Raw genomic sequence first — 70,054 nt, 5'->3', positions numbered from 1 at the left:
TATTTCGTTGTGATCCAATCAAATCGCCACACACAATGTTATAAATCTAATTATAATACGTGTATGTATTTATTAATATTATACTTCGACTTATTTTCATGAGAAACATTACGTTACTCTTGTACATTAAAAGTTTTATGTTCTACTTAGTAGTGACTTGAATAATCTTTACAGAACTATGACTCATTTGAAAGTTTGTTTAAAATGACTAAAAACGCTTTTGTTGTAAATAGTTTTGAAATCAATCCTTAGTAAAAATACAAGTAAATCCTGAAAAATAACTTAAAATGCTTCTTATAAGAAGCACATAAGTAATGTTTCTTACATGATTGCAGGAAGCACTTTAAGTGCTTTTGGAATCCAAATTTTTGTCTTTAAAAGTACTTTAAGTCATTTTAAAAGCATTTCTAAACAAGTCCGCCAAACAAGAAAAAAAATTTATGCCTTTGATCATTGATATATACTTGTCCCCATCACCATAATTAAAAAGGAAAACTAATAAAAATAGCTTGAAAACTTTTAGTTTTAACGATAATGATAAAATAAAAGGTAAAGTGAATAGTATCAGGATTGACTTTTTAGTGTAAAAATGTGGTTTTTTTTGTTAAGGTAAACAGTACTGTAAATTTTTCATTAAAGTTCCCTAATTAAAATTTGAAAGTCCATTATGATGTATCTAAGTGCAAATGGTGCGAAGATGGGCAAGTCAATGACCCTAGCTAAGTTAATAATTTTGTTCAATTTGTACATAGTGTGGGGATTGATACACGAACACTGAATTATGCTACCACACGTACCTGTAAATATGTGAGCTTGTGGCCAATCAAGTTTACTGAAGTCGCTATTAGTTAGAGACCTAATTAATTAGGACATATGAAAGCACTTTAACCCTACTCGTAATTATGGTCAACATGAAAATGACTGGATAACTAACTGGAGAAAATGACACTGTGGATTGTATGGTAGAAATTGAACACCCTAATGAATTATCTTTCTATCCAAAGCTTCCAATTTGTGGCTTAGGGTCAAGCCCATTGTCTAATATAAATTTAATATGCAAAATGGTAGGCCTCCAAATTATCTATTTATCTAATCAAGTCAATATTATTTAGCTTTTAAGTTAAGTAAACTAAGAGGAAAGTTCTTTCAGAACGATCCTTGTTATTGAGATAATATTTCACTTTGAATATGTTAATTTTAATTTGTACAATCAAGTCTCTTTGTTTAGTTTGTTCACTATATTAAGTAATTAGGGCCAAACATAATTTTCTGTTTAACTATATTTGCACAACAAATTTATACGTGGCATGTTGGTAATGTGTTATTAGTAAAATAGCGTTGACATATCAAATGGTGATATAATCAAACACAATAATTTCTTTACGGCCATACTTATTACTTGGACTAAACCAAGAAGTAATGAGAAGGTGCCATGAAAATAAAGCCATATATGCTTTCTGTGGTCAAAACCTACACTGAGTTATAAAATGTCATTAAACAAGAGGATTGTTGATGCTCTTGAAAGTGATGGAAATCAAACCAGGCATAAAAAGTTTCTTTTTCTTCTTCTTTTAGTTGTTAAATATCACAGAAAATTAGCCGATAATGTGCTGTCGAAGTCGATGGTTAACGACATACTTTCATCATGGGTTAGGTTCTTCGATCGACCTGTAAATTTAATTGCAGCAAATTATATTATCAAGGTCTTTTTCAATGATAAAAAATAAAAAATAAAAAAGATATTTAAAATATCCATGAAATTGTCGATATTTTTAGACTCGTTGCGCTATTCGACCAAACTTGTTGGCCCCGCGTCCAACGAAAGTCACTAACCTTCATCACCGTCAACATTTGGTACTCTTGATAGCTTCAATGGTTCACTGAAAGCCTTTGTTGTAATGAACCGTAAGCCCACCCTTAAGAAAGAAAGACATAATAAGGCTTGGTTGCGGGAACCGACGATGATGAAAGTTACTCGGCTGATGTGGCCGGCTATTGGGAACCGCAAATTCAAACTTCACCCTTTGTCGGTGAGATGTAGGAAAATCAATAAATATCGGTGATATTTACCGACTCACCATAAAAATTTTGCCGGAACCCATTTGAAATTTTTTAAAGAAATTTTTCTCTAATTTCGATTAAATATAAATGAGGTGATATTGAAGAAAGTTGAGGTTTTACATAAAATCAATTGACAATATAAGAAGTAATCCAACTTATAAACCCATGTAAGGTTCCTCATCTCATCAACGTGAGACTCATTTCCAACAGATATACCCACTCCATTACAAATTTCTGTCAAATGTAACCGGTATTGATGAATATATCGATCTATAATTTCATAAATTTACATAATAAATTTACACATTGTTATTTCCATCTACATCGATATTTTAAACTTGAAAAAAATGAAATATGAAAACATAAAAATGTTTTGATTAGCAACGACAGAAAAAGTTACAATATAGTTGCATATTTTCAGTAATAATTTGCTTCTACATGCTTCTACGTAAGTAGACCTAAGACCATCCAATAGGAATAGGCCAGTAAGAAAATTAGGCAGAAATTTAATCTCCAAATTCAGTGGTCCCCTTGGATGGATTATTGTCGTTAAAACACTTTCAGTTAGGCAAGAGATTAGTTCAAATTTGGCTAGTAGTTGACTATGAGAGCTGATGAACATTTACTGAAATTGAATGCTTCACTGTTCTTTTGAAATAAGTTAACGAAACAGCTAAATACGTGACTCACGCTGAGATTTTTTAATCAAAACTTATACGTCTAGAGACAGGCAGAATGAGTTAGATTAATTGGCTAAATTAAATAATGTGTGTGATATTTCCGTTTAAGTTCGAATCTTCCTTCTTTAAACTAATAAAAAATAAAAAGAGAAGTTCAAAAAAGAAAGGGAAAATGGTGTTATTTTCCGTGTTATCCTTTCCGGTAAGCAACAATGATGACCCTAGAATAAGTTATTATTTTGGTCAGTGACCTAAGAAATAAAACTAAATAAATTATTATGTAGAAGATTAAGTTATTACTTTGGTCGGTGAAAGCTACATATGGCGTTGAATAGATTGTCACTATTTTCCACTTAGATGAGTCGACTAGTACTCCCTCTCAGGAGTAAGGTAGTTGGCGCGTTGTTTATTGTGGTCGTACTTATGCGATAACTATATGTTGTCGTATCATTGAGCAATGAACTATGTGTTACTATTTTCTAACGATGATTTGTTGTGGTTTTACTTTTCCGCGATGATTCTATGTGATCTTGCTCTTGCGAAGACCGTTGTGATTGCCGGTAAAGATTCATTACATCTATCGTATTTTGCATCAAATTTATATTGGCAACATTTGTATGTTTGTGGTTGTAGTAGCCATATATTGTGTAAATTCACTTCAAACACAATTTGTTGGTCGTTAAACTATGTACCTAATTGACACCGATGTACTTGTTTGTGTTGAAGAAGGAAATATCACTCTTATCATTTTTTTTGTCAAAAAACATATGGAGAAGGATTTTTTACCTTCCTAATTTCTCTACCTTTCTATGTCCTTCTATTTGAAAGGTCATAGTTAAGTCACGTTAATATTTTATATTTGTTTTTTTATAAAGATAATAAGATAAAATATAATATGTGAGAAGAAGGGATAGAGATGAGAATGAAATGGTAAAAAATCCATATATACACACGCACACAGTTAGAGAAGATATAGAATCGATATGAAGAACAGGTACAAATCTGCAGAGACGATGCACAAAAGGAATGGCCTATGATTAGGGTTTATTTACAACTGCTTTTGAAAGGATTGAAAATGCTTTTTACCAACTAAAACTTTATATGACAACATTTCAAAGAAAACTTAAAAAGCGTTTTTTGAGATAAGTAATTGTTATATGCTTTACTCAAGAAGTGCTAGAATGATTCGACATGCTTCTAACAAAAACACTTATGAGTACAAGTGTTTTCTAAAAGGCCACCTAGGCTTATGAACTAATCTAGGTTTTTTTTTATTTTTTATTTTTGGGTACAGCGATGGATTGAATACATATTTGTAAGCTATATTATGATAATGAATTTTACCTATGTATTTTTCCTTTACCACTTAACCAATCACCATTAAAACTGGAACATTTAAATTTTAAGAACTGAAACTTGGTTATTATTACAATCTTTTTAACTGTTTTAAGTAAAAATATCCAACTCAATTGGTCAACTTCGAAATAGGACCCAATGTCTAATCCACTACTCCAGTCTCACTTCAACAGTCCTTTCACCAATGCATGAGAAATGGTGGGCCCAAAACTCAGTCATCGTCAAACACCATCCATCCACTATATGTTCATGAGGAGCAACAACCAGAACCAGCTCCTCTGGGGCCACAGAGAGAGAGAGATGGAAGAAAAAACAAACCCAAGGAATAAAATGGGAACGTAACAGTTGGGCTGCTTCTGCTCATTAGAATTTAGAAGAACAGAACATAAACGAACACATATATACACACATAATAACACACACACACACAGAAAGAGAGAGGGGTTGGACTGAAGAACTCATTCGAACTGAGAGACTGAGAGGAGGCAACCAAATCTTCTAGCATAATTTTTTACTTCCCCATATATCACATGCCGGTTCCTGTCACTCTCAAATTTATTGCCTTGACACTGACTCCTCCCTCTCAATCCCCTATATGCTTTATTATACCAAAAATTCTTGATGCTCCGGAGACATTCTAATAAAATCCATGATCCGCTAGCTTCTCAAACTCCATTTTTTCATCGACAAGTAGAGTGAAATCTAAGGTTCCTTATTCCGATTGTAAAGCGGGAGAGGAGGGAGAATGGGCACAGCCCCAACAGCGGCCCGCGTATTCGACCCAAAAACAACAATCTGTGTTCACTGCCTATGGAATGGAGTGACTTATCTTAATCTCCTCTTGCATTGTTTGTTATGATTGATCCTAGTTCAAGGGTACTCTTCTTTATCCGAGTTTGAGATGGAATAAAGACCCACCCGTATTTTTTCCTATTGATTTTTTACTCCCTGCTGGCCTTACCTCTAGGGCTTCTCTCTATCCCCACGAAGGAAAAAGCCCTTTGCAGATGAAGTAGCGCATTTCTGTGCATTCTTGTCTTGAAGCCCTTACATATAAAATTATTTTAACCGTTAGATCTTAATTTTGTATTTTTAAATAAAGATGTAATAGTTAAAACACATAAAGTACTCTATAGTTCTGAACACCTAAGAAAGTTCCTTATTATACATTTCCACTACCACCTTCATTTACAATTCACACTTCTTTTTAACAAAGTTGAAAAAAGAGCCGCTTGACCAAAAAGAAAAGGCCTAAATTTAGTTCAAGACGATGCATTTTAAGTGTAAAAGATGAATAGAATCGCTTAGATCGATTTGATTTGATCGGTTTGAACTGTTTGTCTGCTCTTTTTATTTCAAACTCAATAGGTAAAGTACTTGATATTCCGGAACACTTAAGAAAATCCCTTATTATATATTTCCACTGCCACTTACATTTACATTTCAGACTTCTTTTTAGCAAAGTTGAAAAAAGAGCCACTTGACCAAAATGAAAAAGCCTAAATTTAATTCAAGACCATACGTTTTAAGCGCAAAAGATGAAGATTTGATCGGTTTGAACTGTTTATGTGTCCTTTTTCTTTCAAACTCCACCTCCCTGTTGATGGGAATAAAAAATAAACAGAATGAAATTGTGCGAAATGAAAGAGTTGTCTAAATGGGGCTAGGGTCTGACAAAAATGGAAGTTGATAACAACATGGAGTGGGTATGTATATAATAGCATATGGTGTTTGAATATTGCTCGTCACACAAGAAGGAAGGGTTAGTTAACTTTGGGATTTGTGGTATTTTTTGGGAGGTTACATAAAAGTTATGCTATCAACACATACATCTTTTTACTTCATATTCATATTCTTAATACGTAAGCATTAGACCGACTGAATTAAAAAAAATTAAAAAGTAAAAATTAACAAAAAATATATAAGAAATAAAAAAGAACGTGTGAATATCACATTCCTAAATAAACTAAAGAGATGAACTAAACGCCTTTTGTTGGCAACACGGTGCTTCTTTCTCTCTCTTCTCAGTGTGTGCTCTCTCTCTCTCTCTCTCTTTCTCTCTCTCTAGATTGTGAGAGAAAGGAGAAAGAGAGTTTCTCTCTTTTAATTGATATTTCTCTCTGTGCGCTTTGTAAGTTTGTATAGTATTAATATATTATTGGATGTTAGCAAAGGAAGGGAAGGGAAGGATGAGGGGAGGAAGAAATGAAGCATAAAGTAGTTGGTAAGGTGGTAGTCAACCATGGGAACAAACACAGGGCTCGAGAATGACAGAAAGACAGACAGCAGCCTGCGCTGCACTGCACTGCAGGTACAACGATTATCGGGACTCGCACACATCCATTCATCCATCCATCCATCATTATTCACTCGCTAGCTCGCTCGCTCCTCTTTCCTTCCGCTTCCCCCACCACACAAACCCAAAACTCAAAACAACACAAAAGTAACTAAAGAAATTGTAATAACACGTTAAAATTTTAATTGTGCATTTATTTATTTTTTTAATATAAAAAAAATTAAAAAAATATAATAAAATTTTTGAAGTACTAAAAAGATTTCCTAATTTTAATAATATAATGAGTGACAAACGAACTTCACCTATCTATTTCAGATTAGTAAACATGCCCATTGTAGTTTGAAAGAATCGAGTTTTGCAATGTGGTGATGCTAATCAAATCATTGTAATTCATTTATTTATTTATTAGTACTATACCGTCAATTCAAAACATTTTAATTCACTAGAATATAGGATTTGTCAATTCAAGACAGTTTAATTGATTAATTAGTCCCCACCTAATGGGGTTATGTTAAAAGGTAAGCACACATATTTAACCAAAAACTAAAATATAGGATTTGTCATTTCTTTTCTTGGTTACAACATGTTTCAATTTACATATTACAAATCAGATATTAGGCAAACGTACTACAACTAATTAGAATTTTTTTGTTTTGTTGAATGACATACTTCACTTTCATGGACCCTTCTTCCAACTTACAATTAATCGATTGTATTTTGACTTTAGATTTCAGGACAAGCCATGCAGGCTAGATGCATGAATATAGATTAGTGATCTATAGTGATTTGATTGAGTGAGTTACGGGTGAGGGTATTTCTAAGGGAGGCAGATTCTCTGCCCTCCCATTTTCTATGTCTTCTCCTGCCCTCTTATTTGTATGATCACGATTAAATCACGTCAATATTTTATATTACTATTCCTTTTTATCTTATTATCTTTATAAAAAAAAATACAAAATATTGACGTGACTTAACCGTGATCACACAAAACAGAAAGGCACGAGAAGTGGAAGGGCAAAGAATCTGCCTCCATTTCTAAGATTCTACTGTATTAAGCACCAGCATGCTGAAGAAAGTTGGAATTTTATCGTAAAATTTATGGTATGGAAAGTAGCTTAACTTACTTATAAGTCTATACAAGATTCGATCTCTTATCACTGTGAGATTCACTTCAACACACCCTCAGTTCATATGTGGCTAATCTTCAAACCTAACACGTTGACAACAAAAATTAGATGACGTAGAGCACATGTGGCTGTTGGGTTGCATACATGGGGACGATCTGCTCTAACACCATGAAGAAGTTGGGGTTCCATCATAAAACCAATTGAAAATATAAGAAGTAGCCCAACCTCTTATAAGCCATCGCAAGGTTTTCTCTTTTCACCAATGTAAAACTCCTTTACATTCATATCCTCACACCACCTCTCATATGTGATGAATTTTCAAGCTAAATAAGTGAACATGAATTAGTGACGTGAAGGATGTGTAGCCGTTGGGCTTCACATGTGGACCAACATGCTTTGATATCATAAAGAAAGTTGAAATTCCACCATAAAACTAATTGACAATAATATAATAATAGCCCAACTTACTTATAAGCTTGCATGGTCCTACCTCTCATTAATGTGAGATTTCAATCTCAACATGCCCCTCGCATGTAACAAATTTTCAAGCTTAGCACGTGAATAACACAACAAGATGTGAGTGGCCGTTTGGCTTTATACGAGAGACAACCTACTCTAATATCATGAAGAAGTTGGTGTTGCACCGTAAAATCAATTGACAATATACAGAGTAATCCAACATTTTATAAACCCTTATAAAATTTTTCCTTTCATCATCGACGTGAAACGCTTCTTCATGCTACTAGTCGCAGGGTTTCCATAAACAACTTGTAATCTGTATTTCTGTGTTCTATCCTTCTAACAGTGTTTAGTTGTAGTAGTTAGGCAGCTGTAATGACAATAGTTGACAGTGACCTCTTCCTAATTTGGGTGAGGATTCTCTATCTTCTAATCTCTCTACCCTTCTATCCTCTCATATTTGAACGGTCACGGTTAAATCACGTCAATATCTTATATTGATTTTTTTATAGAAATAATAAGATAAAAAATAATGTATAAGAGGAGAAAAGGGAAAATAATGAGAATAGGAAGGTTGAGAATAGTATTTCTTGTTATTTTTTATTTTTTTGCAAAATGCAGGACAACAGTGTTGAGTTGCTAGATCGTGTTAGTAATGGCACCAACAAAGAACCATTTAATGTAACTGTGTACAATATCATATGATTTATTTAAATGATTGATTTATTGAATGAATTGGTACAGGTCTTAGAAATTTCAGCACGAAAATCTAGAAACGAATTAAAATTTTAAAAAAGTTATTGAATTCAAGTATTTCGAGTACAAAGCACATTTCAATTTATTGGATTTAATTTGTAACATATAGAGTGATGGTCTTCCACATAAATGTCTGACTTTTTATTTTTGTTTTAGCACTGAATATTTTTGATTTTTTAGAGGGTGGTCCAGTTTTCTATCAAGAAAATAATGCAAGTTTCCTATTTTGGTACAATGACAAAGATGCCATTCACGTTTACATGACGTGGCTTGATGTGACTGGGTGCATTTTCCAACAATAAGGGAAATAAATACCAATTTCGGAAGTCCACTAATTGTTGTCCATCAAAAGAAAGGTGAAAAAGTTGGGAGAAAATTAAACGAGAATGAGTAATTTTACTCATGACATATTTTTGTATTTTATTTTCACATTATTTTAGATGGTATTTGATATGGACAGCCAAATTATTTGAATTAATTAAAATTATAAATATAATTCATTATTTAATAAATTAATAATTAAGAAAAATTAGTTAATTAAATGATGATTGTGGTATACGAAGAGTTTTTCTTATTCATTTCTTTGGGTTTTGCAAACTTTTCAAATGATGTGACTGTTCACATCAGATACCACTTAAGGTGGTATAGAATTGTAGTATAAAAACATGGTATGAATAGCATTACTCAACAAAAATAATATAAAAACATTAGGGTTAATTTACCGAAAAACCGCCAGGGCCACTAAAATTACAGAGTCTGAAAGGCAATCTCGCTTTAGTTGGAAGAACGATAACTCACGGCGGCAAGAGCATCCTTAAGTGAGTTTTCAACAAAATTTGGTACATATCTTGATCGAGTTAATTTTCTGTTAGTTTTTCGACCAATATAAAATGCTTTTTTCCTTTGGTTAACGTTTAAAAATTACTATACTTAGGTGTTAAATATAACACGTGCGAGCATATTCATGTTATATGGTAAGATCGTACAACTGCCTACTAGATCTCGAAAAAACTCTTGACTCCATCATATTTAGCTCATCCAACAACTAGGAAGGACATGGTAGCGTGAAACTACGACGAGCATTAACAGTATGTACAGTATGTGTTGTAAGAATAAACTAGACTTAAAAGATTAATACACTAGCCAAGAACACAAGGATTAATCAACTAAATCACAATCCTTAAATTATGTATGTAATATAAGTGTAAGAACCGCAGCAATTATACCAATGCATACCTGCAGACATGTTCATGGATGAAGAAGCCATGAAAACCTGCACACAACCTTCTTCTCTCTACAAAACTCAATGCTCTCCAAGTTATAGGTAATTGGAACAATAAGAGCGTGCTTTGTGAGAGCAAGTGCTTGTGGTTTTATACTACAAGACATGGATCACCCTATAACAATCCCACAAGGAATACAAGATTGCATTCCTTATATCAGTATGAGTCCTATAAACGAGCAAACACAAGAGTCCTCAATATACCAATATGATTGGATTAACTCTTGTCAACATGATTTAGACTTCTTTATAATATCAATTATCCCAAGACTTGTAAGACTCATACTCTTACATGTGCCAGTTCGAGGGAGGAGTAGAAAAGGGTATTTGTTGTTTGTATTGATAGCTTAATTTGTTATATTAAGAAAGACATCTTTGCTTAATTATGAAACCATAATGCGACGGTTATATGATATGAAAATCAGTCGTGTGTAACTTGTAAGTTGTTATTAATTTTAAGAATATATAGTGTCCTTCAATTTAAATGTTCTTTGTCATTTAAAATAATTTAAGCTTATATACTTTGTCCACCTAAAGAAAAATTCTTAGATCCGCTTTGATAACGAGGACTGTTAACTAGCTTTTAGTCTAGTCAAAAGTCGTAAGAGATCGAAATTTTGAATCTTGTCTCGGTAGTTGATCAAAGCACATTATACATTTACACGCGTTTTTAGTTGCGAAGTGAATACAACACTCACTAATTTTTGTAATTTTTTTACATGCGTAATGAGATTTCATTATTTGATTACGTAATCTGAAATAATTAGACTGGTGGAAAGTTTGAGTGCACTTTGCCTTGCTTTTCCCATTGGTCTGCTTCCTAAATGAGATATGCGATGCTTAATTAGAAGGTTAGGCAAGCCCCTCATGCTTTTGTGGAAAAGAAAGGCAAATATAATAACATAATAGGGGAGACAGAATATTGACGAGGAAAGCTTTTGCACTTAGCCCACTCATGACCCACTAGAAACCGTGCCAGCTCAGCAAATGGGCCCATCAAAGTGGGGGGTCCCGGAGGACGTGGAGAAACTTTTGGTAAATTGGTAGGGACGTTTAACTCCCACAATGTAATACTATTTTGGGAGGAGGATCCTCTCCAAATCGACTTTGTAGGAATCTTAAAAGATTCTTACATCTTAGTCGTTCATCGTATATCGAGCAGTCAGTTTTCGTCAGATACTATTTATGTTTAATTTTAAATAAAAAAAAGTCAAATGATTTCTGACCACACGTTTCACGATGAATGACTAAGATGTGGGGAGTTCTAGGATCTCCACAATTTGGATCCAGATGGGATCCAAATCCACTATTTTGAGGGTCCATGACGTCTTAATGATTCAAATTTGAGAGAGATTTTTCAGTATACTAAAAATATGAATATTATGTTGCTCTTAAATAAGTTAAATAGCAAATCTAAATTTTCCGTTATTTTTTTTAGTTTAAAATTTTGCGTTAAATAGCAAATCTAAATTACTCTTGAAAAATGTCCCTTGGAATAGCTTTGTAGGGTCTTTTGGTAATAGCGTTGTCGTGTTGAGTAGTTCACTAGTAATGCCTTCCAAGTGCATTATAGGCTTGGCACATAGGGAAAGGTCAATATGGTAATTAAAAAATTATTGTATCATATATTTTGAGTAATGCTAGGTAGACTAAATTTTTAAACTAAATTTGCAAACTAAATGATGTGTCGCCAATAAAAAAATAAACACGTTAATCAACATTTCTATAATAATCCAATCATGAACAACCATATCATTTAATTTACAAAATTTAGTTTAGGGTAATGCTAGAGAGACTAAATTTGCAAACTAAATGATGTGTTACCAATAAGAAATAAGTAGGTTAAACAACATTTCAGTAATAATCCAATCATCAACAACAACATCATTGAGCTTACAAAATTTAAGTCCCTAACATTACCAAATATTTTTAAAGAGTGTTTGTTATTCTCATTCACCTGACTTAGTTTTCGGCTCACATTTTAATGAAAGTACGATGAGACATAAAAACAGAGATTTTGTGTTGGCAAATAAAAAAAACATAGAATTGTGGGAAAATAAGAAAAGGGTAGGAATAGCAAATGAGAAGAATAATGCTAGGTAGATTAAAATTGGAAATCAAATGATTTGTTACCAATAAAAAAAATACGTTAATTAACACTTAGGTAATAATCAAATCATCCACTTTCATGTCATTTAGTCTACACATTTAGTCTCCTTAGCATTACCCATATGAGAAATGCTAAGAAAACTCTCTCAAAGTGGGATTCTCCCTACACATCATAGTTTAACGTCAATTTTTCGTAGTAACATTATAAAACATTTTACAAAAAACATGAGGTGACAGAAAATCTATAAAAAAAAGTAACTCATTTTTTAACGAGTCTTAAGGACACATTTTGACTTGGTTATCCTTAACAACATTTGTATGTGTATGATAAACACATTTAACAATAGAGCATGTCAATTTTCAAGATTTAGATACTGAAAAAGAGAGAAACGTGTATGCGTGTAGCATTCTCTTTCTTGCCCAATTTCATGGCAATAAGATTATTAAGCTAAATGTACATTTTGGCTCAACAACAAGAGTGTTCATATTTACGAGTTATTATGCACAAACAAGCTCAAAGCAACTCTAAAAAGCGAAATATTTTATTTCATCTTTATTATTATGCAGATAAATTTTGTTGATGCGAAACTTTAAAAAAAAAAAAAAATACTACGATGTGATTTTTATTTCTATATACAACCAACCGAAGTTGAGATCAAGATTTTTATAACTAGAGTGTTACTATAGAGAGAATCTATTGTATTCAAATAATCAGATGGGAATCCTTTCCAGGTCTTCTTCGTGGAAATCCAAAAGATCAATCAATCAATCATGTCCGTTCACTGTACGATCAATTTTCGTTAGGTACTGTTTGCATTTAATTTTAAATAAAAAAAATTAAAATAATTTTTGATCGAATAATGTACGATAAACAAACACAATTAATGAATTATTTGGATCCCACAAAGGAGATCAAGCCAGGATCTTATTCCCAAATAGTCAACTGCCATGGTTCTCCTGTGAGTATGTTGTAATTGGGTGAAATTAAAAAATAAAATAAAACAATGGGAAAGAAATAAACATAAAAGAAATTAAAATAATAATGGAATAGAAAAAAGAAAGGTACGAGGAGGTAGCTCTGTGTTCCCTCTATTTCCACCACTCGAACCTAAAACCTTTTACTTACAAGTGAAGATGAGCATCACTAGACCATAATACTAAGTGACAAACTACTTCTCTTTTAAATTGTACAAATCTCTCCACATCAATAAACTAATTACAAAAATAAATAATGTAAATTATTTTTCTAATCACTATAAGGCTTTTAAACCAAAATAGTTCATAAAAATTGACATAATTCCTCACTTGGTTCTCTGAAATTTGAAATTGATAGAAGTGGTCCTCGAGTTTGCCTACATTCAATCATTTTGGTAATTCCATGAAAATCTCAATTAAATAAAGATAAAATGACAAAAATACTCTCATTTTTTGTCAAATCATTTTGTCCTGATGATTGTCCAATTATTTATGAAATTGAGGGTATTTTTGTCATTCTATTCCTTATTAACAGGGTGTGTTTGTTTGAGCTCGCTAGCTTTCGCTAGCTTGGACTGGACTAAATGTCACTGTAATCTTGTGTTTGTTGCACACAAGGAATAGCGTTAATGAGACTCGCCTACACTAACCTTGACTAAACGATTTGCTAGAGGGGCTTGGCGAGGCCCCCTGAAATCGAGCGGATTGCTAATATCACCTCTGTCTGCTTCGCTTCTCCCCACTTTGCCCCTCCCATCAGCTTCTTCCTCGCTTCCACAACCATTTTCAAACCCATATCCCACAAAATTCAAAACAAAAAAAATATGCAATCGTTCCATTTTTCAAATCCAGATCCAACTTGCAAAATAGAACCCAGAAAACCGAACCCATAAACCTATTAAACACGCACAAAAAAAAAAAAATCTATAATGGGTATATGCTTAAATCAACGATGGGATTGACTGAAGGCAAACCAAACCCAGAAAACATGAAACTCCTTGATTGCAGACCTTCTCTATCTCCCACCTTCGAGCCAATCGCACATGCAACCCACTCCTAAATTTTCAATCTCTTTCTTGCTTTGTGGTTTGATTGTGAAGATTTGCAGTCGATTATGAAGTTGGGAGATAAAATAGCTTATGGGTTTAATTTTGATGTTAATTTCTTTCATCAAAAGTGGGAGATGAACAGAGAACAAAAGGAAGAAAGCAGGGAGATGAACGGAGAACAAAAGAAGAAGATGGAGATGAAGAGGGAGATGGACGAAGAAAAAAAGGAAGATGGATGAAGAAAAAGTAGGAAGAAAACAGAGGGCGAGGGGCAGAGAAAATTAAGGAAGAAAGAGGGGATGAACGAAACACAATTGGGGAAGGAATGAGGTTTATAGAATGAGAAAATAGACAGAAGTAATAATAAAATATTACTAAATATTTATTAAATAATGTAAAATATTAATAATATATGAATTAAATAATATAATATTGGAATTTGTTATTAGTTTGTTCCTTAGTCCTGACACTGCACCAAACGCTTCACTAAGTTAGTCCAGTTTAGTTTAGTCTAAGCCAATCCAACTTAGTCCCTGCAGCTAGTCCAGTCCAAGACAGTCCGGTGCAACAAATGCACCCACAAAGTTTTTTTACAGAATAAAGCGAGGAGTTATGTCAATGTCAACGACTATTTTGGTTAAAAAACCGTACTATATTAGGCATTCTTTAGTAGTTACAACGAGTTTGATATATATATATATATATATATATATATATATATATATATGAATCGAGCAGTTTTAGTGTAAGAGTGTGATTCTTATAATATTAGTATCACACTCAGTTTTCTGGTCTATTATGGAAGACCAAAATGATGGATTGCTATCATACTTTGAGCCTTTCTCTTCAACTCACAGCGTTCTGAGTTCAAACTATCTCTCTCCACTTAAACTAGATAAAGTACAAAAATCACTTAAACTATATTAAGAGAAGAAAGAAAAGTATGAACACGGAACACATTGGATTAAAAAGAAAGACTCTATTTACTATAGCAACCACCACTTGCAAGTAATATAGTATTGCTGACCTGGTTTAGGTAACAAAAATTACTTGGACTACACTTTAATTTGTACGGATTGTGTGTCAAAGTCACTAACAAAGATAGGGTGTAATATTGTCACATCCCAGCTTGGGCTCTCACCACAACTCGAGTCCGACTCCGCTCTCACGGTTTTATTTTTGGGAACTCACATGAGAACTACACGAGTGCGCGGTGAACGGGTTTGGACCCATTTCACGCGTGATACAGAGCACTTTTAGGTTTTGATTTATTCACGTTTTATACACTATCACACTTTATGGTTTCGTCACCTTCCAGGTGTTGGTCAGCACTGCTCGATTAGGGGTCCTAGTGGACATTCCGGGTCGGGGTGTGTCAAATATTTCCTCTAAAAAAAAAAAAAAAAAAAACATAGGGTGTAATATTATTGTGAGAAATTCATATTAAATTTACTAAATTACCCTCCAAAGACGCACGTGAGTAGAGGAGTGGAGGAGAATTTGCTTTACAGCTAAACCTTGGTGCGACGAAGACCATAATTTTCACCAAAAAATTGATAAACAATTTGGTCATGTGAAATGAAAAGGATAGGGGATAAATTTTTTTTTTTTTATATCTCCGTGCCTAATATCAAGAATGAATATGATTTTTCTCGTTGAGTCGACTATAGTATATTTATATTAAATTTACTACCGATGCGGTTAAATTTAAAATCTTCTATTAAAATAGAGACAAATGCTTGCAGAATTAAATGTAAATTTTAATCATAACACGAAAATTGATAATCGCACGTCTTTTTTTCTTACACATTTTTCTTTGTTTAGATCATCATAGTGAATATTTCCACATAGATAAATGTTTTGATTGGAAAAAAACAGAAATTGTCTCTATATCATCTTTTTATATACTTTTTATAAGTATATATATTTTTTTAATTATAAAAATTGAGTATGTAAACTAAAATTTTAGGGGGTTAATAAGAATGTGTATGAAAAAACTAATATTTTTGAGCAGTAAAAAGGAAATAAAAGAATAGAAAAAAAGAGAAAAATTGGGCGGGGAGTCATTAAAGAAAAGTGGCGGGTTTTACGGTGCAAAAAGGACGAAGAAGCAAAAAGCTAACGACGCGACACGTGGCGATGAGAATGACCGTTGGATGAGCATGCGAATTTAACAGTGATTTGATCTAATTCTTCTACCGTTTTGAGACGAGATTATGACATCCATAACCAACCAAGAAAGAGAGGAGGGAGGGAGGGAGAGAGAGAGAGAGAGGTTTTTTGTTATACAGTCACACACACACACACACACACAGAGACAGAGAAAGAAACAAGAGGCACTGCTCAGAGCTAAAAAGCTCATCACCTGCAAACAAATCAGAGAGAGAGAGGAGAGAGAGGCTTGAGCTTGTGTGAGCTGCTTGCAGAGTGCAGAGGAGAGAGAGGGTATGGCGGCGGTTGCAGAGAGAGAGGTAAGTTCTGCGGGATTCATAAATGCTTGGAAATTACAGACGAACAGCGCAGCACAGTGAGGAGGAGGGATTAAAAGCGCGATTAACGCTGCCAAACTGAGTTCTAGCTATCTCTGTCTCTCTCTGCAGATTTTCATTTTTCACCACAATCTCTTCAAATATTTTCATAAAAATTAAAACTTTAAGGTGAATAGTAAATACCCATTAGAGAATTGGGTCGGAGTTTGAGCTTGATATGGATTTTCGGTCACAATTTGGGTCTGGGTTAAGGAAGCAGCAGCAATGGCTGGTTTTTTCTCATTAGGCAGAGGCGGCAGCGACGACCAGGATAATAGCAACAACCCACCGCCGCCTGATCACCACAACCACCATCAAATTGCTCCGGAGACGTTGTTCTGGTACAAGAATGAGGACGTGGCAAATCAGCCGTACAAGGGCTTCGAGCTGTGGCAGCAACAGGAGCAGCTCCTCCAGCTCCAAACCCAGCCGCCCCCACGGCTTTACCAGCCTCATCCCCACCACCATCAAGATCTCTACGCTTCTTCGGCTGCTCTAGGGGTGGGTCCCAGCAGCAGGGGATCGGATGACACTTCATCGTCGAGGTCGGCCACAGCGGGGTTTACGATGATGAGGTCGTCGTCAGGAGGAAGAGGAGGAAGCGGAGGAGGCGCCAGCTGTCAGGACTGCGGGAACCAAGCGAAGAAAGACTGCATACACATGAGGTGCAGGACTTGCTGCAAGAACCGAGGGTTACACTGTCCGACCCACGTCAAGAGCACATGGGTTCCGGCGTCGAAACGCCGTGAGCGGCAGCAGCAGCTCGCCGCCTTGCAGCACCAACACCACCAACACCAAGGTCATATACAACAACACCACGACCAACAACAGCAGCAGCTTCAAGTGATTCGAGGAGAAAGTTCGAAAAGACTCAGAGAAAATCCGAGCTCGAATCCCTCTCTTCGTATTCTCACAAACACAAACACTTCAGGTATACTATTTATATACACGCATGTACATACACATTTTATGAGGTCTTTTGATAGTTTGAGAGAGAAGGAAAAAAAAAAAAAAAAAAAAGAGGGTTTGAGTGAACGAAGAGAGAATGGAAGAAGGGGAGAAAAAAGGGGAAGGGTTTTTGGAAGGTAGCGTGCGCAAAACCAAACAAATAGAAGAGAATATCGATTGCGTGTGAGGAGAAATCGATCCCTCAATAGTAAAAAACTCATTCTAACAAAAACCCCATCAGAAATCACCAGCTTTCTTTCTTTTCATCTTTTCCTTTTCCAAAAAAATACTGTTCTGCAGTAGTCCTGACGACTATTACATTGACAGGAAGAAAGAAACAAAGAAAGAAATACACTGTTTCTCTCTCGCTCTCTCTCTCTCTCTCTAAAAATTCCGTGTTCATGTTTGTGCGTTTTGCTTGCTTTTGTGTGCCCTTCTTTTTTTATTTGTGTTAAAAGAAAGAAAATCTAAAGAAGATTAAGCAATTTTTTAATTTAATTTTCCTACTCTGGGTCTTTCCTTCTCATGAAAAACTGTATAGTTTTATGTATTGCGGCTTGGGATTTACACATGTCTGTGTGTTGTAGGCTTGGATGTGGTGAATTTCCCGCCGGAAGTGAGTTCGCCGGCTGTATTTCGCTGCGTGAAAGTGAGCGCAATGGACAACGAGGATCAGTACGCGTACCAGACGGCTGTGAACATCGCAGGCCATTTGTTTAAAGGAATTCTCTACGACCAAGGACCCGAATCCCCTAACTACAACATGAACATGGCAGCTGACACCTCGTCTGGTGGTGGAGTTAATTTCCAACCGCTCAATCTCATCGCGGGAGCCGCCACCACCGTTAACACAGCGTCCATTGATGGTGGTGGCGGCCACGAGGGAGTGGAAGTGGCGGGTTCGACGACAGTTATAGATCCTTCTTCTCTATACCCAGCTCCAATTAACACATACATGGGTACGCAATTCTTCCTACCACCAAGATCTTGATGGAACAAAAGTTTACACTTCCCACATTCTTCATCTTCTTCTGACTACCTACCTACTACGAGCAACTGTTCCGTACGTAGTAAGTGTGTACTCTCAAATCTTTTGAAAATATCTTTGTAGCAAAAATTGATACCCCCATTTGGACTAGCTTGGCCAGGAAGCTAGAAAGAGAGTAGAAAGAAAATATTGATGCGCGACGAGGAACGTATTTGTTTTGTTGACAGTTTCTAATGCTTGTTAATTAGTTAATTTGAATGTCATCATCTGTTATGATTGGTGTTATCATTATTCATCTTAATTAATATCTTGTTCAAATTCAAATATGAATAGGCGCTACATGTTTTCTTCATTTTGTTTTGACTAGTTGGAGATTTTAAAGAGTGGTGGTGTTTCGTGGATTATCCTGGATAGGTATTTCTCTTTAATCTAGTGCGTCCAGGGTTAAAACGCGATGCCTTCTTGTGGTTTAAGATGAATCTAGTGTAAAAAAGAGTGGTGGTGTTTGTATTTATTTATTTTTCCTCTACTGGGTTGAACCCCGTAACACTTCTTTGGTTGGATTTGAACTTGGAAAGCTGCTTTTTTTTCCTGTTTACCCGTATGCTTGCCGTTTGAAATGGATCACGAAAACTTGGAAGTTTTCGTCTTTTGTTGGACAAACTACAAAGACGACTTCTTTTTTCATTTCGGTATGGGCGGTCCAGCCATGCATGAGTAAACCAGCATATTCAAGTTCAAAAGGTCAAGCAACCCTCTCTCCCTTCTCTCTCTCTCTCTCTCTCTCTCTCTCTCTCTAGATTGTCATAGAATATTGAACATTGTTTTATATTTTCTTCATTTATTCCTAAATTTTGAAACGAATAGTTGTGACTTTGATGTTGAAAACTGGAAGCTTTGCTTAATTTTCACCTGCGGTGGTTTAATGCGGCTGCAGGAAGGTAAAATTACAGAAATATTCTCAATTGTTTGTTGGACAATTGCTTAAATTTAATATTGTTTGCTTTCTGTTTGAAAATTTAGGAATTGTAAACATAGCAGAAAATTTAAAGGCTTTGCTTAATTAGTTTACAAACAATCTGACCTTTGACATGTCCTTTAAATTTCTTACGTTAATGTTCTCTGGAGTTGTCTGTTTCTCACTTCGCTATAGAAGTCTTTTTAAACCTTTTAATGCTGCCACATTATTGCATTTAGTCAATATATATTGAATATAGTTATCGCTAATAGTTCTTAAAATATCAACGGTACGAAGCACAAGCTTTATTTTTATATAAATAAATTTACTGTGGGGGAGCTTATATCTGTAATGAAACTGGAAGAGAGTTTAAAGGCTCATTTTTGAAGTGTTTTTAAATGACTGAAAATATTTTGAGAGAAAATGCTTTTGAGTCTCAAAAATACTTGAACTGCTTCCTGTTAGAAACGTCATTTATGTGCTTCTTGCAGGAAGTACTTCAAGTGCTTTTCTAGGATTAACTTCTATTTTACAAAGGATTGGTTTCAGAAAACATTTTCTCTAAAAAAAGCTTTCAATAATTTAAAAACACTTCTCAAATGAGCCGATTTTACCTCCGAAAATATAGATAAAATTTTAATTTTAAGAGAAACATCAGAATTGTTGTTAAAAAAAGAAAGAAATTAAGGTTGATAAATTAAACAAAAACATAAGATGAGATTTTTCAATTAACGAAGCATTAGAATGAATCAAATCTCTGAAAAGTCTATTAAGAGATTTTTGAATACACAAACACATGTTCAAATTCTAAAGCCTAATAACCCCAAGATGGATAAGGAGTCACCTAATCTTTTGTTTGCATGGTGAAGTATTTGACTAACTAATCCCAAGAAGGCCTGTCGTATGTGTATATATTTTACTTAGATTCCAATCGTTCATGCCTCCAAATCAGTCTTTTCGTCCATGACTGCAAATCTGTCTTCTTGTCGAAAATAATTGAGAGATCCCTTAATATAGGTTTAGGCCTGAATATATGTACCTTGGGGTGTAAATATAACATGTAAAAACTTAAAGAGTGTTGCAAGCTACGATGAATGGACATGGTGGTATCCCTTCATATTCCCGTATTGTATTGTATCCTCATGTTGTGTTGTATTCCTGTGATCGTATCCATGTCCATGCATCCTAGGTAGCAAGTATTTGAAATTGGGTTGTGCACTTGCCTGTGTTTAGTTGTGCAATATTCTAATGGTTAGAGAGTGTTTGGGGTTTAGGGTCTTGTATCTGTAAATGGTTCGGCAAGTTGGTGCCAAGAGTGTTAACATCTCCATCTCTCTCTCTCTCTCTCTCTCTCTCTCTCTCTCTCTCTCTGTGTTGTAATTGCTTCAAGCAAGTTGGTTACTCTTAGAGAATTCCATATATGGAGTAGCCATGGAAATGAGTCCAGATTCTTAAGCCAAATTATATCTATTGCCCTGCTGTTTTATAAATAATTGGATAGCATATAGCTATATATATATATATATATATAAAATGAGGAATTTGCAGGAAATATTAAAAGATTTGTAGTGATTCAGTGAAAAAACTTTCATGTAGATAAAATAATTGCAGTTGAAATTATTTGAAAGTTTTTTTAATACAAGAGGAAATGAGAGATGGGAGAATTGAACTTAAGATCTCGGATGCAGGAATAAATGATCTTAAATCAACTGAGCTACAACCCCTTACAAAAATATTTCTGATAGAAAATAAGAAGGCTCCAAAAATGCTTTCTAAGTTGTGTTGATACTTGATAGAATTCTATAAAGTAGTAGTATATGTGTATGACACATCTCTAATTTAATTGCTTGAAAATTAATTCTTGCTGTGGAGCTTGAAGTATTAGCCCTCTGATGGACTGAATTGGCTTTTGAGTGATCCTGCATGGATGGATGGAGGGTGGCGGTTACAAAGAGACCATTCTGTTTTAGAGGGGCAGTTTAGTTCAACACAGATTTGCCCATCCCATCATATCGTATTAAAAAATGCTACTCGTACTACATTTGTCTTACCATATTTGTATTGTCTCTATACGTGTTTGTGTGCCCTGCACTATTAGAGAGATGGTATAAATGTGGTGAGTGTAACATTCTTAATCGTCTTCAATTTATATCGAAATTTTCTATATAGTATATATATTAGCCATTAAATCCTTGATCACAAATTAAACCATCTTTTGTCTTAAAACGTCATGCATTGAAGCATAGTAAAACTTTTGGTCATATATATATCATGTTTTCTGGTAAATTAGAGGGCGACTTTTGTTCCAACGAGTTAGGTCAAGTTTCGACCATATACATTTATTGAATTTTCTGTAGTGCACAATTAGGTTACACTTAACAAGAGCTGTTAAATTCTGTTAGGTTAAAAGATTTAACAATTCTTTTTCAAATGTGTAATTTAAATGTGCATTAGAAAAAGTCTTCTACATTTATCGTTGGGAAAAGTCTTCTACATTTACCGTTGGGATAGTGTGTGTGTGTGTCTCTCTCTGTGTATATATATATATATATATATAAAGCTAAATGTGTTGCTACAGTATGTTTCCATGTGATGCAGCTGTTTTATGGTAGATTCTTCCTTACAAAACTCTCTTTTTCTTCTTAAAATTAAACAAAATTTTATATATTGTAGACCCACCGAAAGAAAATAAACACATTCTGTCGTTGGATTCCGTAAGAAAAATACTTGATTAAGTCGAATTGGGGCAAATCTTATTAACTTTTAAACCTAATTATTATTTGTTGTTTTTTGATGAACAAAATCTTAACAAAAAGAGAAAACCATATGCATATATACATTCCCAATGCAAAAAATAATTGGTATTTACTTTTACAGAAATAATGATGAGATTGACGCCCATGTTTTTTTGGCTCAAAAAACTTTCCACTCCATCGGAATATATGCATATTATGTTTCCTTGAGCAGCGCAGAGAGTGAAAAAGCAGCAGAAAATTTTGGAAACACGGTTCAATACATCAATTTTTTTTAAACTTTAAAAATCATCAAAGGCCTCCATCTCCAATGCATTGGAATATTACACCAATTGTTATATTATATTAATTGTAAAATTACACTTTGTGTTTCGGACCGTATTTCCGTCCACAACAAAAAATCTCCTCAGTAATATTCGGTCCCCTGGACAACTGAGTAAGTACCTGGGGGAATTCAATTTTTCAATTTTTCAATTTTGTATCCATGCATTCAGTTTTCTTTGAATTTTGGGAAATCATCAAAGGCCTCCATCCCCAATGCACCGGAGTATTATTCTTTCAAAATTAGTTTTGTGAGTCTGTAGTTTTTTGTTACGAGTAGTAATTTTCAAACTCATATTTTTTTCCTTGTGCATTTCTTTCTTTGTTGTCGTATGTTTAGATAACGAGGGAGGAGTGCTGAACGAGTAAAGATATGAGAACAATTTTGCTCATTAATCTCTAATTGTGATGGAAATACAATATACATTCTAATTATTCGGATTAACATTAGTGGCTATACATTACTGCAATGCATATACTGAGAAGAAAGATAATGCTACACCATGATTAAAGAGTTGATGCATGAAACTGTTATGGAATTGTGAATTCTTCTCCAACATATCTCTATACAAAGTAACTTTCATATAGATACATAGATTTTGTGTTATGAAAGTACGGTATTCATTGAAACGTCGGAATAATATATACAATGGTAGATAGGGTGCAATGAAAAATGACTTTGTTATAGCTTTGCCGGAGCTTTCGATATTCAGTCTAAGAGAAGAAGAGTGGTTGCACCAAACAAATCAAATAGAACTATCCTCAATAAGTAAGTCTTAAGATTATATCCAGTGATTCTTCAAACCAACTAATTGCTTTTGAAGTTTCGAGATCTGAAGTTCAATATAAGGAACTACATACATACATACATACAAATATATATATATATATATATATATATATATCTAAGCATGGAAATTGTTGACAGTGGCAGACTGCGGATCTAGCTGTGTATGTACACGCTTTAGAGTAGTTCTAGCGTAGGAATCCTCCCTCTAGGAAATACACTATGCTATCCACCCAGTGAACAGTAACTGCCCTTAATGAACAGTAATTGCCTTTTGCATCTCCACCATTGCACTTCAATAGCCCTGGCAATAGGCAATAAAATATTAGTATTTTTTTAATTTATAAAATAGTACAAAATAATTTTATTTCTAATTTCGGATAAGATTTTTAATTGTTTTCATTGCGCCAAGGCGTCTCTCTACGTACTAAACGATTGGCTAAGTAATTTCCAACGACTGGACATCGATTCTTTGGTTCTTTTCTCACCCATTTTCTCAAGATAATTGGTATGAATAAGACTCCACATTTCTCGCAACTGCATCTCATTACCTGTAAGCGAACTATGAGTAACTTTAACTCAGCTAGTACACAACGCAATATCTTCAAGAAGCGTCCAATTCGTACTTGCATCAGTAGTCATTTTGTTGAAAAAAAATTGGATTGAAATTTTGAGAGAAAGATAGGAATTTGATTGAAAGTAGTTGAGAAAATATGAAATTGTGGTGTAAGGTAAATGATAATGAGAAGGTATTTATAGAAAAGTAAAAACAATTTTTTAAAAAAAAAAATTCATATTTTTTTTCGGATTTTTTACAATTTTTTTTTAAATTTTTATTGAACTAATAAATGTCTGTCGTTGGGTTTAAAAAAAAATTGAATTCCAACACTCCAGATTGTGCCACATGTCACAACAGTAACTTTCCTTAATTTTAAAACTATTATTTATTTATAAAGCAGAATAATATCAACCGTTGATCTCAGATCCAACGGTTGATATTAAATAAGATTTTTTTTATTTTTATTACCGTTGCAAATCGGACGGTCCAATTTAAAGAGCCGTTGAAACCGAACGGACCGTGGGAAGCCACGTGGCTTCCCAACGGTAATCTCGGCAGACTGCGATGCGAGCCCTATACTCTGAAAAGTTGTCGGTTGACGCGCCCCCATGAGCGAGTGAGTCGCACGTGCCTGACAGAAAAAAAAATATAAAATTGGGCTGACGTTAGCCCTGGTGTCACATCCACTCAGGCTGGCAATTCCTCACAGGCCCGGAGCTCTGGCCTCCACTCTCCCTCAGACGGCCCACACTGGAGCTTCAAGACCGGGCTATGTGGCCCTATTTCGTCCCCTGTCCCCTGAGCACTAGCCCACGCTGGAGTTGCTCTTAGAGCATAGTTTTTCTGTAAGGGGTTGTCAAGTGACTTTATTTTACTATCTTCCAAATAAAATGGCAAAAATTGTCTTGTATTGGGGAAGCATATTCGTGCCTATAGAAATTAGTTAGGGTGACTTTAAGATATAATCCTATCCACGACCTACATTGAAAATCTCAAATCTCAACTCAACTTCTTTCTTAAAGCCTAAGGTTTTCCTTGACAAATGCATCTTATCAACCTTATATATGTACGACATATTATCCAAGGGCAGATCATGTTTGTAGCGAGTAGATTAACGTAACAAGGAAACGTATTTGTGGTGTGTAGCTTGCTAGCTAGGTTAACATATACTAAAGAAAATTCGTAAAAAGCACATGTTCTGTAGACTTCTCAGAGACGTACAACATCAAACACTACTCTCTCCTGTATATGGCATCCAATCAACCAAAGGGTGGATGCATGATAGCCATACAACCCCACAACATTGCTCTCTCGTATACTCCATCACTCTCACAACATTGCCAACAGAGACCTCAGCTAGCTAACAGCCACATATTTCTAAAGTTTTGAGAAAGTATAAACCCAGATGTTTGGCACTGGGCTAATATATATTCTCTTCCTTTATAACTTTTGCTTGTACATTTATATAATTATATATACATATATGGACATCAGTGCAGTGTCTGCTAATTTATACTCTTCTTTTCTAACTTTTGCTTGTAAATATATATATCTATATATATATATATAATATAATTATATAATCATGTATAGACATCGCTGCAGTGTCTGCATTATTTTAGAGAGATCCAAGAGCAATAGCTAAACAACATATTAGCTAGGTTAATTCCCCTAGTAAGCACAAAAAAGTCATAATTCAAAAGGGGGCACTAGGGTTTGTCATGGTGTATTAGGGCAATTATAGGCAGGCGGGGTTGGCATGCAATTTGATCAGCTCTAGGGTTGGTACTTGGTAGGCTGAGCCCAATGCATAATGTGATCTTCTGTGTGTTGGCCTGGGGGGCAATATAATTGAGTTGCTGTGGTCCCCACAAGTAGGCAATTTGCTGCAAAAAGTTTTTATTTTTTCCTTTCATTTTTTTTGCTTTGCTTTGCCCTCGATCAATTAGCTGTTTCGTCCCAAACCCTATTTGCAATCTGAGAAAGAGAGAGAGAGCACCAATATAGCTGAATGTGCTGATCAAACCGAATGCCAAATTGGTGGGAGTTGAAGTTTTTTTTCCATATTCCATAACTTGTAAAGGCTGTGTCTGCTGTCAGCAGAAAACAAGGCTGCAAGTTTGAAGGCGTAATTGAGGCATATTTTGGAAAAAACCAAGCTCTTACATGTAGTGAATTGTCTCTTCGAGGACCAGTAAATATTCTTTCGGTTGCTAGCTAGTTGCTTATCTCACGGACGTCGTCTTTGGAATTAGGTTAACATAAACCCTGCTGCAAAACTACGCCTATAGTTAATCTGAAGAAATTAATTAAAGACCCATCTCGTATTAGGGTTCCTAAAGTTCAAACTCTAGTGTTAGCATAATATCCAAATTCTAAACCACGAAGCTTTGATAATAAATAGGGTTCATCTACAATATACATGTATGAAATGTATCGGTGTTTAAACAGTTAGATCAAACATGTCAAATATTAATCCATGCAAATTAAACGGTTTAGTGCACCAGTGCATATCATATATACACCGTTTAAATTATAAAGATTGTAGGGGTGGAAGGCATGATCTTGGAATATATATATATATATATATATATATATATATATATATATGTGTGTGTGTACTTATTTCTATATTGACTTTTAGTGATAAGGTGCTTGAATGCGAGAGCTAGGTAGAGCTCTCGAAGACTCGACCTCCCACTTGCTTTGACAGCCCCACGGAATTTTCATGTGGCAATCTTACTTTTCCCCAACAAATCTCTCTGAAACGGATTGATACATTCATATATATGGACGACGTTTCTGAATTGACATGCATCAAAGTGAAACCCAATATTTCCGTTTCAAAGAGAATCGGAACGTCGTGACTCGTGAGGTCTAAAATTCAGTACAATTAATGACATATATAAATACTTATACATAATACTTTAATGCAGTCAATCACTCGTATATACACAGAGGCCAAAACTTTTTTTTCTTGGGGGATTATTATTTTTTTTTTTTTCAGATGTCAATAGTATAGGCTTGCTCTTATATTTGGGAAGAATGTTTGCCGCTTGTGGCAAAAATCGTGCCCCACCTGTTTGATTGTATTGGTACTGGTTGTATTCGTAGTTACTCGATCTAATTAATTTTTCTTCTTGAGCAAATTTTTTTTTTTTCTTTTTTTTTTTTGTATAAACAAAGGGAAATATCCTGAGAGTGGTACTTGGCCGAAAGAAAATTAGTGAGAGGACTATTTCTGTGCCAAGTTTTCTCCATATTTCCTTCTTTTCTACAGGAACATCTCCAACGGCTTAACCAAACCATGTTGTTTGAACTTCAATAAATTTAACCCAAAACCACAAAGCTTGATCCACAGCGTAGTTATATCCCAGTTAACCTAGCTTTGTAAATGGTTGCAAGATTTCTTTCCCTTCCATACGGCCGAGATTCAGTGTTAGCAGCCCATTGAGTTATTAATGGACAACTGTTAAGACCTATTTAATTTGATATTACCATAAAATAAAGATGAGCATGGTAATAGTGAAGATGGTATAAGGTAAAATCAAACTAAATCCGTCTTATAATAAGTACCTTTTAATAAATAGTATTCAAAGTTATCAAATGAAAAAAATATTCAAAGTTGTAGGAGTAACATTTTTAAAATCGGCTAAGCCAAAACAATCTTCGAATTTCATGCTAAACTAATTAAAATATACCTAGTGTTGTTGGAGATGCTCGAAGTCATGAGCCTGGAGAAAATTTGAAGTAAAAAACAAGAGATAATGTACTGACGGAAAATTAGATGCAAATGATACATAGCAGAAGAAAGATTTTTACATGCAATAAACTCGGAGGAGAAAACGAAGCGCCACAGAAGGATTACAGTGAACGCAGGGAAGCAAGTCTGTCAGCTCGTCGATCTTTCTCCAGCGTATGCCGATTTTTCACTACCAAAACACGATGTCGATGAACTCCTTTGCTTCTCTCGAGTTGTGGCGATATTCGGTTAGTATTTTCGTTGTGAAAGCTCTGCTGCTTTCACTGAGAAGATGGAGCGCGGGGTTTGCCTTTGATGGAGTTGAGGTGTTGGGCCACGAAGATGATGCCCATTACAAGTATGAGGCAACCAACCAGGGTACTGAAGAAGAGGGCACCTGGTTGCCTTGTCTGGACAAACCCGTACACCCCGGTACTCGTCACAACAATAAGATCAGTGAGCCCGTCGTTTGAGAAGTCCTCGGTGATCAGGGCGTGTGTAGGCGGTGCTGGAAGGACAACTGATGTTACGATACTTCCTCCAGGAGAAATCACCACAGCCTCTTGTTCTCCGGCAGCAAGGACCACCTCTTGAATATCACGAATTCGCAACGAGAATGACTTCAGTGTAGGGACCACGTTACCAGTCTCCATCAACCCTGACGGAGATGGAAGATTTGACCATATAGCACCCGTCGTCAGCTGCCACTGCCAAACGGCATCATGGCCATGCAATCCAGGGGAGTATGATGTTACCTGAAAGAAAGTACACATCTTAAGTTGCCAATTCTGCATAAGTAAACAGTATCCTGTACCTTACAAGATTATAATTGAATTTTGTGAGTGATCTCATCCCAATCCATGACGCGATCAAGATTAGAATGCATACCTCACCACGATTTGTCAAGAAGACAACATCACCATGGCTTCCCTTACGATGCCTATGGCCATCTCTTCTCGGAATGAGAATGGGAGTTGCTACCTCCAACGATGCTAAATCATGAGTTCGACCAAAGCCTCTAGAATATTCTCCATGTTGGAATAAGTTAAAAAGGGAATGATGACATATCGAAGCATTAAATAGTTGTTCTCGAACGGGTACACCAGAGGTCGCAACAGCCCAACAGGGACGGAGCACTTCCATGGATCCACTAGCAACAGTCTGCTCAGCGCCATTTCCCCCTACAGCCTGCAGAGAAGGCACAGATTCTGTCACATTTATCACCCATGATGCAGCCATAAACAAAATCTACACTTCTGGTCACAATTTAATTATGCCACATTTATCCCTGCATTTCCTCCTTTTTTTCGTTGTGGTTGTCCACCAATCATAAATTTTTTATCAATGTGCTTTAGATCCACTGAGCATAATTCAACAGACATTAACTTCCAACATCCACTGAGCATTAAACTTTTACGCTGTTCAGCCAACTAGAACTGAGATAACAGACCAAAGGTAGAAAGTCAAGAGATGTGCACCTGGACATGATCTAGGACTCCATCGCCATTTATATCAGCATGAAGGCCACCCTCTTGAAGATGAAGCTGATAAGATCGATAAATATTGCATTACATTGGTTAAGAGATAACATAAATATTCCACAGTTGAAACAAAGTTTTTCTATGTATGTACATATATCAGATAGAAAGTAAAAATAAGAAATGAAGGACTGAGCTGAAGCAGGGTGGATCTCTCTCAAGTCTCAACAAAAAAAAAAATAAAGAACAAAGGCTGCTCTCTTTCTTTCACAAACCAAAGCATGAATGGTAATCATATCAAGTGTAATTTCACTTTGGTTATGACGCTACAAGGGAAATTGAGTGGGCTTTTCGTTTACCTTACAGAAAGTGCGGCCAGTTGCTAAGTGAATAACTTCTATTCCTTCTTTTTGATGAGCTACAACGACATTAGGGACCCACCAAAGTTGAGTGTGGTTTGTTATGGTAGGTATATATTGATATGGCTGCATCAGCAACATAAACAGGTCAAAAATGAATTTCAACATACAATAAACAATCTTAAATTTAAATGGTTCACAAGTCGCACCTTCTTAGATTTTGCTGAACCAGCATACTGTGTAGCTTTTCCAATCAAGTTTGAAATTTTTTTTGTTGAGTCCTTTCCAGGAGGATGGTTTTCTTCTGGCTTGTGGAAAGGGAAGTTAATAGTCTTTCCGGATGTTCTCTTCACTGTTTTCCTTTTGTGCCGCCTGAAATGTGCAAGTTCCAACAAAGTATCTTCTCTTCTATCCTGGTAATGGCATGCAAATTGGCAAATCACTTACCACAAAATAATACATTCAGTTGAACAGAAGTGCAATTAACGGAGTCAAGGACAGTCCTCTTAACATACCCAATGATGTGGCATAACTCCAAGGATAGATTCTCTGAATTCCCTACATTCATACTACAATGTAACATATATCAGGGGGATTATCTCAAAAGAATCTATCATAAATGAAGTCCAAACAAGCATGAATCATAAGCAATTTAGAGCAACAAGATGAAAACTAGTAACCTACTTTCAGGTAAAGAAAATGTGTACTGAGAGACAGAGAGAGAGATTTCCATAAGCTTCTTCGGGGACCATTTTTCGAGTTGAAACTCAAATATTTCATATGTTTGACCAAAACAAAACTCCAAAGAATAAGAGTTTCACAACATTATACAAAGTACAACGAAAAATTGATTAACATATACACTGGGTAACTGTAACAAGTAACCATGCAGTTTTGTAAATGGTAGAATAACATACCTCTCCTGGACGACGACTGTTCATAGCCTGAACATCAAGCTTGTAGTTATGCTGTGGAATTAACCGTGAAGCATCTGAAGAATTCTCTTCAATATTCTAAACAACCAAATGACTGAATCAGCTATTCGAGAAACAAATACTTCAATATTCTTAATCAAAAGTTGGAATCATCAATCAGATAAGAGTTAAACACCAGGTAGTAGTGTAATAGTAACATGCATCAATAAGATGCTAAAAGAGAAAAATTCTAGCTTGTACATCTGCTATAATTTTTTTGGATATATTACACCAGAAAATTAATGTCTTCCTAGTTTCTAAGTATAGTATGAACTATAAAGCATAGAAGTGCTAAAGTAAAAAGCATATGTACAAAAAATACGAAGATCACCTCATTCTTTCTAGTCCATCTAATAGTTCCAGAGTTACCAGCAAATGCATAAAATGCAAAATGGCGTAAATCCACAGTTCCTGAACTCTCAGAAGCCTGCACAAGATAGATAGAAGAAACCATCTAAACACTATGCTTCAGTAAATGCAAAAATCTGTAGATCAAGTTATCCACCCTAATTAAAAAAAGCAAGAGTTTTACATGCATAAACCAAAAAATGCTTTTACCTCCTTTTCAGTTAGATTTCTTCTATGCTGCTCAGCATTTCGATCCGCCATCCCAATTTCTTCAAAAGGATCCATGAAAATCTAAAAAATGACAAGAAATCACTTTTAAAACCACTGTAGACTGATTAAAAATGCGAGTCTTCAGTTTAAACATTACAACAGCAATAACAAGTCAAATATAGAAGTCTGGTTTCAATCAAGTACTCCAAAAAAAGGAATTTACGACGACAAGAAAGGACAACAAATAGAAACTTGTGAAATACCAGGAGCAGTGAAGCAACGAATATAGAAAAAAGAAAGCTGTAACAAAAGCAAGTCCAGTTTGAACCATTATAATCGATATTCATCTTGACGGAAAAGTGCAAAGAAGATTAAGGTCAGCATTTCTTTATCAACATCCTCAAAGTTTGTAAAGACAAATAATTAAAGGATGCTAAAGCTAGTAGATAATGCTTCTGCCATCACACGAGATGAATTGTTTAGAAGTTATGAACGAAAACCGTGGGCTTTAAAGTTCGCAAACAATCTTGGCAGTAGGATATATACTTGTAACCACACATGCTTTCTCCATAACGGATACTCGAATGAAAAGTTGATTCCAGAATAAATGGAAACAAATTAGAACTGAATAATATAACAAGAAACATACATGAGGCTGCATTTCCATCCTTCCACCAACAATCACCAATCCTGTATCCCCATGCTTCAAGGTGTAGTTACTTATTGAGATGGCAATCTCCCTATGGTGCGCGTTATGTGGAAAATCCTCCTGTAAAATTCCAACTAGAATAAGACTATGGACTCGGATAACACCAATCAGGTCACCATTTCCCTATAAAGATATGAACAAAATTCCAAACTTTCCACAAACCTGTAAATTGACTTCCCACAGCCTTTTGAGGTTGGAATCAAAGCACATAACAAACCAACCCGACGTAACAACCACCAAAACTTGCCTGGGTCTTTGCCCCGGCCTAAGCTTGTCAATAACCCCGGTGGCCATTGCCACAGCCTGTCTGCCGGAGGAGATGCGGATTTTGTCAGGCAAAAGGCTCACCTCCGCAAGCACGCGCGCGTTGCTGAATCCTTCGTCTACACGCCTACTAAGAGGCTCCAAAACCTAACAATAACAAAAATTACCAATAACACTAAACCCTCAGCATACCTAACAAGTAAGTAACAATGAAAATGAAGAGAGAGAGAGACCTGGATTTTGGCATCGTGGGTGGCGACGAGGACTTCCTTCTTGCCGTCGCCGTTGAGATCGGCGACGATCGGCGGAGGAAGGCGGTCGCCTTCGAACTTGATCGGGTAGTCGTCGGAGAGATGCATCCACGCCTCTCTGAAGGAGAAATCACCCTCGTGCTGAAATTCCAAAATCAAAATCCAATCAGAAACAATTCAATCCGAGTTCAATTCAATAGAAATACATAAATTCGATTGTCGTTAAGAGTTTTTGTAGGGCTTTTGAGGGGACCTGAAGAGAGAAGAAGATGGCGAAGGCGGAGAGCATGAGAATGGCCAAATCTCGCTTCCTCATGGTGAAGTCTCCGCCGCCGAGAATCCAATTTCGCGGAGGACGGAGTGTTGAGCTGCAGCGGTGAGTGGATCCTTGGAGAATCTGCGACTGTGGCCGTTACTTTCGGGAAGATTTTACCTCCACTGCTCCAGAAGACGGCGTGTGACTTCCGGAACTTCCTTTTGCCACGTCAGTTGATGCAATAGCGTGCTGCAACGTCATTATTTCATTTGTTTTTTCTTTTTGTTAGGAATATTTTACCTTATTTTTGTATTACATATTTATATACATACAACATACAAGCGTGTGAAAAACCATTTTTTCACTTTGCGATTGCTGCTGTTGTTTCTTTTGAAAACTGTTTTTGCTGTGACGTGATAATATATATTTATGCTAAAAAGTAAGTAAGTATTTGATAAACTACGATGTTAAAAGTGTTTTTAACAAAAAAAACAGACAAAGTAGTCGTCAATATGAAAATTTTATTAAAAGTTATTGTTCACCCGGCTTTTATGAAAAACCATATTTTTGAAAAGCATGATTAGAGCTGTCTCTGTTTTAGACCCACGATATTAAAAACAAAAACTTTTTTTTTTTTTTACCAAACACAATTTTAACTCTAATTTTTTTAAGAAGCTACTTTTAAAAAAAATTTTGGAACCCCAATCTAGCCATGTCTCGCATCTTAAATTGCAATTAATCATTTCTTTTACTTATATTTGCACATTGTAATTAAGCAAGTAAACGTCGTCCTTTTTTACGGAGCACAATCCTTTAGTCAGCGTATTCAGATTACTCTTCTTCTCAACCGTTAAACGTTATATTTATCAGCTAAATGTTAGCCTAATGATATTTCCCTTCGCTTTGTCATGCAAAATTCCAAAGTTCAAATTTCCTACCCAATACTCGAATTTAACGGACGTCGGTGGTTTTGATATTAGTAATCTCGAGAGGAGAAAACTAAGGCAACAAACTGTAATAAAGAGCAAACAAAGGAAGGCAACTTAGAAAATAAAAATATTTGAAGCTTGTCCAGTAAAAAGATTAGCCCTTCTTTTTCACATTTCACTACATACATTCATATACATTATTCCCAACTCTTGTGCGCTCTTCATAAACTGTGACATCCACAACAAAGTCGGAGTCCGGCCGTTAAGTGCTGTCCACCGGACAAAGGAAAGTACAGAAGCATCTGATTTCTAGCTACTTTCTCTACACATTTTGAAGGAGAAGCGTCGGTGTGTAGCTTGGTTAGACATTGGTCTGGTTGCAGTGACCGGTACAGAATGTAGTTCTATGATTTTATCAAATCATTTTCAGTAGGTTGTTTCAACATCTTGTGCTTCCTCTTCGTCTCTAGATATGAAGCAAGTTGTGCGTTCTTCCTTTTGGCCAGCTCCAACTCCTTCTCTAGGTTTTCAACCTATTTCGTTCCACAAACAAAAAGCAAAGCTCGGTATCACGTTATTTAACAAACTTGAGCACTAAGTCATTCAGCCTGCCAACTTGAATTAATGACGTAATGAATCAACGATGTGATGCGGAACTTCATACATACCGTCTTCCTCAACTCAGACTCCTTCTGCATCTGTGCATCACACCTGTAGCAAAAGGGTTTTGTTGGGTTCAAGAGAAGAAACAAATAGAGAGACTCAATTATATAGCATGTAAATATCTCGGTGCCACATTCCCAACTAATTATGCCTGGTACTTGAATGCAGATTTAAAACGATACCTCATGAAAAGTTGTATATTCTCTTCGCATATCTGATCAACTGTCATGGGCTCTATATCGTCCGCAGACCCCACTACCTCATTTGACATCTGCATTGGCATTCAACAATGTAAGAATTGTTTATTCTGTACTCAGAGCAAAGCAAAATTAGAAACAAGACAATGACACTGAAATATAGAGAACCCAGAGGAGTTTATCAGGGTCTGTTGTGGTCCACTGCCCTAGAAATCGTAGTACGCATCATCGTTCTTTTATAAGGTTTATGAACATGAGTGTGATGAACCTGCTGAGCACATGATATGTCCTAAACCTCCAACTGGCCATGGCCTTATATTTACTTTTTAAGCATTTCAACTTTCAACTGATTATTTGGTTGAACATCAACAGTGTTTGTTCTTGTTTAACTACTGGCAAGTAAGTTTTCTAAGAGTGAAACCAGCTCCTCTGCAATGTAATACATAACAATGTTTGAAAGTCATAGACAATATGAACACTGCAAACATTTGAGACCCAAAGCTAGAGACTGTGCTACCAGAAAACTCTTGAATATCCTTGGTACGATGTTTAACCAAGAATGTTCTTAACCATTGCGTGCTAGCTGTCAACTGTACTAAATAGATTGAAACAACGAATGGTAAGAAGCAAACAAGAAATTAATACTCTGTCTCACTTACAGTTGGCGAATCGTTTTCAAAACCAGTTTGGTGGCCACTTCCATGCTGCCCATTGCTCGTATCTTGTACAATATTAGCAGGAAGGTCATCCATAGTTTGGTCAAGATTCATCGAATTTGGTCCATCTCTAGCAGAAGATTTATACGTCGGGTCCTTTGGCAGGTTGCGAGTAAAACCAATAGGCTGATATCCCACAAAGTGACATTTGCTTTTCCTGTCTTGTCCAGAACAATTCAACAACTCAGAACGGTGAAAATACATGATTCTGTGTCAGGAAAGCACATCAATGTAAAGAAAGCCAATACTTGTGTGTGCGAGAGAGAGAGAGAGAGATCAAAGGATGTATGGCATACACATACAGTCAAAATTTAAAGTGATCAATTGTATATTAACATCTTTCATGAGAAAAACACTTTACAAAGGTTTAACATGGAAAATGAAGTACTACTAGATACCATACCTAATGTTCAACTCATTCTATAAATGCTAAGGGGAAAATGACCAGAATCCAAAAGAGAGATCAAAATTTTTCTTCTATGCTGCCCCCATTTTATGAACAGATATGGACCTTCCATGGCATCAAGTTCCAACTCATGGAGTGGAAGCTTCTTTCCTGAGACCACTTTATAATGGATAGACATCTGCAAAATATATTCTATGTGTGTGTGTATAGAATTTAGTGCTGTTGACTTCTCTTCTATGCCTGGTCTTTCTTTTGTACACCCCCAGTGTGCCCAGGGTATTATTAAACCTTTTCCTCATTTAAAAAGAATATAATTTAACCATTAGTTTTCTTTCTTTTCTTTCATAAGGACCAGACACCCCTCAACAATAACAATGACATCCCAACCCCTGTAAAGAAAAAGGTTGTCTGTAATTTGAAAGTTGCAATAACTCACCAGAAATCATTTACCATTTGTTTCAGCCTATTTTCAAGCCGGGTAAACAATGAAGATCTCTCAAAATCCTGCTTATCATGTGCGGGCTCTATAAAATTTGCTTCAAGAATTCCTGGTGATATGTACATTAAAGCATATTAAATAAACGAATACGTCCAGAACATATCTACAATGAGAAATACGGAGTTAAGGAATCATACCAACAACACCATTCCCCTTTGAAGAACCATCAGCTGTGACTTTCCAGAAGGGCTGCAACAACGTGAAAAAAAAAGTCACTGCATCAGTTAACTGGAATGTCACTGGTCACAATTACACAATGGCCATCCTTATCATGTAGCTCACTTGATATTGCATTAATTTTCATTATAGATTCAGCTAAAGAGTACGAAAAGCAACAAATAGCCAAATTTCACAGCGCTGTGTGACTGAAAGTCAATTCGGCATATTGTACTTCCATGAATTACATCCATTTTATTGATCATCTAACCCAACTTACAACTTCAAACCGTAGTATACTATATGATTCACGATATACTAATTTGCAGTTAGCAACATAAGTTTCAAAAAGATAGAAATTGCACTTCAGCATACTCAAAACATACCCTGATGAGGCGATTCTTGTGGTACAAATTGAAGCCACTAACTGCAAGTGCAGGTGCCTCTTTAATGAATCCAATGGTTGTTTCCACTGTAACCTTAAGCAGGAAACCAGGTATTTGAATTATTTTTCATTTCAGAACTACAAAACTTCCATAGCTCAAGAATGTTGCAGGGAAAAAGGAAAGATAACTTACCTCTTTCAATATAGCCAGCTGAGGCTTGTACGGTACAATGTCTACATATTTCAAGTCATCTTTAATATCATATTGCTGTACAGGTTTTCCCCTTAGTATAATCTTGAAGTCTGTAAATCTTCTGAGGTACAGAATGGAAGCATAAGCCTGATCATAAGAAAATGACTGAATAAGAATCGTCATAGTAAAACAACTGTTGCTGAAAAATAGAATCGTCATAGTAAAACAAATGTTGCTGAAAAAAAATAAAAAACATACGTAAAATTTAGATAAGTTACCCTCAATGAAAAGCGGATACGGTAAGATATATGTGATTGTATATCGTTGATTTTCCTTTGTGCTACAACCGAAGTTACACGGGTAGCTTCTTCTCTCAACCGTATATCCTGCATCAAACATAAAGAAGAACCACAAATACTAACAAAATCAGGATCCTCTCTAATGTATTTATTGGTGCACATGCAACAACATTGAGTAAAATGATGAACGATAAATCCTTCAAATCCATGTCAGGGATTTTATATCAATGGATATGCTTACTCCCACCAACCTTTAAAAGTTAAAACTAAAGGCGCATGGAATACAATGTTAACATTAATATACTAAAAGTGTAAAATACAAACCAACATATCACTTTTTTAAATCAAAATAATATGATATACCAACAAACTCAGTTGGCAAGTTTTGCCGACTTAATGTGACAAAAACCTGTGTGCACTGCTGTTTAAAAACGTGGTTCGATGGTACACAACAGCAAGTAATAAACTAAATATACAGGAAACTAATGACAACTTATTACTTATTATACAATATCATAGAGAAGAATTTTTGTTCATCATTATTTAGAAAAAGTAAAGACTCATCTTCATAAATGATGAAAGAGGAGCACTATAGCCAATTAGTGGTTATTAGGGCAGAGTTCAGCTGAGTTGACTTAAGAAGCTGATTTGGGACACTAAAGCATGGCTGTGTCTCATACTTGTAGATGCAAACATTTAGCATATCCCATAAAAGAGGACAGCTGAAAATATGTGCCTAAAGCATGGACTTAAGAGAGATTTTATAATTTACGTACAGCCAAATAAGTTTGACATACCTCATCATCATCATCGAAACTCAGCTCATATATTCCTTCATCATTTAGCCACAAATTGTATATAAGTATTCTTGTTCCATGCAATCCGATTTCCTCAAACTGCAAAATATAATTATTCAAAAAAGCTAGTCAGGGAACAAAGCATGCAGACACCAACAACAATAACAACAACAACAAAGCCTTTTCCCACTAAGCGGGGTCGGCTATATGAATCCTAGAACGCCATTGCGCACGGTTCTGTGAACAAAGTATGCGGACACCAACCTGAAAAATAGAAAGTAGTGGCATTTCATGGCTCTTAGTCTTGTATTATTGTAAATTAGGTACAAAAATGGCGGCCTGGTTGTGGTTGTACAAATGCCAGAGCAAAAGGCATCATGGCGTGTTGAATAGAATTAATCCACATACTAATAGGGTGGACTTATTAATCTTAAGATTTTAAAACGCAGTCCTCAACAAACATCAAAGTAAGGGAAAAGTGAGCATAAATTTTTGCCCACAATACACCACAATGGGATTGCTCGTATCCACATACCACCATACAATCTTTGTTGTTCTAATAGCTAAAGGAAACATGAAGACTGAAAGCTATGGGAGAGAACCAATTACGCATGAAAGACATAATAAAATATATCTAAACAACAATAGAGGTTGTCTTTTTGAACAATCTTTCCTTTACTTGTATAGACTGGTAGAGAATGTGATTCTTCTTTCCTTTTTAACATGAAATTTAAATCATATCCACAAAACCCCTTCCAACTATGTGACTACTATCTAAAAGCAGATGCCGCCAATTTACAACTATTGTTTCAACTGAAATAACTTTATGTTACTGAACTTATTGCTGGTGATGATACCACAAGATTACAGGATTTTACTTCTGTACAACTATGGAAGTATTCGAAAGATAAAAAACTACTGTATAGTATTTCTGTAAGAAGAACCATCCAAAACACCTGTCCCATGAGATCGTCCTTTGATGCAAAGGGAGACCATTCTAAGATTGTTTTCAAATTAGAAGTCCAGTCATCCTGTGAGCCATAAATTATTGGTTCCACCCAATTTCCAGAGATGTCATAATCAACCTACAATTGAAATAAAAACAAAGTGTGAAATGTGAGTCACTTGCAAACTCTCAAGGAGGAAAAGAGAAGTTTAATGTTAAAGGGCCAAACAGTACCATTGGAACAATAACGTCATCCTGCCCAGTTCTCCGTAGGAATGTGTAAGATAAAAGACCAACACTCTGGGTAGCTTTTCTAAAAGACAGGTATTAGGGCAGAGTAAGTCAAAAACATTGAATTGATTTATGTCAAGGATAAAATATTCAAGGAAAACAGAGGAACTAAGAATACTAGTCCAAGTGAAATCACATAGCCACGTATACCAATCAATGAACATTTTCGGAAAAAACATGCAAGTCCAAGCTAGAGACATTCACAACAATCAAGTTTAAATCATAGCTTCAAGATGTAATCTTTAGTTTCAGTAGACTGGATGTGTTAATATGGTTGCGAATGTTTGTGGCTGTAGTGGAAAAGAAAGGTGGTACAGTGGTGGGAATTGATTGACTAAACTACTTTGAAGAGGAAAATAAACTAAAAAGAAAAATAAATAAAACATACCCTGCACGAATTGCACGACTGAAAACAATTACATCAGCACCTAGCCGCATAGTGCTTGTCTTGAATCCATTACCATCTGAAAAGGTACACACTTGTCAGATGTCAAGATGAACAAAAACATGCAAAGATCTAGGATTTCACTGACACAAAAAACTACAAAACTCAGCATGTATCATACAGTGAGCTTCAAGTGCAGACATAAAAAAATTTCAATGAGCATTCAACCGCTCAATATATACACTGAGCCACAACAAATGAAATAACTATAACCCTGAACTGACATAAAATGCCATGCTAAGTCATGTTTTACACATGAAAACTTTTTCTTTAGCAGAAGAAAAACAAATTCTAAAAACTATCCATAAGCAACTCGTTGAAACAAAAATTCAACAAGAAGATGACATGTTTGAAAATAAACATACAGACCCGCATAATTATGCAAATGATATACCATCGAATTAAGCCAACAGAAAATAAAACAAGAAGATGGTTATAATTACATTGCCCAATAGTCGTGTTTGCCTTCTTTGTAGAATACCCCAAGCTCATGCATTTGCGCATACCTTCGGGATCCATTCCACCGCCATCATCTGCACAGAAAGCATCACAACCATTTCCAATTTTTCTTTTCTTTTCTTTTCATGACACCACATATCATTCCAAAAAATAGTGATTGCTAAACACACTGAAACCACACCTTGGAAAAGTAAGGCTGGAGAGTTATCTTTCGCAATGTCGATTTTATCGACACTCACGAAAGTTGCACCATTTTGCACCTGAATTAATGTAGAAAAAGTAGACAAATTAAACATAAATTCAGTGTAATTTTCTTCATTTTTTGGTGCACTCATATTCTGAAATTTACCTCATCAACAGCATTATCCAAGAGCTCAGCAATGGCTGCAAAACGTATAAAATTAAATGAGAGAACTTTGAAAATCAGGAAGAAAAAAAACCCTAACTCCCAAAAGATGCAAAGAGCTTTACCGCCAAAAGCCCATTTGTGCGAAGTGGCATTGGAGTGAAGAAACTTGGGATGGACTCGGGCGTGCTCAAGCTGCCCCTGTGCAATGGAGGCCCTGCTGGTGGGACCCACTGCATAATCGCCGGCTCGCCAGAAACTACGAGATTCTAGGGTTTGATAGTTGGGGATCACAGGCTGTTGCAGAGGTTGGGATGTCGTCTGCGGCGGTGGTTTGTTTGTCTGATTTTGTGGTCCGGCGCCGTTCTCGTCGTCGCTGTCGAGCTCCACCACGGTAGTGGCGTCCTTCTCCCTTTTAGGCGCCATTCCTAATACTCGCTCCCAGTCTGTTTCGCTCCCGTTGCTTCGGCCTGCAAATTTTTGTCTGCCGTTGAAAGGGACAAAACGCACCGTTTCGAGACAAAATTCTGTAGCTAGGCTTGGGCCGGTCATTTCAAGTCTTCACGAGGCCCACCTGTAATTCCTGATTTCTTTTCCATTCTTTCAAAAAAAATAAATAAATAAAATAAAACAGAAAAAAAAAAAAGAAGAAGAGAAGAGTCTAGGTTCTTGTATTTCGGTTTAATTCGAACTTTGGTTCTTAAAATTAAATTTTTGTGAGCATTGATTCTGATTTTGTTATTAAAAAACTTTTTACTTACATTGTGACGAGTTTAAAAAGTAATACTTACAAATTAATAATGTTTAAGACTTTCTCGTACAAATAGAGAGAACTCCTAATAATTTTAATAAAACTATTGGCACGTCGTACAATTGGAGAAGTGATTATGCCCACACTTATTACCCTAATTCAAATATTTGTGTATTTTTTATTATTAAATGATCGTTTGATAACTATTTTGTTTCAACTAAGAACTGAAAAATGGAAAACCAAACTTTGAAAAATTATAAAAATAAAGTCTAGCTTTTCAGTTTAGTTAGAAGATTAAAACTGTTGTGAAATCGACGATATGTGTGCAATGGAGATAAAGTAAATAAGACTCAATATTTATGAGGTTCGACAAATATACCTACATCCTCATGATAGTAGCACTATTCTCTCCCATTATCAAATTGAATTACAAAAGCAATGGAAACAATAGAAGAATTCAAAAGATTGAGAGCAGTTATGGTTCTTTATAGTGTGCCGTCTTCTTTCTTCTACTTGTGTAACATTTTTGAGCTATCATTGACCATTATATAAGAATTCTGAGATACGCTAATTAGAAGGATTTGATAGAAATTCTTGAATTGTGTGTCTCTCCACCGAGCCACTTTCTTTGACTTTGTCCTACGCGTGAAGGTTCGTTCAAACCAAATAATGTCATCCATATTTACAACAATAAAAATGGTTATCAAACAAATTCTTAATAATTTATATAAAAAAAAATTAAAAACCAAATAATTATCAAAATTCATAAATTAAAAAATAATCCTAAAAAGAAAAGTCTCAGATCCCAACCCTCCTTTGACCCAAGTTATACGCCTCGGGTCTGCTTTGATCTCTCCCTCAGCAATCGCCGGCGGTGCTGCGCTCATTTTCTCCGTTGCTGCCCATCCAAAGGTATTCCCTCCGCTCCTCTTCCTCTGTCTCCACGGTTTGTGTTCGTGTTACTACTCTTACATTTAGCCATGGTTCTTCAACCGCTTTAACATTTCCCGTCGGTTTCTCTTAGGTTCGGTATCTGATTTAGGTAAAAGCAAAACACGTAGGCAGTTGTTCTGATGCTTCCAAGCCTTTAAAATGGTTTCAATTAGCTAGAAATGGTGATTAAACATGTTTAATTAGAGTTCCTAATTGATAAGGAAGTTGGTCACTTTTTTTTAATTCAAGCGATATTCTAATTTAATTTAAACTGTGGGATTCGAAATTGAATTGAAAATGCGGAGTACACTGCACTAACCAACTTTGTTACGCTCAGTACCGCAGAATTGGTCCTCTTTAGTATGGTAAAGATGAAGCTGAACATTGGTATTTTCGAAATAGGCTATGAACAATTTGTATATTGGTTCCCAAATCCTGAATTTTAGTTCTACTGGGAAATTTCTAGGGTGTGATACATACTTGAATTTGGGGTAGCTTCCAAACTTTGTTCGTCCCCGTATTTTTTCAGGACAAGTTTGTTATGGTGAAGAGGAGTTGGATGCAGGAGCTATATCGACTGCATGCCATTTTAGATGGGAGAAATACCAGACAACCACAATTCGATAATGGACAATCATTTTTGTTTGTGATTCATTGATAATATGTTATTGCGTAGTTTAATTAGAGCTTGTTGTGCCACCTAATTTTTTTGTTACAATTTGATCGATGACCTGCTGAACCATGCTGGTTGTTACACTGTGATTCACGAGTCCATGGAGCGTGCATTGGAGCAGTTTGTTTTCGTGCCAAAATGTTTTCCATCAGATGCCTTAAGACTTTATCTGGTTGAGAGATTTATGGGATTCCTTGCAATGGTGTATGACTTGAAGAATGTTTGGTCATAAGATGTTCAGAAAGCATTCCGTTTAATCTTGTATACAACATGATTTGATAATTCTCTGTCTAATAGTTGATGCCATTAATTTTGGCGGTGCCTTTCCAGTTCGGATGTGAGAGTTAAGATAAACTAGTTTCTTATTTGACAAGTGTGAAGTGTCTAATGTTTTTGAGGCAATTGAGCAGCTTCCAATTTTGGCAATGGAAACAAGTGCAGGCCCCGAGCACAACTTGATGATTGGTGGAAGTGATTCACCGACTTTGCAAATTGACCCCAAAAGATCCCGGTTTCCATGCTGCATTGTGTGGACACCCCTTCCTGTTATTTCATGGTTGGTTCCTTTCGTTGGCCACATTGGCATATGCAGAGAAGATGGCGTCATATTGGACTTTGCAGGGCCCAATTTCGTGTGCGTGGATAACTTTTCTTTTGGAGCAGCAACTCGCTACATCCAAATAAACAAAGAAAAGGTATATGATCTCTTCATATCTGAATTCGTATCACCTTCTCGTTCCTGTTTCATTTATGCTCATTAAAATTTTGACAAGCAGTGTTGCACTATTCCCGATCCGTCTGAGTGCCAAATTGAGGATCAGTATGGGGAGAATGAACCTGGTAGAGACATAAAGACATGGGATGATGCACTCCGGAAGGGCACTCAGGAATTCCAACACCGAGCATACAACCTTTTTACCTGCAATTGCCACTCCTTCGTAGCCAACAACCTAAACAGGTTAGGGTTTCGGTCTGGTGGGTGGAATGTGGTGAACCTTGCAGCTCTGATCTTCCTCAAGGGTCAGTGGGTGAGCACAGCAGCCGTGGTGCAGTCCTTACTACCGTTTTTAATAATATTCTGTCTCGGAGTTGCATTAGCAGGTTCAACCTTCCTAACGTACTTAGGTTTCTTCACCGCCTTTCTTGTCGGTTGGTTTCTTCTTGGTACGTACTGTTTCAAGAGTTTGATCCAATTGTAGATTCTGTCATTTGGAGTCTTCGTACGAAAACTTTGGTTTCAGAGACTTGTGATTCAAATGTATAGAACAGAGGCAATTGCCAGCTACTTTCGACACTTTAAAAGCATTTTTCCCCGTTGATTTCTTGAGTGTCTCTTTCCTCTTAAGAAAGCATGCGTTCCAAGAATCGAATGTACTAATTTTGTCATGCGTTCCAAGAATCGAATGTACTAATTTTGTTGTGTTTCCTCTTAAGAAGGCATGCGTTCCAAGAATCGAATGTACTAATTTTGTTGTGTTTTTTTTTTTTCCTAGTCGTGTAACTCTAGCTTACGGAGAACGAGATTTAAACTTGGGTGCAAAAAGCGGACATACTACACCAACTAACTGGCATAATTAGCATTTGCATGCGCTAAAAAGGTTGTTAGAAATAAGGCTATAACGGAATTATTATTTTATAATTACCAAACAAGATGTAAATTCCATTACAGTTATGTGATAATATTTTATACGTGATCATGTTTGGTAAGACGTAGAATTTAAATTTATGGCCCATAAATAATATGGATTAATACTAATAAATATAAAACATATTACAACGTAATCTGATGATGCGACAAAATCCGATTAAATTACTTTACAATATTTAAGAGATTCAATTTTAATCTCAGCATCTACTTGAGCTAACCCTAAGAGTACTCAACCAATCAGTTACTTACCGCATTGACAAATGCCAAAATCGTTTTTTGGTTTTTTTTGTTATGATATCAACTAGTTATTGATGTAGTGAGTCAGTGACACTAAGTCCGAATACATTTGCTCCCATTGATATGCCCACAAAAGTATGAACCAATGGATATGATGCTCTTTATTATTAAAAAAAATGAAAATTGAGGTCAAGTTCTTCTGATCCAACGGTTGGGAATAAAGACCCACAGATCATACCGTGGGCTTGTCGCAATACGTTCACAGTCAAAGCCCCACCAAACAGCTGCACGCGTTACGCATTCGCTACGTTCCGTGCATGGGAAACTCTTCTTTTCCAGACGGTTCTTATCTCCCATGGCAAAATCGTGAATATAAAGAACATGAAGGTCGAATTTAAAGTGACAAACAACCACAGCTGTGCTTATTTAAGGCAGACCAACATAAAAAAATCGGAAGCACACTTAAAATTTTTGAGGTGTATTTTTCTGTTTGTTTCTTGAGAAAATTTTACAGAGCGAGAAATGGCGACAGAGGAGGGACAAGTTTTCAGCTGCCACACTGTGGAGGCATAGGAGTAGCAGCTCCAGAAGGCCAACGACTCCAAGAAGCTGGTATATATGATCTTTTAAAATTTCTCCTGTGTTTTTTTTTTATTTTGTTTGATGTTTTTTTAATTTCGATTTGGTTTGCTGGTTTTTATTTTTTGTGATTTGGGTTTTTGTTTTTGATGAATCTGAATATTGGGGTTCGTTTGGTTTTTTCTTATCTGATTTGATTAATTCACTTTGTTAATCTAGATCCCATCCACGATCTACCCCTAAGTTTGAATTCCCCCGCTAATTTAGATAAATTTAGTATATTTATTGCATCGTTTGTCCAAAATAAATTCAGATTCATGTTCAAAAAGTAAAGATTTGAAACTCTAATTCTATCGTATTTGCTTTTCTTTTGTAATTGGTTTTGGAAAAGTAGAGCCACAAATTTTCTGTTTGCTTTTTATCATGTTGGGGCATAATATGTTCATTCTTGCATGTTAAAATAACATTCCACATAAATAATACAAGGCTAAATTGGATTAATGATCCTCATGGTGAGAGGGTAATCGGAAGATAGCTCCTGTGGTGAAAAAAATCGGATTTAAACCCTCGTGACGAACTCCGTTAGGATTTAAGCCCAAAATTAATATATTCCTCATTTGTCTGTTAAACCATTCAACCTTCATAACCAAAAGAGAAAAAAAACTCATTCATCCAAGACTATGAATTCGTTGATCCATGCTTCGATTCCATTCAAATACTAAAAAACGAAATATTGGGTTGTGAAAACTGACTTATAGATTGAGGATGGTGTGGTTGGAGCCTCTCTGCAGTAAAAGAAGCTTCAGGATTTGTAAAAATAAGAAAGAACGGCAATTTGGGTGGTAAATATAAACTTACTCAAACTTTACAAAATCTAAAGGTTAATAAATTACAAGGGATTGGAGCGTGCATTGGAGCAGTTTGTTTTCGTGCCAAAATGTTTTCCATCAGATGCCTTAGACTTTATCTGGTTGAGAGATTTATGGGATTCCTTGCAATGGTGTATGACTTGAAGAATGTTTGGTCATAAGATGTTCAGAAAGCATTCGGTTTAATCTTGTATACAACATGATTTGATAATTCTCTGTCTAATAGTTGATGCCATTAATTTTGGCGGTGCCTTTCCAGTTCGGATGTGAGATTTAAGATAAACTAGCTTCTTATTTGACAAGTGTGAAGTGTCTAATGTTTTTGAGGCAATTGAGCAGCTTCCAATTTTGGCAATGGAAACAAGTGCAGGCCCCGAGCGCAACTTGATGATTGGTGGAAGTGATTCACCGACTTTGCAAATTGATCCCAAAAGATCCCGGTTCCCATGCTGCATTGTGTGGACACCCCTTCCTGTTATTTCATGGTTGGTTCCTTTCGTTGGCCACATGGGCATATGCAGAGAAGATGGCGTCATATTGGACTTTGCGGGGCCCAATTTCGTGCGCGCGGATAACTTTTCTTTTGGAGCAGCAACTCGCTACATCCAAATAAACAAAGAAAAGGTATATGATCTCTTCATATCTGAATTTGTATCACCTTCTCGTTCCTGTTTCATTTATGCTCGTTAAAATTTTGACAAGCAGTGTTGCGCTATTCCCAATCTGTCTGAGTACCAAAGTGAGGATCAATATGGGGAGAATGAACCCGGTAGAGACATAAAGACATGGGATGATGCACTCCGGAAGGGCACTCGGGAATTCCAACACCGAGCTTACAACCTTTTTACCTGCAATTGCCACTCCTTTGTAGCCAACAACCTAAACAGGTTAGGGTTTCGGTCTGGTGGGTGGAATGTGGTGAACCTTGCAGCTCTGATCTTCCTCAAGGGTCAGTGGGTGAGCACAGCAGCCATGGTGCAGTCCTTACTACCGTTTTTAATAATATTCTGTCTCGGAGTTGCATTAGCAGGTTCAACCTTCCTAACGTACGTAGGTTTCTTCACCGCCTTTCTTGTCGGTTGGTTTCTTCTTGGTACGTACTGTTTCAAGAGTTTGATCCGATTGTAGATTCTGTTATTTGGAGTCTTCGTACGAAAACTTTGGTTTCAGAGACTTGTAATTCAAATGTATAGAACAGAGGCAATTGCCAGCTACTTTCGACACTTTCAAAGCATGTTTTCCCCGTTGATTTCTTGAGTGTCTCTTTCCTCTTAAGAAGGCTTGCGTTCCAAGAATCGAATGTACTAATTTTGTTGTGTTTCCTCTTAAGAAGGCATGCGTTCCAAGAATCGAATGTACTAATTTTGTTGTGTTTTTTTTTTTTTTTCCTAGTCGTGTAACTCTAGCTTACGGAGAATGAGATTTAAATTTGGGTGCAAAAAGCGGACATACTGCACCAACTAACTGACATAATTAACATTTGCATGCGCTAAAAATGTAACAACCCGTCCCGGGATTTACGTAAGAAAATGGGTATTTTTGTATTTTCACTAAGTTTGAGGGATACCTTTCTTTTAAAAATTGTTTTTGAGCCTTAATTGGTGAGCCCAAGGGGCCCACCCCCTGTTTTTGTTCCCCGGTTCTTCCCTTTCCCTTTCTTTTTTTTCTGTTTTCTTCTTTTCCTTCTTTTGTTTTGTTTGTCTGCACCTTTTTCCTTTCTTTCGAACTCCCCCATTTCTCTCTTCTTCTTCCCCGTGAAAGACACACAGACACACACACACACCCACAGCTACACCTACTCGAGGAAATCATCACCATCGTCGCCATTCAACTGCATATCTCTCTCTCTCCCTTGCTCACGGCGCCGGGAGGATACGAACACCTCCGGCGAGTTTTGTGATTTTTCCGGTTGGGTAAGCCCTTTTTCTTCTTCTTTTCTTATGTTAGACTTTGCCTAGATGTGGTTTTTGAGTTGGGTTCTTGATTTCCAAGGTTTTGGAGTGTTTTTGGCACGGGTGAGTGCACACCCAAATTTCCGGCGAGCACCGTCCCTTTCGAGGCGATTTCCGGCCAAACCACGGCGAGTTGGCCGGCGTGCGAGGTATCAATCTCTTCGTCTCGCTGAGTACTACAACTTTTCTTTTTGTTTCACCTAATTTCATTGAGTATTGAAGAAGTTATACTCATTTGAATTTTACCCAGTTTCCGGCGACCTCAGTGACTTTCGAGGTGTTTTTCAGCCAAACCACGGCGAGTTAGACGTCGTGTGAGGTACCATTCTCTTCGTCTCTTCGAGAGCTACGATTTTCATTTTTGAATCACTTGATTTCGTCGAGTATTAACAAAGTTATGGACGTTCAAAGTTTGTCTAAATTCCGGCCGAATTCCGGCCTTCTTCTCCGGCGTGAAACCCAGCCCAAGAAAACAACCAGGCCATCAGGCCGTTTCCTTCCCCCACGGGCCTTAGGCCCGTTTGGTCTCTGGCCCAAAACTCTAAACCTTTTCCTTTTTAATTTAATTTTGTTTCATTTTAAACCCAAAGGCCTTAGGGCTTTGGTTGCAGCCCAAACCCATTTCCCCTTTTTATTTAGGCCTTAGGGCCTGTTAGCCCAAAACCCATCACCCTTTCTGTTGTGGGCCTTTGGGCCGTATGGGTTCAAGCCCAACCCAACTCACCTAAAAACCTAAACCCAACTACCTAAACCCAAAACCCTAGGGCCCAAACCCGGATCCAATACCCAAACCCTAAACCGGGTTGACTCGGTTGACTCTGACGGGTTGACCCACGACCCGTTGACCTTGACCCGTTGACCCAGTCAACGGTCAGCGTTGACTTTGACCTCGGGGTTGACTTTTTCGGTTTTCGTGCGGGACCCCTCCTAGGCTAATTTCGACGTCCTGAACCCGTTTCCGATGTCCGTTTTCCCAAATTCAATCGTTTGAGTAGAGTTTGACTAAATGTACCATTTGTGCTTAGGGGTGTTTAGCTGTGGCGTTTCCTTCTTCGCTAGATGGCGTGGCTTTTCGACGGCGAAGTACTGTGAGTGGACCCCTTCTAAAAATGCATGTTTTAATGGTAGAATTGCATACACAGAAAAGCATGACTTTATGATTATGTTTTATGAACGGTTTACGAGATAATATGCTTACTGAGGCTAGTTTGAATTATTACTATTTTTCCTATAACCCATGTTCTTATAGAATATCTGATGGATGACGATATGATATTTAGAACATGTTTAGAACACTTCTTTATAGTATAGATGATGGATGACTTTATACTATGAAGTTGATTTTCAATATATGTATGTTCACTGGTTTTGTACTTACCTAGTGGTCCTTTCCGCTACGGGACGTAGGGATAGATCCGGTCCGTCCCGGGCGACGGTTTGGTGTTGGCATAGGGCCTGGAGTGTGTTTTCCTCTGACTGTCTGCTCAGAGACGGGGAGCCGGCACGGGGCCTGAAGTGTATTTTCCTCTGACTGTGTGCTCAGAGACGGGGAGCCGGCATGGGGCCTGAAGTGTTATATCGGACATTCACTAGTGTTTATTATTTATGCGAATTATGATTTGAGACATTGCACGACATGCTAGGTTTCGGAAAACCTATGTTTATCATTATATATATGTGTTTTCATAAAACCTGGGGGTTAGTATGTTGATAACTGTTTTATTATATATATATATCAACTTGGTCCACTCATGTTTGTTTTGCGCCCCCTTCAGGACTTAGAATCGAGGCATACAATCCCGACGTCCAGGCACTTCCGCATCGGCATCTTCGAGTCCTCTCGGTGTAGGACCCACTCCTTTGTTTCATTCAATTTTATATTATTTTCTTTTAGTATTCTAGATTAGTGGTGTGCTCTGAACACGGTCCTTATTTGCATATTCATTATTCTTTTATATTTATAAGCCTTATTTATCCTTTGTTTTCAGCATTTGCACTCAATAAATGGCTTTCGTCACCCTCGGGTGTCGGCCAGCACGTGCCTATCCTGGTATTCGGGGAATATCGGGGTCGGGGCGTGTCAAAAAAGGTTGTTAGAAATAAGGCTGTAACGGAATTATTATTTTATAATTACCAAACAAGATGTAAATTCCATTATAGTTATGTGATAATATTTTATACGTGATCATGTTTGGTAAGATGTAGAATTTAAATTTATGGCCCATAAATAATATGGATTAATACTAATAAATATAAAACATATTACAACGTAATCTGATGATGCGACAAATTCCGATTAAATTACTTTACAATATTTAAGAGATTCAATTTTAATCTCAGCATCTACTTGAGCTAACCCTAAGAGTACTCAACCAATCAGTTACTTACCGCATTGACAAATGCCAAAATCGTTTCTTGATTTTTTTGTTATGATATCAACTAGTTATTGATGTAGTGACCCTAAGGCCGAATACATTTGCTCCCATTGATAGGCCCAAAAAAGTATGAACCAATGGATATGATGCTCTTTATTATTAAAAAAAATGAAAATTAAGGTCAAGTTCTTCTGATCCAACGGTTGGGAATAAAGACCCACAGATCATACAGTGGGCTTGTCGCAATACGTTCACAATAACAGCCCCACCAAACGCTGCACGCGTTACGCATTCGCTACGTTCCGTGCATGGGAAACTCTTCTTTTCCAGACGGTTCTTACCTCCCATGGCAAAATCGTGAATATAAAGAACATGAAGGTCGAATATAAAGTGACAAACAACCACAGCTTTGCTTATTTAAGGCAACCCACAGAAAAAAAATCGGAAGCACACTTATAATTTTTGAGGTGTATTTTTCTGTTTGTTTCTTGAGAAAATTTTACAGAGCGAGAAATGGCGACAGAGGAGGGACAAGTTTTCAGCTGCCACACTGTGGAGGCATGGGAGCAGCAGCTCCAGAAGGCCAACGACTCCAAGAAGCTGGTATATGTGATCTTTTAAAATTTCTTCTGTTTTTTTTTTTTGTAAATTTTGTTTTTTATTTTTTTAAATTTCGATTTGGTTTGCTGGTTTTTATTTTTTGTGATTTGGGTTTTTGTTTTTGATGAATCTGAATATTGCGGTTCGTTTGGTTTTTTCTTATCTGATTTGATTAATTCACTTTGTTAATCTAGGTCCCATCCACGATCTACACCTAAGTTTGAATTCCCCCGCTAATTTAGATAAATTTAGTATATTTATTGTATCGTTTGTCCAAAATAAATTCAGATTTATGTTCAAAAAGTAAAGATTTGAAACGCTAATTCTATCGTATTTGCTTTTCTTTTGTAATTGGCTTTGGAAAAGTAGAGCCACAAATTTTCTGTTTGCTTTTTATCATGTTGGGGCATAATACGTTCATTCTTGCATATTAAAATAACATTCCACATAAATAATACAAGGCTAAATTGGATTAATGATCCTCGTGATGAGAGGGTAATCGGAAGATAGCTTCCGTGGTGAAAAAATTTGGATTTAAACCCTCGTGATGAACTCCGTTAGGATTTAAGCCCAAAATTAATATATTCCTCATCTGTCTGTTAACTCATTCAACCTTCATAACCAAAAGAGAAAAAAAACACATTCATCCAAGGTTATGAATTCGTTGATCCATACTTCGATTCCATTCAAATACTAAAAAACGAAATATTGGGTTGTGAAAACTGACTTACAGATTGAGGATGGTGTGGTTGGAGCCTCTCTGCAGTAAAAGAAGCTTCAGGATTTGTAAAAATAAGAAAGAACGGCAATTTGGGTGGTAAATATAAACTTACTCTAACTTTACAAAATCTAAAGGTTAATAAATTACAAGGGATTGGAGCCACAAGCTTGAAACTTCACAACCCAGATCAAATCTTAGCCGCAGATGCCACCTGAGCGTGAAAGCAATCTCCTTTTTCTGGTTTTACCGTAAAGAAAGCTCCTTTTTTTCTTCTAGGTATTCTACTCTCAGAAATAGCTGAAATTTAAAAACTTGCTCGGATTGAATTAATCCAGAGAACACAAAAAGTGAAACTGCTTTGGACCAAAAATTTAAAATCCAATGAAATCTTTGGGGGAAGGGTGTGATTTTAATTTTGGGTTAACAAAGAATTCACATAAATGTACATTTTAGGCTTAAATCCTAACGGAGTTCACCACGAGAGTTTAAATCCGAATTTTTTCACCACAGGGGCTATCTTCCGATTACCCTCTCACCACAGGGACCATTAATCCAATTTAGCCATAATACAAAACAATATTTTCCTACCCACCACGTTAATTTCATTTGTTATATTTTGCATCTAAATTCTAGGTTGAAAAGGACTTATTTGTCCCCATTAAAAGAGTTTCTTTTTATAAACAATAGAATTTAATGAGTTAAATTTTTAGTTGTTAGAATAGAGAAAATCGGTGAGAATTAAATTCCACCAGGATGCATCGCTTTCCTTCATTGTAGTAAAGCGCCATCTGCATTTAAAAGAGTATTGGAACTACATCATTTGCCATTAGCTCGGAATCATTCTTTGTTTTATCTTTTGACCTATACTATTACAAACGACACGGAAATGCTTACGGTTGTTTACCCTTTGCCAAGTGTTCCTACAAAACCCTCTTGTTTGTTTTTGTTTGACATATTCTCTATTATGCACCGGTGTTAGAATTTTTCTGTCCCACATTGGCCAAAAGGCTTGAGAACAAACCTTTTAAATAGAATTCCTTCGCTCTAACTATCATCGAGGCCTTTTGTATTAAAACCCCACACCTGATGGATTGAGTAGGTGGCCAAGTGGGGACAGTATTGGTGTTGTTAGAGTGGGTCCATGGCCCGTCTATCTGAAATTTAAGATGGTATTAGAGCCAGAAGACGGCCATTACATCCACGTGAACGTGTGGGTCCCCCTTGGCCTCGCGCGAATGGGTGAGCCCTGACATGGCTCCACGTAGGTCAAAAGATGCCACATGCATTGGCCCAGCAGGAATGGGTGAGCCCCGACTTGGCTCCACATGCCTTGGCCCTGCGCGAAGGGGTGAGCCCTGACATGGCTCCACGTAGGCCAAAAGATGCCACATGCATTGGCCCAGCAGGAACGGATGAGCCCCGGCTTGGCTCCACGTGGTTGTTGATGTGTAGAACTCCACGTGTGACCCATAACATAAGGTCTCAAGTGCGAGGGAGTGTTAGAATTCCTCTGTCCCACATTGGCCATAGAGCTTGAGAACAAGCCTTTTAAATAGAATTACCCCACTATAATGGCTTGGCTCCACATCGGCCCTCACATCTGACGGATTGAGCAGGTGGCTAAGTGGGGACAGAGGAATTCCAACATGTCCTTGACAGTTGGATTCTTGATTGCATATGTAACCATTCATTGCTTCAATGCATGTCATACACAGGAGTAAAGTAGAACTTTTGTTCGCTTCGACCCTACGTACTATCAATTGTTTCCTTTCATATTTAAAACAATAACAATATTGGTTCCTATGATTACACATATGCTAGTCATTTGAAGGGTTACATGAACATCTTGTTTTTTTTTTTTTTTTCGCTTCTCATGTTCCGGGAGCTCTTCAATAAAAATTGCAGATGGTTGTTGATTTCACTGCTTCATGGTGCGGACCATGCCGCTTCATTGCACCATTCTTGGCGGAGTTGGCTAAGAAGCTGCCGAATGTCATCTTCGTGAAGGTTGACGTCGATGAACTGAAGGTAATACCGTCATCTGTTTCAAAACGCAATTTGTTTCGGAATCAGTTAACATTGCACGCTGTAAGAGAAACTCAATCGCAAGTTAATTTCTTTGCAGACGGTCGCGCAGGACTGGGCGGTAGAGGCAATGCCAACGTTCATGTTCCTGAAGGAAGGGAAGATCGTGGACAAGGTGGTCGGAGCGAAGAAGGACGAGCTGCAGCAGACTATCTCGAAGCATGTGGGCACTGCTTCTGCCTGAATGTGATAAATTTGCATATTATGCCGATAAATCTGGACTATAGCAAAGCACAAGGCCACGGACCGTGCGAGTTGCTAGCAATGCAGACTTATATTTCAACCTTTTGACCTTGTTTTAAGTATTGTGCGTGGTACTTTTCATAAGGTTGCTACATAAATGTAGTTCTACTTTAGCCCATACATCGTTTGGAAATTGTTACTTGATGTGGAAATTCTATATAGTTGCGGCAGGTAGGTGCACAATGGCTAACTATGAGGACTCTTGCGCCCAACCGTTGGACTAGGTGGACTTGCCGGATTTACTCACGAGGAAATGAGCTCATTTGTATTTAGGTACCACTTGGCCCTGTGCAAGCACAAATTAACCTCAATATAAGGGTCTCACTTAGACCTCGCATTTTAGACCCAATCTGTTAACTCGATGCAACTCACCCGTTAAGATTAGTATTTGAGTGGCTCTCACTCCATTGTGAGTGGGTCGGACTTGCAAGTTGAAATTTACATGGAATAGGGTTATATATATCATTTGTACTGATCTCTCTCCTCGCGTGGTATCATTGCAATAGAGAGACAGACATACAAAAGAGTACGCCAGATATGTTGGTCTTTCGCCAAACTGCAGCCAGGGATGGAATTGGGGGCATTCAGAAATTTAGTAGGTCTGTACTTTTATTGTTGAAGGTACTAGCATGCTAGCAATTACCATCATGTCATGTGCCCTTTCGCATTTTCGAAGGGAAGTGATTCACACTTCCGTTTTCTTACTACATTTTTTCTCCCGTCTTTTGATTTATTCAATCCAAAAGCTAGAGAAAATAGAGAATTGCATGGGGAGAAAATGAGAGTGCGGAAATCTCAAGTTATCAGTCACAACCAAAAACAAGGGGAAGTAACACCACGAAATGGACAACACAGACTTTGATTCTTTTCATTCATGAAATCTGCACAGTAAACAAATGGTGTCACACTAGGATCCTCTCCCAACATGAACCTACATTTACCTTATTGGATTTGGGGTATCCTTTTTTCCCCAAACCTACACGAACAGTAAAAACACTCAACAGAAAAACACATCATTTCCCAGTGCCCATATATCCCGTTAAAAGGCCGGGGACCGGAGCCTGACTCCCCCTAGGGTCCGAATTGTTGAACCCCGAGGTATCTACAAACTCGCCTAAGTAACAAGATCACTACTAACACAAGTCCTTTAAGCTTACTTAAATTAACAGCTAATTGCGCTTTAACTCCGAATATGAATTACCCTTCGCCAAGCGCTGCTACTACGACTCCTCTTCATCAGAAGAAAAAACTATGGCACTCCTCCTAACTACATCTACCATCTCGCTGTACTCGATATCTTATTCTTGTTTGCTCGCTTCTTCTCTTGCTGTGGTGTATAATTAAGGAATTAGGGTGCAACAATTATGATACGTTATCTCACTCTTTCACTAACCCCGCAAATTGGGTTCCATGTTCGTTGAAGTTGTGGGAGCACAAACAGCTTCTACTGACAGCCGCTTCAACACATTCGGACATGGATCTCCAAAGTTGCTGTTGGATATGGTGACTGCACAACTCTGCTGCCCTATGCACTTCTGTGATAATTGGAGATAAAAAAAAGATAGAACACGGTTCAGTAAGAGGGTTATGAATATAAGTAGATCTTAGAAAACCAGATAGCATTGTTTAGTACCTTCTGCAATACAGAATATGATGTGGTCGCATGGCAAGTTCCTTGTTGGTAGCTCCCACAGGTTCCCAAGGGTGTTCCGAAGCTAGCAAATTTGATGGAAGAGATAGCCTGGCCTGGGTTACACCGCAAGTGAACCTTGGGGCTGTGGAAGTCTTCTGCTTTTCCATAGCTTTCGATGTGCCAATTCTTGATTGTTGGGTGGTATTCAGCAACCTCAGAGCAAACACTGCTCACAGCTCTCTTTACTAGAGAAATTCTGGAGGGATCCCCTCCAAGTTCCTCAAAAAGAACCAACAGATTTTGCGTTGGCTTTAACCAAGATCGAGGCACATGATAACTGAAAAAAATGAAATTCAAATGGAATTTAGGAGGAGAATTTGTTTGCTGAGTAAGCCACTAATTGTTTATGTCATACTTTCATGGTACAATTGTTTTGTTATAAAAATACAAAGTTTTCATCGTAGAGTTGCTTACTATCGTTGTGTGGGTTGGCCGCAACCCGATTGACACTTTGTAGGCCTAAACCCTCCAGCATAACCGCACCCATTGCAATTACCACTAGCAAATGCAGTCCAGTATCTCCCAATACTCTGTCCATTAATCCATATTTGGCCTTTTCCCATTCCCTCCAAATCCAAAGCCAATGGCTCGTTTCCTTCTGGTTCATTGAAAATAGTCTGCAAAGTTGAGTGAGAGTATTAATAATTTTGTTCTCCTGTGTTTACATTACATAATTGAGTTCCACTTTCCTTCATTGCATACCTTGTGCCAAGTCAATGGCTGCTGTTTCTGTGCAATTAATGATCCGCTCATCCATTCGACGGAGGAAAAATCATTTGGAGATGCAAGATTCATGGCTTCTCCTTTCAATCCGACCTGATAGAATAGCAGGGGTAAGGGAAAATGTCTTGTTCATAATAAATAAAAAGATTTGATTTCCAAAGTAAGATCGACTACCTGGTAGGTCCACTTCTGCCAAGATAAGTCCCATTTTCCCTGGTCAAGTCCATGAAGTGCAACAGGGCCGAGGATGCCAGTATTCCAAGCCTCAAAGTGTCCGCCCACATTCTTCAACAAGCAACAATAACTTGTCAGCATTACAGAAGAAGAACAAGTAGAATAAGAAGAAAAAAATTGTGGGAAATAATACTAACAGGTAATCCAACGGCAATACTCAGTAGTGCAATTCTGTTTGTTCCGGCACGTAGATTGACCTTGCCAGTATATGTGAATCTCCTACTCTGCCTTGTTCCGAAGGCAGAACCTGTTATGTATTTGTTAAGTTTTTTTCATTGTTCAACAAGATAATATCCATGCAATAAGCAAATCAAAATTGTACCTGTAAGCTGCCCATTAATGAAGATGTGCACAGCATGGCCTGTTGATTGAACAATAAGACTTGGGAGTTCCCCTCCACGCAGGAAGGACTCAGATGAACCAATATCGACGCTGCAGACACATTGAAAGGAAGATGATAGTTTAATATTTATCAATAGGTCAGAAAGGATGTCACAGAAGGCATACGTAACACTGTCCGGGTGGGTACTTCCACAGACCAAGCTAGTCAAATCGGAACATTCTTTTGAAAGGCTGTGTAAGAATACTCATAGGTGAAAATACTTCAATGACAATGGAACGCAGACCAACTGGGGAAATCATGAGACAAAGAGTTAGCCTCAGGAAATTCTCACCTAGTTATGTACCAGAGGTAATCAGTACTATCCCTCGTGACATTTATCTGTTCCAGTAGACCAGGAACGGTCAATGTTGAGCTGTCATCCAGAGAAGTAAGATCTTCATCATAACTCTCCCATGATAGCATTGGAATATTTGTTGGCAACATTTGCATTTGTGACGTTTGAACTCCAACCTAAGGAGAAGGAATGACAAACAGTTTCATGTCAAAAACTAAAAAATATTTCAATGTTCAAAGGAAATAAAGACTTGTGTTACCGAAATTGTGGTCTCGGATTCTGTCAGAATAGACATCAATCCAAGTACATGTTCAGAATCAATACCTTTGCAGTGTTAAAGACTACATTTCTGCAATCAGGAAGGATACTGATGGACCAAGGAGGTAGGTTGTAGTGCATGTTATTAAACATCACTCTCGCAGCTGAATTGGAATCATGGTTTGAAAGAAATGCCGAGCAATCTCCTGATTCGGAAGTGTACACATGAGCCTGGAATGCCAAAAGATGCCTAGAGTTTAGTAAACAAGAATAACTTATGCAAACACCAAACGCTAGTTTGAGAATAAAAGTGAAAACCTGTTGAAGACTCCCCAGTGAAGTGATGATTGGATCCGCTGATACTAAAGCCCGTTCACACATCTTAATAGCCTTGTGAAGCTCCTTTAGATGGCCATACTTTGGCTGCCTGATTAAACCTATCAAGTTTTACGGTAAAGGAGTTAGCTATATTCTCAAAAGTTCCAAACATTCGTGCAGTAAACTGGTATATCACAACACGCACTGACACCAGATCAGTTTGCTTAAGCGTATTTTAATTCTCACCATATTCATCTAATGGAGCATCATAGTCGTAGCTGGTAGTGATGAAAGGGCCCCCGGCTGTGCGTCCAAAATTAGTACCCCCGTGGTACTTTTTCACAAGAAAACACAAGAATTCAGTTTTCTGTGATAGGTTTTAATACTGTACATCTTTCATAACCTCAAAAACAAAGCAGTGTAAGGAAACTGACCATGTAATAGTTAACAAATGATCCTCCTTTCTGTATGAATCTCGCAACTGCATATGCTAAATCCTGAACTGGTCGTTGGTGAATTGGACCTCCAAACTCCGTAAACCTTCACAATTTTATTGAAAGAAAGAGTCAAATGGATATATTTTCATTTGTAGCAAATTAACAAACTTGGGATTCCTAAGCAAACAAGCATAATAAACTTACCATCCACTCCATGTCTCCGTCCAAATTGTAGGTTTATAGGGCTTGTTGGGAGAGAAAGAATCACAGTAGAAACCGTTACATGTGTTTATCTGTCACGCCACCATCCACAAAACATTTGAGTGACTTCCTTAATACATACGCAAGTCATACAACTCTTCTCTCGAGAATTGCTACTCCATTGCAGGAATGCGAAATAAAAGGAAAATGTATAACAATACAAGCTAAGATGTGCAGCACAAAGAGTGTTAATTACTCACCACTGGATCTGGAGCATCTTCCTCCTTGCACATCACCCATGGCACTCCGGTGTCCAACCCAACCGCCATTTCTGCCGCCCAAGTTATGTAATTATGGCCAGCAGCTCCAAGTAACTTGCTTTGTGCTCCATACTCGTTCTCAATCTGAACCAAATTAACAAATTTAACACATATTACTATAACTCAACTCGAAATAACATAATTTACCCCTAAGAAGAAAATCATAGAGCAAAAACGGAAAATCGAAAAGGCTCATATACCTGAGAGAGAATGATGGGACCACCCTGGGACTCAAACAAATTTTCACTCTTCATCAGTCCCACAATCTTTTCTGTGAACCCTTGCATTGCCCTCTGCATTTCCAGAAGTTACACTATCAAATTTTACTGAACAGTAAATAGTAAATAGTAAATACCCCCAAAAGCTCCATAAATTCTCCTTAAGACAAATTATGCAACAGTATTAGGTAAAAAGTAAAGAAAATTAACCTTGAAAGGCTCATTGTCTGTTCTGAAGCTGATGCCTGGAACATACTTCAGCCACACAGGAAAACCCCTACAAACCACACAATCAGAAAAATTATATATTCATTTTTTTCTAGAATTAGGAGAGTAAAAAAGAATATCCTAAAAAATTAGAAAAATAAAAGGCCTAAATTATAGATCTAGAGAAAAAAGAGTACCCAAAGTTCCACTCTGCACAAACATAAGGGCCAATGCGAAGGTGAGCATAGAGCCCTGCATTCTGTATGGTCTTGAGGAACCTCACCAGATCATACCTCCCTTCAAAATTGTACTGAAACCCAGCACAAACCCAGCAGCAGTCATAATTAGAAGGAAAAATAAACAGCAAAAATGGCAGAACAAAGCAGTAAACTTTGACAGTAAAATGTAAAAATGAAGAGTTAAAAGTGAGAGAGCAGATACATTGCCAGGAGTAGGCTCATGCACGTTCCAGAACACATAGGTTTCAACCACATCAAGCCCTCCTTCTTTTGCCTTCTGAATCAGATCCTCCCACATCTAAACCAAAATTACATTTCTCAAATCAAATATAAAAAAAACCCAGAAAATTTAAGAGGGCAATAGTGAAAGAATTGTTGAAAAAAATGAAAAATTTGTGAAATGGCTAGTGGGAAAATGGGAAAAAAGATTTGGGCTACCTCAGGAGTGCTTCTGGGGTAATGTATTGAACCAGAAATTAGGATTCTTCTTTGCCCATTAATCACAATGGCCTTCCTGTCATATGTGACAGTACAGTGAACCAGCTGAAAACCCAGCAACAAAAACAACCCCATGAAAAAACCCAGCTTGGAAACTGAGTTGGAGTTGGTTTCCATGGCTTTGCCTTCTCTCTCTCTCTCTCTCTCTCTCCAAACTTTAATGGCACACAAAACTCAAAGCAGAGAAGGAATTGTGAAATGTGGAAGGAGAGAAAGAGCAGCAGCAACTCAGAGAGTGTGGTGAAGCAGCAAGGTGTCCACACCCACAACTCACAGGTCTGAGACTCTGAGCAGAGCTATATAATATATTTGTCTTTGTGCTGTGCGTGTATAAATAAATAAATAAATATATATATATTCATATATAATATGGTAGCGGAATCAAATAGGAAAATACTGAGAAAATACATAAATGTTTTTTCTAAGGCGTTTGGTTTGGTGTATTTATTACTAGTGTAACATATACGGACACGGACAGGTCGCGGTCGATCACAGTTCACAAATCACAAGTGTCAAGGCTCGCCGCTGCCTGGCCGTTGGCTACAAGCATGACATGTCAAATAAACGACAGTGATCACGGAAAGCTAAAATATTTTCATGAGTTTTTTTTTAACACTTAATAAATCACCCATCTTGATTCTTTTTCTTTCTTTTTTCTGGCATTTTTATAGTGGGCTTTTACCATGCCAACCTGTCAAGGTAACTAGGACCAAAGGGTAATATCGTCATTTTGTTCTTTTTCCTCTTGTGACCCACATTTGCAATTCCATGTGAGCCGGAAACCCTTTTTGGTTCTTTTGGGTCGTGTGAATGTGAGCCGTGACCCGTCATATTTTTGTCACTTTTCTTCCTTCACATTGACTCCAAACCTTTTCTGTTCCGAATCGGCCTAATTTTTAACCTCTCCACTCTATTACGGGAAATGAACCTCTATAATACGAATAACCAGTTGTACTGGCATCATGTACTAATAAAATAAAAATATATATTTTTCATGTCTTTGTTTTATTTACATAAGACGACATGTGACAGTAAATATGCATCGTGCAATGTATGATGTTCTCCCGTAGCTACACTCAGTAGCCAGTAGATCTGTTATCCCTGTCACGAAGATCTCAATTCAATTCACAAAGGCTAGCTGTCATTCAAGATTAGAAGCAATGCTAGTTATTATTTTATTGTGATCTAATAGTGGTATGGTTCCAAGCTTAGTTTTTTCTAATGGACTTATCATTAAACTAATTGCAAATTCTTCTTAGGAAAGTGTTGTTTTACTGAATTATATAATTCCCCTACGTCAATATCTAGGAATATTTACAGTGCTCACATCTAGTGACCCTCTCATCTCAAGGTCAAATTTACCATTTTCATTTTCCGTTTCAAATCGAGAAGAGAAATTCTTAGATTTGAACGACCGAATCATCTAACCGTTCGACTGAAGACACATCAAATAGGTATTTATAATTTTTAAGTATTTCATTTTCAATGTTAGGTGCGGACAATATTTAGGAAAATCTCACTGGGTGGGATGTTTTTGTATCTTAGGTTGGAATTTGAACAGTCACATGATCTGATCACTCGTACCTAAAAAGTTATCTTTCAAGCAATACGATTTTCTATACAATTTGTACTTGTAGTACAAACAACATTACCATTCCAACAACGTTATTTTCGTTTCTCAATTTGGAAAAAGAAATACCAATGAAGACTCGAGCACGATTTAGACAACTAGGGTTTGTCAACAAAAAGTTGCCACTTACTAATGTCCAATCCAATATTTGGCGCCACTCAAGCATATTCCTACTCCATTTGTTTCTTGATTGCCGGGAAAGTTTAAAGGCGTAGCGGCTTTCTCTTTGTTTGGTGTTTTTAATTACGAAAATGGATTAATTATGACTAAAATAATCACAACCTCATATGCTCTGTAATTATAGTGATCCGTTGTGGTGACGCCGGAGTCAACGGGGTTGGTCACGATCTAAGTTATGATCCTCTGTCCATTCATATGTCCCCACGTGGCGTGCATGGTTGATTAGGAGTGAGCTTAATAATTAATCAACCAATTAGCAAGAAGCTTCTCTTGTATCGATGTTCCTTCCTTCTTTGGTTTTTGTAACATGCAATAACATTCATAGGCGTGAACAACGGAATGAATATGGAAACCCTAAGACAATGGGGCCTTCGTCCCACCCACCTCCATCGAGGTCAACTATAAATTCAAGAATAATTATTTTTTTATTTTTTACAAAAGTATTTTACCCTCAGACCATCTCCAATCACTGGCTTAAAATCTAAAATTTTTAGCCCATAAAATTTAGGTTTTAACCTATAAACAGTTTTTTTGTTCCAATCTTTATGGCTTAAATTTTAGCCCGAGAATATTAAAGGATGAATTTAAGCTAATTTTTTTAATTAACTTTAAAAAAATTATGTTGACTATCCTAAATTAATTTTGTGAACATTAAAACCTAAAAATATTTAAATTCGATAATTATTGAAAAATCACTAAATCGATACATGAAACACTATCGAAGAATATGAAAATCATGATAGAGATTATAAACACAAAATACATGAAACACACAAGACATACATAACACATATGAAGCATATACAAAACACATGATAAAGATGTAGCCGTTGGAATTAAATTTGGACCGTTAGATCTTTTTTTTTATCGTTAGATTTGATTATATTCGATCTCAGCCGTTGGATTCAATAAATACATAAATACAAAACTAAAAAAAAAATAATTGAATGTAGGCTGTTGGACCAACCAACGGCCAGTTGATCTCAGTCGTTGGTCGACAATGTAATTGTTAGCTCTCTGACGAAATGGCCGACATGCCGGTCTTTACCTTGGCGCATTGGTCATGTGCGCACGTCACAAGCGGGTGTCTGGCCTTCAACCACCCAGCTTCACTCTCGCTGGTGGGGCCCACACCATTTTTTAGGCTAAATCCTGGCCAATTTCTGGCTTTTTTTTCTTCTTCAGGTTTTAGGTTCTAACTCCAAATTAGAACTAGGGTTTGAATGGATGGGGGGAATAAAAGGGAAATTATAGGTTTTAGGCCATGGGTTGGAGTTGATCTATAGAGAAAATATATTAGTTAAGCCACACAATGAATTAAATTATAAAATGTATCAAATTCTTCATTCATGTGATTCGAACGTAAGATAATCCACTTACATAAAAAGCAAAATACAACTAAATCGTAGTTTTAGTAATCAAGGTTCTAAAAAGCGCTAAACGCTAGTCGGGCAGCGAGTAGAGCCTAGCACCAAGGCTTCTAGGAGGAGTCTAGGCAGTTTCTAAATTTTAAATAGATTTATTATACAACATATAAATAAATGTCAACTTATACTTAAAAAAATACATAACTGTATTAGTCTACATAAATTGCAAAATAGTTGCAAAATAGTATGACTTGAAAACATGAGAAAAACATATAATAAGTATTCATCCGAGTATTCATGACAAGTCTCTTACAATTTATTAAACAAATGCAAAATGAAAGTTATTTATTTTCTGTTTAAATGAGAGTCACAACGTAGACAAACGCTTAAGCAGAACTAGTCAATTTTTTTAAAACAATCCTCGTAACATCATTAAAATAAGTTAAGTAACTCTATTATTTGGTGAGTACCAAAGCACACTATCTTATATTTTTGTTAAATTGGATCAATTTTTCAAGGGACCTCACGATCGTGATCGTTCATCGTACATTGTGCAGTCAGTTTTCATTTTGTACTATTTATATTTAATTTTAAATTTTAAATTTTGAAATAATTTTTAACTATATGATGCACGATATACGATGAACAGTCACGGTTACAAGATCTCTAAAATCCACGATGAAGCTTTTCCATTTTCCAAGGGTTCAACTAACAACTGGTGGGGTCAATTATGCCCCCACCAAAGGGTGCAATTAAGCCTATTTGGCTTTAGGATCAATCCATGGGCATTTGCGTAGATCCCTATATATCCAAGCTGGTGCAAGATCCCAAGCAAATTAGAAGCTTCTCATCCGAGCACAAATCCTCAACGGTATTAAGTTTGTTACTCCCAGCAATCCCTAATTATTTTTGTCGATTAAACGATGTTATTTACATTAAATTTTTAAGGGTATTAATTTTTTTACTACCAGCAATCCTTAATTATTTTTGTTAACTAAACGATATTATTTACACTAAAGAGGGTAGATAAATGAGCTAAGTCTCATAATGTGAGTCAAATTCGCATTTGGTGAGAATCAAACCTAAAACCTCTCACATATAAGTGAAGATGAATACCACTAAAACCGTAGTACTAAATGAACCACATTACAAATGTCTTTACCTTCTGAAAAAATGTGGCTCTAGAATATGATAGCCTACGAATATATTATACTATATTTGTTGTTAGATTGTTAGTGAGGAGAAAAACTGACGACTAAGACATGTCGTGATGCATGATATATATCGAGGGTGAGTTGCATTTAACTTGTATCTCGACCACACATAAGCACCACATTGAACACCAAATAGTTGGGCGTTGGGCGTAGAATGTCAACCCCATCTTGGCAATTGTTCGATGAATAATGCATATACGAGTTTTGTATATACATAATTGTGTTTATCTTTTTAATTACATGATTACTAATCATATAATAACAGATAAATCACATAATTGTATATAACTCGTGACTGAATAGGGTAAGTATGCATGGATGGACACTTGCCTAAGTACTAAGAAGAGCACACGTATGGTAGGCACGTTTTTTAGGCTTGTATGAAGTTTTGTGACTTGCCATATGCCGCAAGCCATGTTATCATGCCAGACCAGGACATAAGCTCGAGCACGGAGAAGACGAAGAGCACACCTACATAGGCACGTGTCTCTAAGCATACCGTCAACTTGGAGATGTCCTATTTCTATTAGGGATTAGGATTTTCTACCCTCCTCTTACACTTTTTATTTTGTCTTTCTCTTTTTATAAAAAATTAATATAAGATATTGACGTGACTTAACCGTGATTGTTCAAATACGAGGGAAGGGGAAGAAAAAAAAAAGAGAAGAGGGAATCCTTCTCCTTCTATTAAAATGGAGAACACAACTAACTTCTTTCTACATCACGACTAATTTTTTGGTGTACTTAAACTACAATTACGGAATGTTACTATTTTGTTTTTTTTTATTATTATTTTTTTAATTTTTAACATTTAGATTTTTTATTTATTAATATATCTTAAAGCATTGTTTTAAGAATCTATACCTAGCGCAAGCCATTGTCTCGATTAAACCCTATACATTTAAAAATTAAGAAATGACGCATAGACCTACCTAGCGCCCACCTAGCCTGTCTAGATCCAAATAGGCACCCGTCTAGATCGCGACTCTCACTTAGACAAAAAATATATAACTTTAATTTTGCATTTTATTTTTTTTCAATGAATTAGATGAGACTTGTTGAATAAATTATAAGAGAATTGTTGAATACTTGAATGAACACTCATTATATGCTTGTTTTTGATGTTTTGAATGTGTTATAATACTTTATAATTTATATCTCATTTTATTTTGCAATTTATATATCCCAATATAATTATGTACTATTTTTTAGTATAGGTATACATTTATGGGTTTTAATTGTCCTGAGATTGATCAAACTCATCATTTTACTCCCTCACTTTCAAAATCAATCAATGTCGTCCCTGACATTCACTACCGCACATCAATTTGATCATTCTGTTAAGATTCTGTCAACTATTCTATTAGTTTGTATGTGGTACCCATAAATCCAATGAAATGGTGACATGTAGATTACACAAAATAAGGGTTTTATCGTAAATGGTCCCTTACATTGATCCAACTCCCCATTTTGGTCTCTGACTTTCAATATAACACATCAATTTAATCCTTCAGTAAAAGTTTCATCAATATTTTTTGTCCCACTAATCCAATCATATGGCGCCACATGGATTAACCATAAGAAACTTTATTTTTATTTTTTTAAGATTTAAAACTAAAAGTAAAATAAGAAACTAAAAACCAAAACTAAAAGAAAAAAAAGTCATCGTCGTCTTCATCAGGGTATGCTCAAAAGGAAAAGGAAGGCACCATGACACCACTAAAGTAATTGGCCTCCTGAACTCACTCCTCATTCTCTCTAGTTGGTTATAATCCTAAATCCTATCAAATTTGAATTGAATTGGGATTCGATTTTATCGAATTTAGATTGAATTTTTTTTTCCAATTGGGGTTGTGGGATGCGAGAAAAATTCCAGCGCGGAATACTTTTCTTTTGGTTCACTCTTAAAAAAAAAAAGTTTCTTATAGTTAATTCACGTTGAGCCATATAATTGGATTAGGGGGACCACATTAATGGAGGGAATAAATTGATGCGCAGTAGTGAAAGTCAGAGACCAAATTTATCTATTTTTGAAACTTAGGGACCAAAATGAGGAGTTGGATCAATGTCAGGACCATTTGCGATAAAAACCTTCATTTTGTGTAATCCACGTGTCAACATTTGATTGGATTTGTGGACTAATAGAATAGTTGATGAAATCTTAACGGAAAGACCAAATTGATGTGAGGTAATGAATGTCAGAGACTACAGTAATTGATTTTGAAAGTAAGGGACCAAAATGATGAGTTGGGTCAATCTCAGGAACCATTTGTGATAAAAACCCTACATTTATTTATATGTTATATAATAAATTTAATTAAAATAAAAAAAAACTGCCTTGGTCCCCGCTTAGACGCCTAAACGTTAAGCTTCTGCCCACCGCCCGACTAATCCTAGCACCTTTTAGAACCCTGCTTAAAATTAAAACATGTTGGCCATATCGTTTATCCTTACTAGTACTACACAATGACTTGTGTTTGTGATACCTATCAAACATTTATCCTTCATGGCTTGGTTAAAGTAACAAATAAAGCAGCTTTCTTGGTCAAGTGAACAGGATTACAGGGAAGAGAAGTACAGAGTTAGTGCTAAAGAGTACCAATTTCTGTCAAATTCAAACCCACCGAAAGAAAATAGAATAAAAGAGAAAGTAGTGCATCCACCACCACGGAGGACGCAATTTCAGGTACTTTGTCACTAGAATTCTTACCAAAATTCCAAATATTCCACAATATTATTCCGGGTGTTTAAATTAGTGGCACAATTACGTTAACTTTTTGTAAGCAGCTCGAGGTTTGAAATATGATCAAATTAAAGCAGTCCAATCTTCCCCGTATCACTATCTTACATTATTGTAGCAATACTTTGTAGAGAAGGCTGAAGTGCTACCTTTAATGTTTTAGCCTCTTAGGTACACTCGTTGCATTTCGTAATTTAATCTTGCTTTGTTTGTACACACTGTTGTTCACTTGCTTGCTTTCTTTGAATATGGTATACCCAATATTTTTGTTCAAATAATTGTAAATTTTTTGTTCACTTATGTTATGATTTGTAAATCAGCAACACCACACATTAATACATACAAAAAAAAAAAATTCATATATAGAAGTAATTTTCGCATTTTTAATTTCATCTTATGCTCTCCTTTTTTAATTATCTTTGCTAGTGCAGAAAGTGAAACAAGATTGCGGAAATCGCTTCCTTTCTCCATATAATCCCACCACTAATCACCTAAATCATACACACCCATCTTTATGGGTATGTCTCCCTCACAAAAAGAAAAAAAAAACAAGGCATTTAATTTTCAAGTATATAGATGAAAGCGATATGTATACACAAAAGACATGACACAAACTCTTATAAAGATCACATCAAATAAAAAGCAAAATCATAAAATATCATCTCTGACTGTCAAGTAATAACGTAACTAAATCCATTGGGTAAAATAATAATTTTACAAAAGCTTATAGCTATTATCTGATTAATTTTAAAATAATATCTATATAGATCCTCCATTTAGAGTTTTCTTCTTAAAAAGATGTAGGATAATATCACATCACACATGTGACAGGTGCAATGTTTTTCTTGATACATTGAGGATCTTGGATTTTTTTTTTTTTGGATTTTGAAGATCATTTAATTACATCTGTTTATCGTACATTATGTGATTATAAATCATTATAAATGTTTTTATTTAAAATTAAATATAAATACTACTTGACAAAAATTAACTGCATAATATACAATGAACGAATATAATTGAAAGATTTTTCAGAATCCTTAGAGCACTCCCACCGTTGCAATTTGCTCGGGGGACCGGCTCCAGAACAAAGGCCCGAGGGCCGGTGGAAGGCGTCCAGCGTGACGCAGGCCGGGGGACGGGGGAGGCCCGAGGGCCAGGCCCGTGAGGAATCGACAGGCCTTGAGCCCGGGGTGGGAGTGACGTCATGCTGACGCCAGGGTGGCGTCAGCGTATTATTTTATTTTTTTTGTGTCAGGCGCGTGCACCCCACCCGCGCGTGGGGGCGCGTCCTGACAGTTTAATCAGAAGAAAAAAAAACTTTTGTCTGTTACCGTTGGGAAGCCACGTGGCTTCCCACGGTACGTTAGATCTTAACGGTCACTTAATGTGGACCGTTAGATCTCAACGGTAAAAAATTTTAAAACTGTCAGATTTAATATCCACCGTTCGATCTGAGATCAACGGTGGATATTAAAATGCTTTATAAATTAAAAAATAAATGAAAAAATAGTTTAAAAAATCTGAAAAGTTACCGTTGTGACACGTGGCACAATCTGGAGCGTTGGAATTCAAATTTTTTTATATCCAACGGCAGAGATTAATTAATTGAATAAAAATTCAAAAAAAAATGTAAAAAATTCAAAAAAATTCAAAAAAAAATGTAAAAAATTCAAAAAAATTCAAAAAAAAATGTAAAAAATTCAAAAAAATTCAAAAAAAAATCTGAAAAAAATTGTAAAAAAAATTGTTTTTACTTTTCTATAAATACCTTCTCATTATCATCTACCTTCACAACAATTTCATATTTTCTCAACCACTTTCAATCACATTCCTTTCTTTGTCTCAAAGTTTGAATCCATTTTTTTTCAACAAAATGACCACTGGTGCAGGTACGAATTGGTCGCTTATTGAAGATGTTGCGTTGTGTACTAGCTGGGTTGAAGTTACTCATAGTTCGCTTACGGGTAATGAGATGCAGTTGCGAGAAATGTGGAGTCTTATTCATACCAATTATCTTGAGAAAATTGGTGGGAAAAGAACCAAAGAATCGATGTCCAGTCGTTGGAAATTACTTAGCCAATCGTTTAGTACGTGGAGAGACGCTTTGGCACAAGCTAGTAATAATATTCGAAGTGGGGAAAATTACTCGGATATGGTAACAAGATATTATTATTTATTGTTTGTATTCTTTATTTGTTACGTACAAAATTTATTATTTATTGTTACTTATTTGTTACATTATAATTATGTTGTTTGTTACATTATAATTATGTTATTGTTACTTATTTGTTACATTTATTTGTTACATTATAATTATGTTGTTTGTATTATTTATTTGTTACTTATTTTCATTAAAATTAATGTATATATATATATATATATATTTGTTAATTATTTTCATTATTTACTAAACTTGAAGCCTTCTGATTTGCTTTGTTACTTATTTTCATTATCTTTGTTACTTATATATATATATATATGTATATATTTGCTAGTTACTTATTTTCATTATAATTATTTATTTGTATTATTTATTTGTTACTTATTTTTATTGTGTATGAACTCCAAGCACAAGCTTGGTATGCTGCCAAAACCAAAGGCAAAAATAAATCATTCAACCGGTGGGAATGTTGGAATATTGTCAAAGATTGTCCTAAATTTAGAGTTGTGCCAGTTGGTCCAGAAGTGCACATGAACAGCACCCCTCTAAACTCTACACCCGATCATGTTCATGAAGATGATGCAGAAGAAGTGCCCGAAACGCCCCTCCCTGAACAAGCGTCGGGTTCGACCCGTTTTCCAATTAGGCCTCAAGGTAAGAAGGCTACAAAGAGAAAAGGGAGTGCTTCCAAGAACGATTATGCAAAGTTCATGGAAGAACTTACTCGCCAAGGTGAATTGACTTTGGCGAGGGAACTGGC

General features: G+C 36.5%; 7 protein-coding genes and 1 long non-coding RNA gene across 9 annotated transcripts; 5 read left to right on the top strand and 3 right to left on the bottom strand.

Annotated features, from left to right (window-relative positions):
* The first annotated feature begins 16,443 nt into the window (after positions 1 to 16,443).
* Positions 16,444 to 18,902, top strand: LOC125473041 (protein SHORT INTERNODES-like). The gene is made up of 2 exons (XM_048575274.1): positions 16,444 to 17,609; positions 18,214 to 18,902. The coding sequence occupies exons 1-2, from the start codon at positions 16,904 to 16,906 to the stop codon at positions 18,615 to 18,617; spliced, it is 1,110 nt and encodes a 369-aa protein (XP_048431231.1). The 5' UTR covers positions 16,444 to 16,903; the 3' UTR covers positions 18,618 to 18,902.
* An 8,651-nt stretch (positions 18,903 to 27,553) lies between these two features.
* Positions 27,554 to 32,744, bottom strand: LOC125473039. The gene is made up of 13 exons (XM_048575272.1): positions 32,581 to 32,744; positions 32,310 to 32,468; positions 31,975 to 32,223; positions 31,753 to 31,872; positions 31,104 to 31,184; positions 30,877 to 30,972; positions 30,489 to 30,584; positions 30,087 to 30,140; positions 29,781 to 29,984; positions 29,572 to 29,697; positions 29,213 to 29,278; positions 28,623 to 28,922; positions 27,554 to 28,489 (listed from the first exon to the last, which is right to left on the bottom strand). The coding sequence occupies exons 1-13, from the start codon at positions 32,641 to 32,643 to the stop codon at positions 28,016 to 28,018; spliced, it is 2,088 nt and encodes a 695-aa protein (XP_048431229.1). The 5' UTR covers positions 32,644 to 32,744; the 3' UTR covers positions 27,554 to 28,015.
* Positions 32,745 to 33,626: 882 nt separating this feature from the next.
* On the bottom strand, positions 33,627 to 40,806 carry LOC125473040 (protein MICRORCHIDIA 2-like). Its single transcript, XM_048575273.1, has 17 exons — positions 40,436 to 40,806; positions 40,314 to 40,348; positions 40,146 to 40,224; positions 39,949 to 40,038; positions 39,449 to 39,524; positions 39,004 to 39,082; positions 38,780 to 38,908; positions 37,824 to 37,922; positions 37,006 to 37,113; positions 36,728 to 36,874; positions 36,536 to 36,628; positions 36,131 to 36,182; positions 35,931 to 36,042; positions 35,032 to 35,245; positions 34,358 to 34,446; positions 34,181 to 34,223; positions 33,627 to 34,045 (listed from the first exon to the last, which is right to left on the bottom strand). The coding sequence occupies exons 1-17, from the start codon at positions 40,734 to 40,736 to the stop codon at positions 33,917 to 33,919; spliced, it is 1,875 nt and encodes a 624-aa protein (XP_048431230.1). The 5' UTR covers positions 40,737 to 40,806; the 3' UTR covers positions 33,627 to 33,916.
* Positions 40,807 to 41,814: 1,008 nt separating this feature from the next.
* On the top strand, positions 41,815 to 43,986 carry LOC125473042 (protein RTE1-HOMOLOG-like). Of its 2 annotated transcripts, none has more exons than XM_048575275.1 (3): positions 41,815 to 41,973; positions 43,078 to 43,362; positions 43,444 to 43,986. In XM_048575275.1, the coding sequence occupies exons 2-3, from the start codon at positions 43,093 to 43,095 to the stop codon at positions 43,864 to 43,866; spliced, it is 693 nt and encodes a 230-aa protein (XP_048431232.1). In that variant the 5' UTR covers positions 41,815 to 41,973; positions 43,078 to 43,092; the 3' UTR covers positions 43,867 to 43,986. The 2 variants fall into 2 exon arrangements, with proteins under 2 accessions (XP_048431232.1, XP_048431233.1); XM_048575276.1 differs by having other exon boundaries at positions 41,832 to 41,973; positions 42,524 to 43,362.
* Positions 43,987 to 45,026: 1,040 nt separating this feature from the next.
* On the top strand, positions 45,027 to 47,249 carry LOC125473043 (protein RTE1-HOMOLOG-like). Its single transcript, XM_048575277.1, has 3 exons — positions 45,027 to 45,164; positions 46,340 to 46,624; positions 46,706 to 47,249. The coding sequence occupies exons 2-3, from the start codon at positions 46,355 to 46,357 to the stop codon at positions 47,126 to 47,128; spliced, it is 693 nt and encodes a 230-aa protein (XP_048431234.1). The 5' UTR covers positions 45,027 to 45,164; positions 46,340 to 46,354; the 3' UTR covers positions 47,129 to 47,249.
* A 442-nt stretch (positions 47,250 to 47,691) lies between these two features.
* Positions 47,692 to 48,694, top strand: LOC125473045. Its single transcript, XR_007254966.1, has 3 exons — positions 47,692 to 47,913; positions 47,993 to 48,101; positions 48,203 to 48,694. It is a non-coding gene; the product is annotated as an uncharacterized LOC125473045 (long non-coding RNA).
* A 2,069-nt stretch (positions 48,695 to 50,763) lies between these two features.
* Positions 50,764 to 54,120, top strand: LOC125473044 (thioredoxin H-type-like). The gene is made up of 3 exons (XM_048575278.1): positions 50,764 to 50,930; positions 53,554 to 53,676; positions 53,774 to 54,120. The coding sequence occupies exons 1-3, from the start codon at positions 50,841 to 50,843 to the stop codon at positions 53,915 to 53,917; spliced, it is 357 nt and encodes a 118-aa protein (XP_048431235.1). The 5' UTR covers positions 50,764 to 50,840; the 3' UTR covers positions 53,918 to 54,120.
* Positions 54,121 to 54,819: 699 nt separating this feature from the next.
* On the bottom strand, positions 54,820 to 60,313 carry LOC125473038 (beta-galactosidase 3-like). Its single transcript, XM_048575271.1, has 19 exons — positions 59,940 to 60,313; positions 59,704 to 59,799; positions 59,460 to 59,572; positions 59,266 to 59,332; positions 59,038 to 59,130; positions 58,778 to 58,921; positions 58,521 to 58,609; positions 58,314 to 58,419; positions 58,126 to 58,213; positions 57,880 to 57,998; positions 57,628 to 57,792; positions 57,301 to 57,479; positions 56,949 to 57,058; positions 56,764 to 56,873; positions 56,567 to 56,677; positions 56,372 to 56,485; positions 56,084 to 56,286; positions 55,610 to 55,946; positions 54,820 to 55,511 (listed from the first exon to the last, which is right to left on the bottom strand). Exons 1-19 carry the CDS (start codon positions 60,114 to 60,116, stop codon positions 55,365 to 55,367), a joined length of 2,568 nt encoding a protein of 855 aa, XP_048431228.1. The 5' UTR covers positions 60,117 to 60,313; the 3' UTR covers positions 54,820 to 55,364.
* Positions 60,314 to 70,054: the final 9,741 nt, after the last annotated feature.

The sequence above is a fragment of a genome, unplaced genomic scaffold (assembly GCF_019419815.1).
Source record: "Pyrus x bretschneideri cultivar Hongxiangsu unplaced genomic scaffold, Pyrus_bretschneideri_v1 Contig8, whole genome shotgun sequence".
NCBI classification, from domain to species: domain Eukaryota; kingdom Viridiplantae; phylum Streptophyta; class Magnoliopsida; order Rosales; family Rosaceae; genus Pyrus; species Pyrus x bretschneideri.
The sequence above is the reverse complement of the archived record's forward strand: the minus strand, read 5'-3'. Positions and strand labels throughout refer to the sequence as shown.

Excerpts from the sequence above, each read along its gene's own strand:
- LOC125473042 (XM_048575275.1), top strand. The coding sequence starts at position 43,093 with ATGGAAACAAGTGCAGGCCCCGAGCACAACTTGATGATTGGTGGAAGT. Across the intron at positions 43,363-43,443 it reads TCCAAATAAACAAAGAAAAG|TGTTGCACTATTCCCGATCC; the intron begins GTATATGATCTC and ends TTTGACAAGCAG.
- LOC125473044 (XM_048575278.1), top strand. The coding sequence starts at position 50,841 with ATGGCGACAGAGGAGGGACAAGTTTTCAGCTGCCACACTGTGGAGGCA. Across the intron at positions 50,931-53,553 it reads CCAACGACTCCAAGAAGCTG|ATGGTTGTTGATTTCACTGC; the intron begins GTATATGTGATC and ends TAAAAATTGCAG. Across the intron at positions 53,677-53,773 it reads TTGACGTCGATGAACTGAAG|ACGGTCGCGCAGGACTGGGC; the intron begins GTAATACCGTCA and ends ATTTCTTTGCAG.
- LOC125473038 (XM_048575271.1), bottom strand. The coding sequence starts at position 60,116 with ATGGAAACCAACTCCAACTCAGTTTCCAAGCTGGGTTTTTTCATGGGG. Across the intron at positions 59,573-59,703 it reads ATGAGCCTACTCCTGGCAAT|TACAATTTTGAAGGGAGGTA; the intron begins GTATCTGCTCTC and ends GCTGGGTTTCAG. Across the intron at positions 58,922-59,037 it reads GTCCCATCATTCTCTCTCAG|ATTGAGAACGAGTATGGAGC; the intron begins GTATATGAGCCT and ends AATTTGGTTCAG.
- LOC125473039 (XM_048575272.1), bottom strand. The coding sequence starts at position 32,643 with ATGAGGAAGCGAGATTTGGCCATTCTCATGCTCTCCGCCTTCGCCATC. Across the intron at positions 29,698-29,780 it reads GTTCAGCAAAATCTAAGAAG|CCATATCAATATATACCTAC; the intron begins GTGCGACTTGTG and ends TTGCTGATGCAG. Across the intron at positions 29,279-29,571 it reads CTGGCCGCACTTTCTGTAAG|CTTCATCTTCAAGAGGGTGG; the intron begins GTAAACGAAAAG and ends CGATCTTATCAG.
- LOC125473041 (XM_048575274.1), top strand. The coding sequence starts at position 16,904 with ATGGCTGGTTTTTTCTCATTAGGCAGAGGCGGCAGCGACGACCAGGAT. Across the intron at positions 17,610-18,213 it reads CACAAACACAAACACTTCAG|GCTTGGATGTGGTGAATTTC; the intron begins GTATACTATTTA and ends TGTGTGTTGTAG.
- LOC125473043 (XM_048575277.1), top strand. The coding sequence starts at position 46,355 with ATGGAAACAAGTGCAGGCCCCGAGCGCAACTTGATGATTGGTGGAAGT. Across the intron at positions 46,625-46,705 it reads TCCAAATAAACAAAGAAAAG|TGTTGCGCTATTCCCAATCT; the intron begins GTATATGATCTC and ends TTTGACAAGCAG.
- LOC125473040 (XM_048575273.1), bottom strand. The coding sequence starts at position 40,736 with ATGGCGCCTAAAAGGGAGAAGGACGCCACTACCGTGGTGGAGCTCGAC. Across the intron at positions 34,447-35,031 it reads TTGAAAACGATTCGCCAACT|ATGTCAAATGAGGTAGTGGG; the intron begins GTAAGTGAGACA and ends ATGCCAATGCAG. Across the intron at positions 34,046-34,180 it reads AGTCTGAGTTGAGGAAGACG|GTTGAAAACCTAGAGAAGGA; the intron begins GTATGTATGAAG and ends GGAACGAAATAG.